This window comes from Gossypium arboreum, chromosome 7, assembly GCF_025698485.1.
Source record: "Gossypium arboreum isolate Shixiya-1 chromosome 7, ASM2569848v2, whole genome shotgun sequence".
Lineage (NCBI taxonomy): Eukaryota > Viridiplantae > Streptophyta > Magnoliopsida > Malvales > Malvaceae > Gossypium > Gossypium arboreum.
The window spans coordinates 9,873,603-9,945,691 of NC_069076.1; the positions used below are offsets into that span (position 1 = coordinate 9,873,603).

At 34.7% G+C, this 72,089-nt stretch overlaps 3 protein-coding genes across 6 annotated transcripts; 1 reads left to right on the forward strand and 2 right to left on the reverse strand.

The window, feature by feature from the left end:
* Nucleotides 1-20,113: 20,113 nt before the first annotated feature.
* Nucleotides 20,114-21,394, reverse strand: LOC108487182 (eukaryotic translation initiation factor 1A-like). The gene is made up of 2 exons (XM_017791450.2): nt 21,242-21,394; nt 20,114-20,791 (listed from the first exon to the last, which is right to left on the reverse strand). The coding sequence occupies exon 2, from the start codon at nt 20,777-20,779 to the stop codon at nt 20,351-20,353; it is 429 nt and encodes a 142-aa protein (XP_017646939.1). The 5' UTR covers nt 20,780-20,791; nt 21,242-21,394; the 3' UTR covers nt 20,114-20,350.
* A 17,787-nt stretch (nt 21,395-39,181) lies between these two features.
* LOC108489287 (protein-tyrosine-phosphatase IBR5-like) lies at nt 39,182-43,950 on the forward strand. Of its 2 annotated transcripts, none has more exons than XM_017793719.2 (5): nt 39,182-39,747; nt 41,345-41,444; nt 41,900-41,957; nt 42,313-42,419; nt 42,979-43,950. In XM_017793719.2, exons 1-5 carry the CDS (start codon nt 39,511-39,513, stop codon nt 43,281-43,283), a joined length of 807 nt encoding a protein of 268 aa, XP_017649208.1. In that variant the 5' UTR covers nt 39,182-39,510; the 3' UTR covers nt 43,284-43,950. The 2 variants fall into 2 exon arrangements, with proteins under 2 accessions (XP_017649208.1, XP_017649209.1); XM_017793720.2 differs by having other exon boundaries at nt 39,182-39,636.
* Nucleotides 43,612-48,651, reverse strand: LOC108489286 (uncharacterized). Of its 3 annotated transcripts, XM_017793718.2 has the most exons (12): nt 48,434-48,650; nt 48,258-48,313; nt 47,668-47,916; nt 47,062-47,274; nt 46,544-46,624; nt 46,366-46,452; nt 46,170-46,265; nt 45,975-46,028; nt 44,854-45,845; nt 44,601-44,649; nt 44,443-44,482; nt 43,612-44,039 (listed from the first exon to the last, which is right to left on the reverse strand). In XM_017793718.2, the coding sequence occupies exons 3-12, from the start codon at nt 47,890-47,892 to the stop codon at nt 43,888-43,890; spliced, it is 1,989 nt and encodes a 662-aa protein (XP_017649207.1). In that variant the 5' UTR covers nt 47,893-47,916; nt 48,258-48,313; nt 48,434-48,650; the 3' UTR covers nt 43,612-43,887. The 3 variants fall into 3 exon arrangements, with proteins under 3 accessions (XP_017649207.1, XP_052886559.1, XP_017649206.1); XM_053030599.1 differs by lacking the exon at nt 48,258-48,313 and having other exon boundaries at nt 48,434-48,651; XM_017793717.2 differs by lacking the exon at nt 48,434-48,650 and having other exon boundaries at nt 48,258-48,427.
* Between the last annotated feature and the right edge of the window lie 23,438 nt (nt 48,652-72,089).

The following is a 72,089-nucleotide window of genomic DNA, read 5'->3' on the forward strand; positions in this document are numbered from 1 at the left end:
CTCTCAATTTCATCCATCAAACAAATAGATACACAATTAAGCTCAATTATACGAACTTACCTCGTATTCAAAATTATCGTATCGGGCTGACTACTCGATAACCTTATTTTTCCCCCGATCTAAATTTGAATTCTTTATTTCTTGATCTTAATCAAGCTATGTATGTGCCAAACCCTAAATGAGCAAAATGACTTATTTTTCTTCTTCAACATTCAGCCAACATTAGAAAGATGAACTCAAAATTGTCTTTTTTTTATTTAACACATTATAATTATTCTAATTACCATTATAACCTTAATGAAAAACCATTTAAAACATCCATTAAATGTCCATAAATTTCCATTAGCACTATCAATGGTCTAATTACCATTTAAGGCCATCATATTTAAAAGCCAAAGCTATTTGACACCTTTAGCAAGTAGAATGCAACTTTTGCATTTTACGTGATTTAGTCATTTTTCTCAAATTGTCTAATTAAACGATAAAATTAATTCACAAAACTTTCACACATATCAAATAACATGCTGTAAATACCAAAAATAATATTAAAATAATGTTTTAACCTCAGATTTGTGGTCCCGAAACCACTGTTCCGATTTGACTCAAAAACGGGTTGTTACAATTATAATGTTATGCATACAAATTGATAATTGGTTGATGAAATAATAGCATTGACTTGAGAAATTGGCTTATAAATGAAATTGAGTAAACTGCTATCCTATTATCTATTTAGGCAGAGCCGGATATAGTTGGCATGTCATTGGATAGGAAGAGTTCAAGGTTATTTCATTTACATGTTGATGAGGCACTAGGTGTTAAATTACTTCAGTTATACCAATGAGGACACATTGATGAGCATTGAGCGTAAACCATTTACATCGGCATTTTTCGATGAAGCACTGGGTGCCAAACTGATTTTATTGGTTAGATTCGTGTATCTGTTCGAGTCTGAGTTAGGTCAATAGGGATACAAAATGTAAATTGGATAAATGGTATTCAAATTGAGTTAAAAATGAGCCTCAATGGATAACTGGATACAAAGGATGTTTATATACTCAAAAATTGTTGAAATGAGAATTTGGACAAATGATGTTCTAATACCCATACTTGCCCCTTATTTTGATTAAAAACCATATTTGAAATCATTTTCAAACATAAAGGGTTAACCGATAATGACCCCAAACATTCGAAATTATATTATTGACTGGAATAAGGTAAATGCTATAGTTAAACGTTTAAAATTACTTAGTGTTCAGCTAAGCTCACTTTGGAACCAAAAGTAGTAGTCCTATACCGGGTCCTGAAGGTTGGATCGAGTATAGAGGTGTTATAGGTCAACAAAAGAGTTTCTATAAGCTCAATTAAGAATTGGATTTAGTTATGTATCATAATATCTAGGTGTTTATGATATGATTGAATTTTTGAATTATTTATTTATAAAATATTTGATATGAAATTTTAAGAGTGTTGCAAAAAGGCCCTTATTTGATCTTGGGTTGACTTTAAAGCATCCGTATGCTCGTATAAGACTCAAAAAAGAATATTCATGTTATTCTATGTTGTATTATTGATTGATTGCATGATTGATGAAGTAAAAATAATGTTTTTACTGTGAATTTGTCAATAGTTGCTCCGGAACGAATGTGGTACTCTGTTGCTCGGACTTGACAATCGAGTCAGGTAAGGGGTGTTACGGACCCATTATACAAGACCAAATCCAGTAGCTTATCAATTTGCTAAAAATTGGCAAGAGCAGAATGACTTATCCAGAGCTTGCCTACACAAGGTAAGTAAACGCAACAAGTAAGTTGATTAGAATCATAGGAATGTGCAGTTTCAAGTTGGTGACTCAGTCCTTTTTAAATTGCACTTGATTTTGCACCACGCTGGCTTGCACAAGGGGCTTGTACAATAGTATGAGGGACTTTTTAAAGTTCTGAGGAGGGTATCTTAAAAACCTGAGTTGTCAGCAAAACTCAAGATTCATCTGGTGTTCCATGTTGGTATGCTTAAGCCTTTCCATAAGGATTAAGAGGATCCAAATTGAAGCAAGTCTGAACAAGCACCAATGGTGGTAAAGGTCTTCTATGATCGTGAAGTTGAATGCACCATGGTAGATCGAGTGATTCGTCGAGGCCGAGGCATGAGTACTTTGTTCGATGGAAGGGACTTCCTAACAAGCTAGTTGCGAACCTACCGAGGCTTTATGGTAGTTTTAAGACAATATAGACCAGTTCCATTCCAAGGATGCAACAAGGGCGTCATAAAAACAAGTAGGGGAGAATGTCACAGGTTGTGCAAGGGAGCCCGCATCCAAGGTACATTTGGATTATCCATCTTGTTCACAAGGGTTCAGTTGGCCAAATAGGACTGGCCCGCTACTTAGAGAGATTGAAAGCCTATCTACATAGCCTATTAAATATGGAAGTAACTTATATTTTACCATGCTAAATATTTTTAATCCTAAAAGATAAGATTGTATAGAGTTTAAATCCCCTAGGACTCTCATCTTATAGATAGACTCTAATTTTGACCGTCAATGTATTTTAAACTATACTATTGGACCTGGAAGGACTCAACTATAAATAGAGGCATTTCCCCTCATTTGCAATCATTCCATTCATAGTTATTGAATATATTTGAGAGCATTTACTCAAACACCTTGTATGCATTGCTTTCTTATGGCTTATTTAGTTCTTTCATTGCTTTTTTGTCTTTGAGTTTGCTTCATCTTTATTTCTATGCCTTAGAGAATTCCCTTTGTGAATTCTCATCTTTCGAGTGTTAAGTTTACTTAGCGAATTTGAAGAAAAGAAATTATTTAAAGTTGCATGGTTTATCATACTAAAGTTTTAGCCTCGTGACATCAACATGAGAAAGATCCTTTTATATATAGTTATATAGATTCTTATAACCAAATAAATATAAGTTTTTAAATATCGAGTTAATGTTGTTGTATATATAAAATTTTAATGTTAAAAATATATTTAATCTAACTAAAATAACTAAACTAAATATAGAATTGATTAAAATTACATAAAATATAAAAAAGCAAAAATGTAAATAATAAGTTTGTAGCAGATACTATAATCATTTTACGTACAATAAAAAGTATTAATGCATAAATTAATAATTATAACGGAGATAATTAAGTCAATATTTTGAAGAAATTCTAAACGATATATTATTAAATTTATTATATCTCCTTAAAATTTATTATATCAAATTATAAATAAAAAATTTAGAATCATATATTTTTTGAAATGATACTTAGAAACTTATTATACTATAAATTATACATTGCATCAAATTTACGAGGTGTTTGGTAAACAACATTTTGAGCTTTTTTTAGTTAATTTGAGCACAAATGAAGGATTGGGTAATCAAACCCTCTAATTATAGTGTTTGGTGAATGAGGGTTTATAAGAACTTATTGAGTTAAAACCTCCAAAACAAAAAGTGTTAGGATGAGCAACTTTTTTCAACAGTTGATTAGGAATGAGATATGTGGAATGATATATCTAACCATGCTTGCTCAAAAATTACTCTGTTTGCCACATGCTCTTAAACCTAATAGGGGTGTTAAGATATCAGTAGGCTTCATTCTTCCATTTACATTTCCACATCTAAAGTCCAAAGTAATCTCAAAAAAAAAAAAAAACTCCACCGTGAATCTAAAAAATCAACATTTCCGTGAGAAATTTTCAATTGAGTCCACTCATCCTTAAATATTTATGTACTCATAATTTATTTTCAATTTACTTGTGTAAAATGATTTCTTATGTAACTTTACTTGACAAATTTATTTTAAATATGACATAATTATCACTAATTTCTATACTAAGAACATGACATTATTATCACTAAGAATATAGTTTACAATTATATTGATATACCGGTAATATTTATAAATCTCCACAAGGTTAATATTTGCAAATAAGGAACTTAAGAAATTTGTTTATTTAAATTTTCAAAACACTAATTAATTTCCATAATGGATGTTTTAATTCCTTGGTAATAGTCTTTTATTTCAATAATTACACCCAATAAAAATAAAAGTATTATAAACAAATAAATACTTAACAATGAAATGTATCATACCTTTATTTGTCATTTTACAAATATCAACTATTAACTATCAGTCAATTGCCAAACAAGACCATAAACCTTTTTATAATTTTTATTTAAATTATTTAGACAAGCAAAAATAATAATTTTTGCTATTTCATCATATATTTAAAAGATTTTTATTAAAACACACTAAAATGTCATTTAGCTTTTATTAAATTTATATAATTATGACTTAACTCTTTATGGCCTAAAAAACCCATTATTTAACTTTTTAAGTATGTTTTATTCAAGAATAAAGTTTGATTTAGAGTTTGGATAAAATATTAAATTTGAAAAATAAATTTATTTAAAAAGTTAAACTGGTTTAAAATATAAACGAAACTCAATTTTTAAAACTCAAAGCTTAATTTTGACTCATTTTAAATTTATAATATTTTTCTTTTATATCTTATACTATAATGTAAATATAAAGATTATATATGATAGCAAAAAATGTATATAATTACTAAATATTAAATTAAAAAAGATAATTGTATTAGGCATCCCTAAACTATGGCTCTCATTCTAAACTTGTAACACCCCTAACTCGTATCCGTCACTGGAACAGGGTTACGGAGCATTACCGAAACATTCAGAAACATTTATAGATAAATCATGCAAGTTACTATTCAAATTCTGAAATCATTCGTAACATCCCTTAAATAGACCTTTGAGTCCCAATACAAGCATTAGAATCGAGTCGGGACTTAATTGAAAGCTCTAAGAATTTTTCGCGAAATTACAAAAATTTTCCAAGGTCCAGAGCTCACACACCCGTGTGATCTAAGGGACATGCCCGTGTGACCCTGGGACACGCCCGTGCTACAAGCCGTGTTCGACCCCGTGTAACTCTCTGACTTATGCACACGTCCATGCCACACGCCCGTGTGCTAGGCCATGTGGTTAATTAATTCTTTTCAAAATTAGGTGCAGGTTTCACACGGCCATGTTCTAGGCCGTCATGGCCGTGTAGCACACACGGCTGAGACACATGTCCGTGTCTCTACCCCTGTGCTCAATTCTGAGCATTTTGTTTCTCAAAATTTAAGGTGCATGGGACACACAGCCTAACCACACACCCATGTACCAGGCCGTGTGTCATTCACGGTCTAAACACACACCTGTGTGTCTGCCCGTGTGGGCAAAATAAAGTCATTTCTAGCTTCATTTCTCACCCAAAATCACACCAATGACCTGCATTTAAACTCACATCCAAATACCAACCATTTCCAGCATTCAAATTAAGCAAACTCAATCATTCAATATGGCATATTCTTACATGCATACATGTTTATAATCTTACCTTGGTATATTCCATATGATAGGCATAATTTGAGCAACCTTTTAACATGTATATAACTACCATAGTATGACATTACAAGTATATCAAAAACAACCATTACTAGCCATTCCAATGGCTAGATTACAGACCACATACTTAAGCCATCTATGGCCAAGTTAGCCTATACATGCCATTATACCAAAATGATTTTACTATATATACCCAAAATAAGCTAGTAGATAGTGTGATGATGCTCCAATGATCTCCAACCTTCACGAACTTCCGAGCACTATAAAACAGAGGAAAATAAAATGGAGTAAGCATTACGTGCTTAGTAAGTTTGTATAACGGAAACTAAACTTACCAATCCCGTTTATTAATTCTAACCTTACAATATTATGTTTTCCATCCATTTGGCATAATTGCCTAAACACATGCATTCAATCAAACATGTCAGTCACAAAAATCTTCATATACATCAAGTAAGGATAGATGAGCTCATCATGCAATATTATTTCATGCCATTATCATTTCACCTCACAATTCTCATACCATGTCAAGAGTTTTATGTTCGTTGAATCATTGAAATCCCGATGGAAGTTCAAATGGTACACTCGAGGTGTACGACTCAATAACCCGTCAATTCTTTTCCAGGAGTACCCATTAGGGCATTTAATCAAGGAACACACTTTCGAGCTACATGACGTATAATAGGATTTCCAGTACAGGTTAAATCCTTTAAATAATGTATGCTCAGAAGAGCTTAATTAGGATTATCAATGCAGGCTAAATCCTAATTGTATCATATGCTCGAGAGGAATTATATCAGGATTACCCATCCGGGCTAAATCCTTTCTATAACGAGGTCAGTAGGATTGCTCGTCCGAGCTAAATCCCGTCAGCAACAAATGCAGGACCTCATTCATTTCGAGAAAGCATATATATTCATCGGAATTCAATATTCAAACGAGACTTTACCCTTTTTCCAACATTTTTGAACATGCAATCATTCACACATTAATAATATTCACATAAATGTAAATTATACGGCATACAATCATAACATTCAAGTTAACATATTTACATGCTCGATTATGTTACACGAACTTACCTCGACACTTGTTGCGTAAGTAATTTACTAATCCGAAACCTTTTCTCTTCCTCGATCTAACCTCGAATGTGAGTTGTTCAGATCTATATAAATAGATTTAATCATCAATTTTTCATATTTCATACTAATTTAGACTCAATTTACTTCTAGGCAAAATTATCATTTTGCCCCTAACTTTTTCATAAATTCCAATTTCGTCTTTAGGTTCGGAAAATGAAACTTGTGCAATTTACTCCCTTTTCCAAGCCTAACCAAAATCCCATTACAAAATTTACAGCACATGTATTATAAAAATTCAGAATTTTTCATCACATTTTACAACTTTACATTTTAGTCCCCAAAATCATGTTTTCATTAAAAATCACTTTGTAAAAATTGTTTATCTATCAACAATCTTTCATTTTCTACCATAAATTTCAAATTTTCAGCATATTCATCCATGATGCAAATTTCATACCTTGATAACTTTTCAAATTAATCCCCCAAATAGATAGATTAGACTATCCTGATTCCAAAAATATAAAAATTACTAAAAACGGGACTTGATTTCATACCTTTTCAAGCTTGGAAAGTTTTCTTCCTCTCTCTTAAGGTTTCCATAGAAATTTTGGGGAAGAAGACATAAAAATAAGATGATAATTTCTTTTTAATTAATTATCATATTCTAATTTTTGTGATTTCTAATTTAGTCCCTACTCTTTTCTAATTTTTCTATGGATGAATCACCCAAAAATCTACATACTTTTCTTTAATGGTCTAACTACCGTATAAGGAGCTCTAGTTTTGAATTCCATAGCTATTTAATCCTTATAGCTACTAGAATTTAACTTTTCATTTTATACGATTTAGTCCTTCTCGTAATTAAACACTTAATCGATAAAATTTTCGTATCAAAATTTTCACATGACATATCTATCATAATACAGACAATATAATAAAATAAAAATAAACTTTATTTTCAGATCAAATTTGCGATCCCGAAACCACTGTTCCGACTTCATTGAAAAATGGATTGTGACAGCTCTTCCCCCTTAAGGATTTTCGTCCTCGAAAATCTTACCAGTAAAAAGGTTGGGATATTACTTCCTCATCAAATCCTCCGATTCCCAAGTAGCCTCCTCTATACCGTGTCATTGCAAAAGAACTTTTATTAATGCTACCTTTTTATTTCTTAACTCTTTTATTTCCCGAGCTAAGATTCTGATTGGTTCTTCACCGTAAGTCATATCAGGCTGAATCTCTACCTTTTTCGGAGAAATAACATGTGAAGGATCGGATCAGTACCATTGTAGCATAGACACATGAAAAACATTATGAATCTGATCAAGTTCTGGTGGTAAAGCTAACCGATATGCAATCGGTCCAATTCTTTCTGTAATCACATATGGTCCAATGATCCGTGGACTCAGTTTTCTTTTACAACCAAACCAGAGAACTTTCTTCCAAGGCGATACTTTCAAGAATACTTTGTTATCAACTTGAAATTCTATTTCTTTTCGTTTCAGATCAGCATAAGATTTTTTACGATCAGAGGCTGCTTTCAAACTGTCCTGAATTACTCTTACTTTTTCCTTGGTTTCACGAACTAAATCAACTCCGTGTAAATTTTTCTCACTGAGTTCTGTCTAATACAATGGAGTTTTACATTTGCGACCATACAAAGCTTCATACGGTGTCATTTTGATGTTGGACTGATAACTGTTATTGTAAGAAAATTCAACTAAAGGTAAATACTTTTCCCAGTTACCTTTAGACTCAAGTATACAACAAATAAGCATATCTTCCAAAATCTGTATAACACATTTAGATTGACCATCTATCTGGGGATGAAATACAGTACTAAAGTGTAACTGAGTACCTAGAGCTTCCTACAATTTGCTTTAGAATTGAGATGTAAACTGAGGGTCTCTATCTGAAATAATGGAGACAGACACTTTATGCAATCTAACAATCTCATAAACATATAATTCAGCCAATCTATCCAAGGAAAAATCCATACATACTAGAACAAAGTGTGCAGACTTTGTCAACCGATCAACAATTACCCAAATGACATCTTTCTTCTTTGGAGACGATGGTAACCCCGATACAAAGTCCTTAGTAATTCTTTCCCATTTCCATTCCAGTATTGTAACTGGCTGTAATAGTCCAGAAGGCAACTGATGTTCAACTTTTACTTGCTGACATATCAAACATTTAGATACAAACTCAGAAATATATCGTTTCATTCCCGGCCACCAGTACATCTTTTTCAGATCATTATACATTTTATTCTTACCAGGATGTATAGACATGTTACCACTATGAGCTTCATTCAAAATCTTCTGTACTACTTCTGAACCTTTCGGTACACATACTCTACCTCTGAATAATACATAAACATCAGTCCTGATCTGAAATTCTGAGTCAGGAGTCAATTCAGTTTGTATTCGTTTTGCTTGCAAGTGACTATCATTTTTCTAAGCTTCAGAGATCCATTGCAAAAATGTTGGTCTAGCTTTTAACTCAGATATGATTGAACCATCATTAGATAATGACAATTAAGTATTCATTGCTCACAAAGTATACAGAGATTTTCTACTCAGAGCATCAGCAACCATATTGGCTTTTCCCGGATGGTAGTTAATAACAAGATCATAATCTTTCAGTAATTCAAGCCATCTGCGTTGTCTCAAATTCAAATATTTCTGAGTCATCAAGTACTTCAAACTTTTATGATCCATAAATATGTGACATTTTTCACCAAACAGATAATGCCGCCAAATTTTCAATGCAAACACTATGGCTGCCAACTCAAGATCATGTGTCAGGTAGTTTCTTTTATGTGGTTTTAACTATCTTGAAGCATAGGCTACTACTTTACCTTTTTGCATCAAAACACAACCTAAACCATTGAATGATGCATCACTGTAAATTATAAATTCCTTACCTAATTCAGGCTGGACTAACACATGTGCTTCTGTCAATAAAGCTTTTAATCTATCAAAACTTTGCTGGCATTTGTCAGCCCACTCAAATTTCACATCTTTTTGCAATTGACGGGTCATCGGAGAAGCTATCATTGAAAAACTTTTTACAAACCTCCGATAATAACCAGCTAGTCCTAGAAAACTTCAGACTTCAGACATATTCTTCGGTGGCTTCCAATTAAAAATGGCTGAAATTTTATTCGGGTCTACTGTGACACCTTCAGCAGATACTATATGCTTGAGAAAACTAACTTCCCGTAGCCAAAATTCACATTTATTAAATTTGGCATACAATTGTTTCTCTCACAGGGTTTGCAACACTACTCTCAAATGCTCAGCATGTTCATTTTCATCTTGGGAGTAAATCAAAATATCATCTATAAATATCACCACAAACCTGTCTAAATATAGGCTAAAAATTTTCTTCATCAAATCCATAAACACTGCAGGTGCATTTTTCAAACCGAATGGCATCGCAAAAAGCTCATAGTGTCCATACTCGGTTCTAAAAGTTGTCTTTGGCACATCCGAATCTTTTACCCTTAGTTGATAGTAACCAAACTAGAGATCAATCTTTGAAAATACAGAAGCACATTTTAACTGGTCAAACAAGTCATCAATACGAGGCAATGGATACTTGTTCTTTATTGTAACTTTGTTGAGCTGTCTATAATCAATGCACAGCCTCAACAATCTATCCTTCTTCTTTACAAATAGAACCGGCGCACCCCAAGGTGAGAAACTAGGTCAAGCAAAACCTCTGTTAATCAATTCTTGCAATTATGCTTTTAGCTCTTTCAATTCAGTAAGAACCATCCTATAAGGTGCTATAGGTATAGGTGTTGTACCCGGAACAAGATCTGTAGAGAATTCCACTTCTTTATCCAGTGATAAACCAGGTAATTCTTCTAGGAATAAGTCAAAAAATTCATATACAACTGGCACTGACTGAATCTTTGACTCAGATACTTTGGTATCCAACACATATGCAAGATAAGCATCATAACCTTTTTTGACATATTTCTATGCTGATATTACCGAAATCACATTAGGTAATCCATCCAGTTTATCAAATTCAACATGAAGTAATTCACCACTCTCACATTTCAATACAATATATTTCTATTTACAATTCACCACTGCATCATATTGGGTTAACCAATCAATTCCCAAAATCACATCAAATTCGTCAAATGGCAATAACATCAAGTCAGCCAAAAAACAATGACCTTTTACCATCAATGAATAGTTCTTACAAACTTTATCCATTATAACACACTGGCCCAGGGGGTTTGAAACTTTAACTACAAATTTTGTGAATTCAACAGGTAAATTTTTAACAGACACTAAGTGCGTGCATATGTATGAATGTGTGGAACTAGGATCAATAAATGCAGTAATATCAATATCAAGTAGGGAAAATGTACTGTTAATGAGGTCTGGTGTAGAGGCATCTTCTCTAGCACGAATAGCATATGTTCTCGCAGGTGCTCGTGCCTCACATTTAACAGCAGTATCCCTGGTAGTACTTCGACTACCACTAACATTACCGGGATGACAGGGTAGTCTACCCCTCGAACAAGATTACTAGGCTTTGGAGCTGGTTCTATCTCTTTTTCAACTCTTTCTGGACAATCTCTAAGAAAATGGTCAAGTGAACCACATCTAAAACAAGCTCCACTTCTAGACCGACATTCCCCATGATGAAATTTGTTACAATGCTTACATTTTGGTTTAAGATTACCAACACTACCCACACTGGTCACAGATGGAGATGAATACCTCGGGTTAGAACGTTGAGAGCCCCGCTCTTTTCCAAAATATCCCGTAGAGGTGGTAACACGATCATAATACTTATTTAATTTCTTAGAAGCAAATGATTGTGACTTACTCATAGTTCTTTTTTCAAAAATCCGAGCTCTCTTTCAGCTTGTTTCTTTTCCTTACTCAATTCATCAGCTTTGTGTGCTCGATCGACTAGCACCAAAAATTCTTTTATTTCAAGAATTCTAATCAATAACTTGATATCTTTATTTAAACCCTCTTCAAAGTGTTTACACATCTCATCCTTTGTCAAAACCCATTCTCTAGCATATTTTCTCAACCGAACAAATTCTCGTTCATACTCAGAGACAGTCATATTTCCCTGCTTGAGTTCTAAAAATTCTTTATTTTTCTAATCCATGAATCTCTGACTAACATATTACTTTATGAATTCAGCCAGGAAGAATTCCTATGTAACATTTTCTCTCGGTACCACTGAAGTTATGGTATTCCAGAAATGATAAACTGTATCTTTTAGTAGAGATACTGCACATTTCAGACATTCGATAGGCGTACAAGATAATTCATCAAAAACTCAGATGGTATTTTTCAACCAAAATTCAGCCTTTTTCAGATCATCATCTTCAGTAGCTTTAAATTCTTCTGCCCCATGTTTACTGATTTTATCTACTAGAGGCTTACCTATTCTAGCGGGTTCAGCACCCTGTGGTACCTCAGGAACCAGTTGATGAGCAGGTGGAGGAGGTCGTTGTACAGCGGGGTTTGTTCTTAAGTCCTCGGTAAACCATTCATTCATCAATTGAAAGAAGGCTTGTTTTGCCTCCTCACTTCGGCCCTCAGACATGTGCCTTTCACTACCAGACGCAGAAGTAACTCTTTGAACTGAAGCTGAAGCATTGCTCTCAGCTACCTCAGATTCAGCTCTAGCTCAGTTGGATGACACTACTATATGAAAAACACATTTAAAATGATCAATTTATATAATGGCATGTATAGCTAAACTCGTGTTTATTACGTCAAATTCGAAAATCAGCTAAACCGTAGCTCTAATACCACTAAATGTAACACCCCTAACCCATATCTTTCACCGAAACAGGGTTACGGAGCATTACTAAAACATTCAAAAACATTTACAGATAAATCATGCAAGTTACTATTCAAATTTTGAAATCATTTGTAACGTCCCTTAAATGGACCCTCAAGGTCCAATACAAGCATTAGAATCGAGTCGGGACTTAATTGAAACTCTAAGAATTTTTCGCAAAATTATAAAATTTTTCCAAGGTGTAGAGCTCACACGCCCTTGTGATCTAAGGGACATGCCCGTGTGACCTTGGGACACGTCCGTGCTACAGGTCGTGTTCGACCCCGTGTAACTCTCTGACTTATGCACATAGTCATGCCACACGCCCGTGTGCTAGGCCATGTGGTTAATTAATTCTTTTCAAAATTAGGTGTAGGTTTCACATGGCCATGTTCTAGGTCGTCATGGTCGTGTAGCACACACGGCTGAGACACACACCCGTGTCTCTATCCCTGTGCTCAATTTTGAGCATTCTATTTCTCAAAATTTAAGGTGCAGGGGACACACGGCCTAACCACACACCCATGTCCCAGGCCGTGTGTCACACACGGTCTAGAAACACGCCCGTGTTTCTGCCCGTGTGGACAAAATAAAGCCATTTCTAGCTTCATTTCTCACCCAAAATCACACCAATAACCTGCACTTAAACTCACATCCAAATACCAACCATTTCCAGCATTCAAATTAAGCAAACTCTATCATTCAATATGGCATATTATTAAATTCTTTTCTTTAATGGTCTAATTACCGTATAAGGACCTCTAGTTTTGAATTCCATAGCTATTTAATCCTTATAGCTACTAGAATTCAACTTTTTCATTTTGTGCAATTTAGTCCTTCTCATAATTAAACACTTAATCGATAAAATTTTCGTATCAAAATTTTCACACGACATATCTATCATAATATGGACAATATAAAAAAATAAAAATATTTATTTTCGGATCAAATTTGTAGTCCCGAAACTACTGTTCCGACTTCACTGAAAAATGGGTTATTACAAAACTTATCATTCATAGCATTCTAATTATATCCCAAACTATCAAAGTTATATCAATTAGGTTCTTCCATTATTAAAAATGTTAATTTAACCATTAAACGGCAAATCAAATTTTATGTGTCATAATTTAAAATGAAATTTATAAAAATGTGTAAAACATTGTTGCATAACTTTTAAAAGTAACAAAAAACAAAGCAAAACTAAAGAAGAAAGACCTTGTAACCTTCCCAACTTGGTCTAGGCGGTAGGCTCGAATCCAGGAGATTACATCGGCCACCAAGATGGCCTTGTGAAATCAGAGATTTTAAATAGTCAAATTAAAACATTTGTTTATTTTTAGAAAGACTTAGTCTATTTTTAAATAACGACTCATGGGTTGATAAAATATGATTAATTTAATATTCTTCTTGTAAAAGGTGATTACCATTGAAAACTTAGTTAACTTCTAGTGTATTTATTAGACAGAATTTAATTATGACCTAGTAGCGAAAAAGTGATTTTTACTTGGTTTTAATAAAACTATTTTTCATGCCTTAATTAAATAAAAGTCATATTTTAAAATTAAGTTAAATGTCATGCATGCTAAATAACCCTAAATATGAGTCTCATGCCACAAAATATATAAAACAATATAGTTTCAAAATAACTGAAATTATAAAAACAAGCCTAATAATAATTTCATAAAAATAAAATGTTTCTGAGCCCTCTGTATGTCGTGTCCGCATCCTAACTTGGTGGGTTATCTGAAAGGATGAAAAATAAAAGGGGGTGAGCTATGAAGCTTAGTGTGAGTTCCATTATAAGAAAAACCAGAATAAAATGAAAAACAAATAAAGCACATGGATTAGCGATTTTGAGATTAAAAACACCCATAAAGCACCTTAGATTAATAATTTTTCACATAAAACACTTCACTTATCTATTTCGGTATTCAGAATTTTATATGCATGTGCTTATGAATGCAATGCAGTTTCAAATTAATAGGCAAGTCCTAACCAACTCTGCTACACACCTCACTTATGAGTTCCCCAAAACCCATCTACCATATCACTCCGGATTGTGGACAAGCCACCACTGATTTGTAGATAAGTTGCCACTTTGAGAAGAAAAATGTAGGTAAACCACTAGTATTTTAGATAATAAAAAAACATTTGCAGTTACTACCACTTGTTGTGGGTGCACAACATATTCGCAGATTAAACAAACTGCCACTGGGTTTTGTGGACGAGCCACCACTTGTTTGTAGATTTAATAAATTGTCACTCTTCCTCCATACAATGTCTCACCCCATGCAATGCACTATTTCATGCTTTGTGTTATGACAAATCAACACTAGTCGTAGACATGTAACATGTACTCAATTCATCACTAACACTTAACATACTTATCATGTTCTTCGCAGGGTGGTACCAGTATTATCACTTTTAAGTTAGAAGTTTCACTTTACCAGAAAACACATAATGTTCACGTATTATGTGATGCAATAAGATCACTTAAGGCATTAAACACAAATTTCAGAATTCACACAATATAAGGGAGTTAATTGAGTAAGGGAAAACTCTAAAAATAATTTAAATAATGTACAGGGATTAAACAGGAAAAATCATACTATTTACATAATATTAATAATTTAGTCAATCAGATCATGGATTCTAACATTACTCGTATTATTAGGGACTTAATTGAATAAAATAAAACACTAAAAATAGTTTAGGGATCAATTAAGGACTAAATTGAGTAAATCATAAAATTTTGGGTAAAATTGTAAAATTTGAAAAATAGGGCGCATGTTCGTGTGGCTAGGCTGTGTTAGATGCCACAACCCGTGTGGAAAGGTTACACGGCCGTGTAACAAACTGAGGCCATGTGGTTTACGAACTACACTAGGGTTTCCAAGGCATTTGGTCATGTGGTAGGCCGTGTAGTCCACCCGTGTGGTCTATACACAATGTGGCAAACCGTGTTGAAGGGTCATGCCCATGTGAGAAGCGAACTATCCTAAGGTTTGTATGGGGACATGTCATGTGGTTCACATGCCTGTATGGCCCTATCTTAAGCACGATTTTTCCCCAATTCACTTGTAAAAGAACACACACCTTTCACCGGGAGACCGAGTGACGTCCTTCTCATTCAAATCTGATTCAGGGTACCTTCAAGAGGTCCTTCAATCGACAATTACACAAGGATTAATGGTTGATTTCAAGATAAAACAAGATGGTTGAAAGTTTTGATGAAAAATTGAGAAAGATCGTTTAATCGATTGCAAGATTACCATTAGATAAAAAATTTTAAAGATTTGAAATCTAATCATTGGGATTGAGGCGTACTTACTGATTCTTAATAGGATTTTGAAGATTATCGATGATAAATTCAACACTCGGAGGAAGAACAAGTTGAATCATGAATCGATTTTGATTTGGGATTTTAGAAGATCAATTTCCAGCAAAGAATGTAATTTTTTTGTGAAAAGAAAAATGGGGAATAAAAGAAGATAAAGGATTTAAAGAGAAGAAAAAAGAGAGTTCAATTTAGGGTTGAAAAGGAATTGAAAGCAATATATAATTAAGAAAAGTTATTAAATACTTAAGGTTTCAAAATTGGAGGGGCTGATTAGGCAAATAGCCTTTCTTGTTGTCCAAAAAAAGAAATGGAAAAGAGAGTGGCATGATTTAAACTTAGGGACAAGAGGGAAATGCAAAGCCTTACCACTTAAGCTACTACCCATTCTTAGTTTATTTCTACCACATTTAATATATATACTAGATTGAGTTTGTTCCTTAGTTGCTGAAAATTAAAACAAAAAAAAAATAGGAAGAGCGAGGCTTGAACCTTAATTTTCTAAGCAATATACTAAACTCTTAACCATCAAGACTAAGACTAATTTCTTAGTGATTTTGTTAATTCTAACCTTATGAATTTTGGGGTGTTACAAACCTTTTTTGTAAAAGTATTGAAAAAATTAAAACAAAAATTTTTAGAGTATCCATTTTTCTTTAACTTTTTTCTTTTTAAATCATTATATTAGGAAGTGTTTGGAAAGCTACTTAATAATTGGTTTGAGTGTAATTGCTTGTAATTATAGAAAAGTGACATGTTTGGTAATCATTGTAATTGGTGGACCCTACTAAATTGGGTTGTAATTGAAGCACCCAATTGCACTTTCCAAATCTTAAGGGGATGAGAATTTGAGTAATTAAGTGGGTAATTAAACCCAAATCCAATTACCTTATGGTTTTCCAATCAGTCATACATGATTTAATATAAGAAATTATTTTAGATAAGTTTAAGTTATAAAAATTATATTATAAGTACAAACATGTATGAGTGTTTGGGATGATTATATTAAAAATTCTAAAGTTAGATTATAAATCTTAAAGATTATATTATTTAAATTCTAAAGTTATGGTAAAAAATATATTATAAAATTAATTTATGTGTTATAAAAATATAAAAAGTGTTATAATATACTTATGGGTAAATTACACCAACAGTAACTTAACTTTGATGCAGTTGACAAAACAGTCACTCTAATTTCAATTCAATTACTCAACTTTCGAAAAATAACAAATCAGTCCTTTTAACCAATTTTCGTTATAGACGTAACGAAAAAGTGACATAGCATCCTACTGTGTAAACAACCTCAATTTAAAACCCTAGCTAGGCTGGGGAATAAAAGAAAAAGAAGAAGCATAGAAGAAGAAGAAGAAAAAGAAGAAGAAAAAGTAAAAAAAGAAAAGAAGGAGGAAAACAAGAGAAAAATTCTAGAGTGGTTTAGCAGCAGCATGAGGTTGTGGAAGAACTATGCTCCCAAGGTGTTGGAAAACGAGTTGCCACTAAGTTCAACAACTTCTAACCGAGTTAACTCATCGAAAGTTGATTTCGAGACATACCCAGATAAAGAATTTGCTTTTAAAGCAAGTTCCAATAAGCTAAATGAAAGTTTCGGTAGAAACCCAATGAGTTTGTTGTAACTCAAGTCGAGTCACTTTAAATTCGTAAGCGATTTCAGTAATTTCTCGAACAGATAATTATGAGAAAGGTCTAAGGTTTCAAGAGATTTGAGAGCCGTGACTAAATTAGAAATCGAGAAAAGAAAAAAAAAGGTTGTGGATCGAGGCGATGATGAGGCAAGCTTCACAAAGAACAGTTCCAATGATAAGAACAGTCGAGAGATTTTCTTCGCCATATCCGGCCAAATGCACCATCTCATCTCTTCTCAAGTCATCTTTATTTTTTCTTCTTCTTTTTCTTCGTACCAGATACCTTGGGTTTAGAATCTACCATGGTTTAGGGATAAAACGGTGCGATTGTTGTTGATTCCATTTTCTTTTTCTATATGGGGTTTTTGTTTTCTATATTACCTTTTGTCTTAAAACTTTTTTATCAGTTTACTACCATGGTGATGTTTGGTAGTTATCTGATTGTGGGTGTTTTGTTGGGAACATATGGTTTGTATTGAAATGGAAACTCATTTGTTAGTTAATGCATCTTGTTGGTTATACCCATGTGAGGTTTAGACCCACGGTAATTAATGGATGATGATGATGTTTAAAGTTGACCATCATCTCTCTTTCATGGAAAATGGAAACTACATCTTTTTTTTTTAAAGTTGAACATATCCGTGTTAGTGAAAAAGAAGCAAATCACCATATTTGAAAATAGAGATTGTTAGGATGGAGAAGAAGAAACATAAACATATTGGGCCATCTACACAAAAAGTAAAAATATTTATTAAAAAAATCAAAAAATGAAGGACGAAAAAAAATACTCACTCAACTTTGCCTCATCCAACGTGGCAAGTTAACTGACCACATCAACTAGTTAACTAGCCACGTCAGCAGTCCCACTAAGCCTGTGACAGAAAATGTTAATGGGTACGTGATTGATTTGCTATTTTTCAAAAGTTAAGTGACTGAATTAAAATTAGAGTGATTGTTTTGTCAACTGCATCAAAGTTGAATGACTATTGGTGTAATTTACCCTGTGTTTATTTATAAAAAATGGTGAAAAAAAGTATAAATATAACTTATTTATGTGTCCATATTATATATTATAAAAAAATAACATCCTTATTTATATAAAAAATGTTACAATTTTTCATCATAGCTTATTTATAAAAATAGTTTGGTCAATAATGAACAAATGGTGATAAGAAATATACGGTAGATGTTAAAAAGGGAATACCCTAACAAATATGGAAGGCTAGAGCACTTAGATAAATTTGTATATTCTTATTATTTTTATTAGTAACTGTATTGTCGGCTACTTCTTTGACTAATATATTACATATGATGGTTTGGTTTTAGTCTTGAAAAAATAACTTATTTGTCACTCCAACTTTACAAAAAAATTATTTTAGCTCTATATTTAATTTTTCACTGTAATAGCCCTTAAACTTACGTTTTTTGTCAAACCATCCACTATGGATGGAAAAGTTAATTGATGTTGATCTAGCATATATGTGAATGTTGTCACAAATTAATTAATTTTTATAATTTAAAAATTCAAAAAACTTTAAAATTTATTATTAAAATTTATTTAAAAATATAAAATTATAAAATAGTTTTTAATATTTTTAAATTTTAAAAAAATTAAATAATTACTCATAGACATGCATTGGATTGCTACTTAGACAAATTATCAGACTTTTTAACTTTTCATCTATTTTAAGATAATTTGACAAACAAACAAGTTCAAGAGCTAAAAGAATTGAAAATTTAAATGGCTGGCCAAAATATTTTTTTTATAAAATTAAACTTGTTTAGAATTTTTTTATCATATCGAAAATATGTTTACATTAATTAATATTTTAAAAATACATAACATAAGAAATTACAATATAATTAAACTCTATCAACCAAACACATCTAGGAAATTACAATTCTTTGTAATTACAAGATAATGTAATTACAAAATAATATAATTATTACCATAGTAATTACACTTCCGTCCAATTACTATGTGATGTCCAGACCTTAATAATTTTAATAACAAAAATCATTGTTTATAACGTAATTAGAATAATTAGAATGTTTCAACGTTAGAAACTAATTTAGAAAAAGGGTGCAATTAACTCCATAATAAAATAATTATATTTTTAAGAAAATAATAATTTAAATAAATCTAAATAAGCTAACATAATGAGAATAGCAAAATTTGAAGTTCATATTTGAATAACTATTATGATATTGATACCATATATGAGTTCAGTCCAAACCCAACCGAACTTACCAAAAATATTTTAAGGAACCTATCAACATTTTAATTATGAGTAAGTAGTACAATTTATTTGTAATGTACCAACAGATCTTTACCATATTGGCAAGTTTCTTAGCATTGTTGTGATGACATGAAGTGTTTGTGTCACATTTAAGATTTTGAATTCAATCCCTCATATCCTCATCACCCTTAACCCCAATCATTATGAAAAAAGCAGTGCATAATTTATTTATTTTTTTAAATCAAAGTTATCTACTTTAGATTTAAAAGTATATGATTCTTTAATATTTCCTAATCTCATTAATTCCCAAATCCCTATCTAATCAAATTCCCTGATGAAGACATTTCATGTCTAAATCCACATCTTCTATCATCGATACCAATTAAACTAATTCTCTAATTGATAAAAGCTATTTAAATTGATGTTGAGGAGAAATTAGAAATGGTATGCATATCTATGCATCCTAACCTACTTCACCCAAGCCTGTATTTAACCCAGGTTTGTATGAAAGCACTAACATCTTTTATCAAACACACATTTAAAGCATTTACATTTGTATCAAACAGCCCATAATAAGCTTAAACTTTCATTATTTCTGTCAAAAGTAAATTTGAGATATGGAACAAGGTTTCAGTAAAAGTAACAACATATATCTAATAGTTGACACATTCAGCACATATAAATACCTTACGGGAGAAATCACACATATTGTAGCCTTCTAAACAGCATCCACCATATCTATCTTCCAACATTTAAGCAAATCATTCAAACAAAACCAATTCCAAAACCCTATATTTTATCGATATCTTCGTCTTCGAACTCAATGTAATCATCTGCACCTCCTTCATCTTCCTCATCGACAATACCTTCATTAAGACGAGTGTTCTCTGGAAGCTCACCGTATGCCTTTAAGAGCCTTGCTTCATCGGGCATGTACTTAAGGATCACATCAGCCTTATCATCCTGATAGTCGCGAAGCCCAACAAGAATTATATCACCAGCTGCAATCCAAACCTTCTTGTGCATCTTTCCTCGGATATGGCAAAGGCGCTTAGTACCATCTATGCACATGGCTTCACACCGGCCATTGCCTAGCATACGAAGCACTTGGGCATACTCTTGCCCGTCTTCCTTGAACACAAGTTCACGCTTCTCATCGTCAGCTTCATTCTTTCCTCTCTTCCTGTTCTTTCCTCCCTTTCCCTTGTTCTTCGGCATGGTTTCTTCTTGCTATGATGTGCCCAAAGCCCAAAAAGAAAAAAAAACAAGTCATTTTACAAGCGCCAAAAAGCACAACATCGTCACAATGGAAGATATTGACATCAACATATCATGCACGAAACAATCGAGATATTTTAATAATTCTGACATCATGATAAAAATTAAACAAGGTTGCTAACAAAAAATTGGGGGAATTTGTATATTCTATTTAATAAGAGATAAACAAAAAAGGAATTAGGGAAAAATAATCCAGTAAATATAAAACTTATGAAAAGTTAGGAGTTGGAATCAGACTTGATAAACTCAAATATAATCAAGAAATTAAACAGAAACTCAATCATCATGACACAACCGTTAAATGATAAATTTTCAGAAAGCAACAAAAAGGAAAATTCAAAATCAAATTACTGCAATTGATTAATGAAATTTTGAAGCAAAAAAGAGAAAATAAATGAATACCTTTCTGGCCGCAGCGTAAAAGACTAAAGAGAAGGAGAAGAAGATAAATAGAAATTGGGAGAAAGGAATTTGATTCTTTGTCTACAAATTCCAAAAAGTCCAAACCCTAGCTTAAGACTTCCGCTAACATATGGCTATCACGCTCAAGACTCAAAACTTGGGCTTGGGTAATTGATTTGAGCCGGCCCGAGTTTTGTGCGTCTCTCTCTATCCCTCTAAATCTATATCATGGGTTTTCTGCAAGAAGAAAACCTATTTACCCATCCATGAATATTATCAATGTTTTTAAAACCAGATTGTGTTAGAAAAAAAATTGATTTGAAAAATATAAGGGAAAATAAATTTAGAAAAAATAAAATTTAAAATAAAAATTTAAAATAAAATTTTGGTTGTGATATCTAAAATAATAAACACTTAATCAAAATTGTACATTTTCGATTCGTCTAAGATAAACTCTTCGACCGAGTAGTCTTTTCCACTATTCTTAAGTTCGAGTGTGGGCTCATTTTGAATCAGAAAATTTTTCACAAAAATTATCAGTGGAGTAATTTCGTTATTTCTCTAAACTTTTGAGTCAAATTGTAAATCAGAGAAATATCTTTAAAAATTCTCTAAACTAATTTTTTCAGAGAATTTTCTCTTATAACTTTCTCTTGAATTCAAGTCAGGTAAAATAATGACCTAATGTTCTCTTTTACAGGAGAATTTAAAGAATTCAACTATGATTAAACATAATCACTTTAATATTAAATCTTATTAAAATAATAAAATGTATTAAATTAAATTTAATATTAAGATAATCACTTTAATATTAAATTAATAAAATACTATTAATATAAGTATTAAATTTAATTTAATTTAATATTAAACCATTAAATTATTATTTTTAGAATAGTTATCTGAAATCAAATTCTCTAGTAGAGTTCCAATAGGAGTGTAACTCTTCCACTACTCCACCACCGAAAACCAACCGTCGGCACTGCTGTGTTAGGTGATGCAGGTGTGACACCCTTATGGCACCCCGAGTCGGTTCGGTTGTTGTCGGTTCGATACAAGTCAATGACAACTCGACTGGTCCAATCTAGCCACTTGTTGAACTGTCAACCTCATTTCACATATTGGGCCCAGTTCGACCATTTTTAGGTCTTAGTCTCGATTTGGGGCTCCTAGACCCAATTTACGATCTCAGGTCCAATTTTCAAGTTCAATTACCCATTGGGCCAATTGTCAGACTTGAAAATTGATTTTCAAAAATATCATATTAATTTTAATTAATTTAATTAATTTAATTTTACTTAATCAAAATTAATTTATCCAAAAATCACTTAGATTTTCCAAATTAATTTTTCAAGAAAATTTTTCAATCAAATTCTCTAGTTGAAAAATTCTGAAGACAATCTAATTTAATTTCACATCGAATAAATTAACTCAATTAAATTATTTCCAAAGTAGTAGAATTTTCTTCTGATTCCAATACAATCCGGTCGAGCTTTTGTTGAGCTAGTGAAGGGACCAATCGGACAAATACAATTAGGCTCTAGTAATTATAATTATGTTTAGAAGCATTGTCCAATAATTCGCAATTATTTAATCATGGAGTCAGTCCACAAAAAGTATCATGATTGAAAACTCCTTATTAAATACTCTTTATGAAAACAATTCATCCAACTGTTTTGTCTAATAACCTCGTCATGTGTATGTTACCCTCATATGATATCTTTGATTCCTTTGAGCTAAATCCGTTCACTCAATACAATTTTATTTTATCTCATTGTTACCATTGTGTCTTCTTAATGATTAATATGATCAGTGTCAACAACTGACTATGATAAATTGCTCGTTCAAGAACAAACAACCTGTGGCCATGTTCCATATTTATCATTCCACACAATGTCAATGAGAGAATATCATTAACTCTTTAATCGAGTTATGAATTCTACTGTTGCTAGTAAAGCCAATGCACACACAAGCCATATACCCAACATACCAGCTATTAGTTTGATCATCTTTAGAGTATAAGTCTCCACTTATATCAAATCACATAAGCTGCATACGCATGGTCAGTGACTAACTCGGGATTTAGGTAAATCACACCATAAACATCACAAGTGAATTAATTCTCAAACAGATTCAGAATTAATTCATCTTAGGTTCAATCCAATGTATCATTCTACCAATGAATACATCTATGTTTCTACTCGTGGAATCAACTACTCCGATAGCCAAGACTAGCCATCTCCCCAATTGTAATTGTAAACGACATAATGATCCTTCTCAGTATTTGAATCAAATGCTCACTTTGATTCTTTTATGGGATTACGGACTCATTCAGATTATCTGCTGAAGTAAGTTGTCTTTCTCGCAATGTAAACGTTCTTATAATGTCACTTATCTTCAATTTGAACTTAGACAATCAATGAGCTAATATTTGCTTGTCATAATTTCGCTATGCATGCAAAATATAAAAGACAGAAATACATAAGACATAATAGTGAAATGTGAAATTAACTTCATTTATTTATTCATCATTCAAATAAATAAAAAAAATAGTTACATGTTTACTACAATACGGACACATTTTCCAACAGATCGGTGGTTGATTCGATCAAATCATCGATTTATTGGTCCAATTGGTTCAACTGATTCAAGCAGTCCAATTAAAAATTATTAAAATTTATTAAAAGTTTTAAAAATATTTGATTCAATCGTCAATTTAACTAATTTGTATCAATTCTCAATTTAATCGGTTCAAAACCATCTAAGAACTGATATACTAACCATTTTCCAATCCAACCAAACAATATTGAATACACCATAGAATGAAAAAAAGTTGAAAGGCCTTTAACTGTGTTTGCAATTTTTTTCTTCTCACGCATTATTGATAAGAACAAATCATTATCACCACACATCACAATAGGTAACCTTTTGCAATTCCAACCCAGAAAATTTCATGGGAAGGTAAATACTCAACTAATGAACAATAACTTGGATTCAAATTTTAGGTTTTGACACTTTAAGTATTTAGATTTGAATTTTATCTTATTAAGTTATGTGTAAACTTTATCTATATTTATTTTTAACTTTAAATTTATATTATCTAAAATTATTTTGATGTAGTTATGCCTCTTATAAAAAGATATAAAATATGACATGAGAAAAAGAATACAAAAATTGGGTTTTTTAATCAAAATAAATATAAAAAATTAATTACGAAAATAGTATTGATTGTAGATTATTTAACAAAATGAGGTATTTTTTACAGTATTTCTAAGTGTTGCTAATGTGTCAAGTGGCACCACCTTAAACTCCACACATTCATTTGTCAATCATTACCAAGAGAAATTTTTTTAAGTGGTGCCGTAAATATGTCGGGCAACACCAAAAATATACGAGTATTTTCCCTAAATATAGAATAGATATCATATAGGGAAAAAAAACGTCATATTTGTAAGTGGCGACACTGGTTTGAACTTCTTTTTTTAAAAAAAATTGTTGTTATAAAAAAAAAAGCCAATCATTGTAGAAACCAAAATTGAGCTTTCATTAATTCAACATGGTTACTCGCAGTGTGTGTAAAGCCTCTTTTACCAAGCAATAGCTAAGTTAATCAAGGCACATATAACAACACTATACCTGAAGCTGAAACATGTCTTTGGGAATAGCAATGACTTTATTGTGCCTGTCAACTTAGCTAGTGGGATGCATCGGTTCAAATTTTTTTTAAAAACTTCAAATCTGATGTCGCCTGACACTTTAGTGGCACCACTTTAAAAACATGATTTTTTTTCTTCTCATATGGTATTTATTTGGTATTTAGGAAAAATATTCATATATTTTTTTGTTTCACCTGACACATTGGTGACACCATTTAAAAGAATTTTTTTATTCCGATAATGTTTAACAGATAAGTGTGTGGAATTTAAAGTGGCACCACTTAATAGGTCAGCGACACCTAATAACACTATAAAAATGACCAATATTTATAATTAATCTACAACTTTTATCATTTTCGTAATTATTTTAATTAAAAACCCACCAGAACTATATTAATATATAAACATTTTAACACTTATGTAATATAAAAATTTTAAGTGATATAAATATATAATATAATTTAAACACCATGATTATTAAATAAATATACAACTACTATAAAAATAAAAAAAAATTGGAAGGCTAAATAAGTTATATATGTCGATTTTTTTATTTGGATTTTTTAGGTTTTTTTTTAATTTAAAGAAATAGACTATTTTTTAAGAGAACTTTCCACCAGCATTCATTTTTTTTAACGTTGGCAATAGTAAAATTTTTGAAGGGCCCAACGGTATTTTTTTTTCTTATAATACTAGGTCATTTTTCATTCTTTTCACTCAAATCCAACTCTCTCAATTCTTTCTAAACTCTCAACTCTCTCAATTTTCTCAATTCTCTAAATTTTCTCAAGTTTTGTTTTAACTTTTTCGATACGTTTGTTTAAAAATATTATAGTTTAATTTAATTATTTTGTATATTATTTGTTTTGATTAAATTATCACAAATGGCAACCTCTTTGATTCGTTTCAATGACAAGCACATTTTCACCACTCAAGCGATAATGGTAAGAAAAAAAATTAAATTTCATTATTTTCAATTGAAAAAAATTAAAGTATTTTATTTTTGAAAATATTTTAAATTAATTTTTTTTGTAGATATAAATAGGTGGATGATCATGTTTTGGAAGGGTTCATACATAACCTGTCAAAGAGCCTAGATACTGAAATTCATGTTACTTGCAAGAGGAGGGATTCTTGCATGTGTCTCGTATGCTCGAGGGCTACAAATTCGATCCTACACTCATCAGCGCATTGGTGGAAAGATGGAAGCCCGAGACACACATTTTTCATCTTTCATGCGGTGAGTGTACAATCACACTTGAGGACATAACTTTACAACTCGATTTACACGTGTATGGGTCAATCGTCATGGGGTCAGTGGTCGTTCCTGGTAAAGAGAACCTTTTCGAGGCATTTTTAGGGAACGTGTCGAATAAGTTTTATGGTGATTAGATAGATATGAAGTGGTTGGAAACCAATTTAAAATATCTTCCTTTAAATGTGCCCGACATTGTCAAAGAATAATATGCTCGAGCATTCATTCTGAGGTTAATCGAGGACATTCTAATGCCTGATAAATCTCAAAATTTGGTACACATAAGGCAGTTACTACACTTAATCGACTTCAAAGAAAGCGGATAAATGAGTTGGGGATCAACTGTGTTGGCCACATTGTACCAGGAGTTGTGTTAGGCGATAGAACCAAATAAGATATCAATCAGTGGTTGCTTGCTCCTGCTATAGTTGTAGGCCTGGTGGCGATTATCATTTCTACATCCCTGAGTGGACGACCTGTATATATTCCCATTGGTGACAAGGTAAAAATCATTTCTTAATAAATATGTAGTTTGTATATTAAATATTGTTTATTTATGACATGTTTGAATTAGCATACCGCTTGTATAAGTGGAGCCATGGACCAAGTTACGTAGGACTACCAGAGCAGCAAGAAGATATTTAGTTATTGTTAGGTAAACATTTGGAAGCCAAGGTTAGTTACTTATTTTTTTCAAACCTCTAATAATTATGCAATGATTTGTAAAATAAAATTTCATACATAGCAAAATTTACAATTGTGCACAACAGTTTGAATGAATTTCATAAGCTAAACTAGATATCATAGAATGTATACTAGAATTTTTTGCCAATTGGAGTTTGTGGGACGCGAAGGTACCATTGATAGTGTACGTAGTGGTAGAAATACACAAATCGGATTGAGTGATACGATAGTTCGGGTGTAGGCAATAAATTCCACCGCCACCATGAGACATAGAAGCACTGTACAAGTTGGATCTATGAGGTAAGAACGATGAGAATTGACAAGATTACCACAAGGAGTACATTGACATTTGGGATCGTAAGATGAAATTCTTACCCATCCGCGAACCATTTTTCTCATCGAACACGATGGACTGTTTGGAGTATATGCTCTAGTTTAGAGTCACTGACAAGCTGTATCTGCTATCGGTGAAGACAAGTAGTGGACAACTTTGTCAAAAGAGGCAACGGCAAGCATCCTAATAGCGTAGGTCCAAAAAAGATGTAGCAACGGGTTTATCACCGGCTCCAACCCAAGCTGATGTCTACGCCACACCCTGACCAGTTCACTTCACTTATTCTTGTTAATTTCACTAACCCTGTGTTTTTTTTCACTAGGTACCACAATATGTACCACAACAGCATCCTACTTATACCTCTTCTGCAAGTACATATTTTAGGGCAATTTCGTCCCTAACATCGAGCCAAATGTTGTTTAGTACCGTCACCGATGAAGACGCTAATGTCGACACCAATGTCGTCATCGATGCCAGTCTTGATGCTCGGGTCAATGTCGACGTATCCAAGTTTTGCGACATCGTACAGTTATTCACCGATTGTGTCACAAACACCCACCACATCATTTTTTTATCAAGGTGGGACATTGGCGCAACCACCTTCTTGTGGAATGGAAGACACACGATGGAAGACTAGGACAACATCGCACTTAAGCACGGAGAAAGGCAGTGGAGATGAAGACGAAGATGAGGGTGGAGACGATGCATTAGAAGATGAAGAAGACGGTGAAAATGAATATGAGCACGAGGGTAGAGGTGAAGATGGGGATAATGGTCACGATCCAATGGAGGAGCTGACACCATTAGTTGTGCGCAGAAATCCTACGCGCAATCATTAGCCACTACCTTACGACACATATTCGGCCCAACGACGCCAATAATGTTTTTTTTTATTTACTTATTGTGATGTAAATATAGACGACATCACTAAAAAACAATAATTTTTTTATTTAGATTGTAACTCATATTTGTCTTTGTTAAATTCTAATGTAAATTTTCATATATTTAATATCTGATATGAAATATGTAACTTTGGATAGGCACCTTTAATGAACTAGTGATTAATAAAGGTACAATGAGTAACTCGTAAAAATGGAAAAAAGTTTAAGTCCCGAGAAGTTATAATTGGCACTTAAAGGTGCATTCAAAATAGTAATTTCAAGACTAAGTAAATGTTAGTGGACCATGGCGAAACAATTGAAATGCAAGTTAAAAAGAAAGAATATTTTTTTACACAAAAAAAAGAAACATTGTAATCAATTTTCTATCGCACAAAAAAAATGAATGCTAGAAACATTTAAGGCCCAATATACCCCTCAATCCAGAACATGTTACATTTGTATGCCATGGGTTTCTACAATACCCTCATAACCTCTGTTGATTGTCTCTCTCTCAAATATCTATATTGGTATGTATCTAAGTGAATTCGGGCAACCTTTTGGGATACGACGCAAGTTTATGTTCGGGGCCAACTCGAATGATGTGTTGGACACTGGTAACCACATGTTCTCATCTAAGACGAGTGAGAATTCAGGTCTCCATACACTGTACATGTATTTCAGTATGTACACATCGTTAATATAAAAAGTATACTCAATTTGTACATTCACAAATGCGAAAATTACATGTGCGCATGGGAATTAAAGTGCCCAGAATTTTCCATAATCGCAAGTCCCTTCTGGTAGCTTGACACGATATGATGCCTCTAACATGTCCTGGCCGGGCCTAACGTACCCTGTGCTTCGAAATTGCAAGTTTTGACACGAATGACACACTTCATATATAGCGTTCGCTCTCGCTGTATTTCGTCTAATTTCTTTCATGACATCCTCGCACCAAATGTGTCTGTTCACAATCTACCCAGCATATGTTGCCTCTCGCTTTGAAAATAAAACAACTAGGAAAAAGTACATTTATTTGACAACTGAGGTTATCGATAATGATGAGTCCTATTTAGTACAGAATTGATGCATTTGGCTAAGTTCGTCGTCATGTGCCCATATCGTAGACACCTGTCATACTATTGTGTCCATTGTTCGAAAGGTATATTGGCGAGGTACGCTACACCGTAGCGATTGATAGCGTGTAAGTAATACAACATTTCATGGAAATGATGTTGGAATAGCTCTTACCCTATCGGGAAAAGTATACACATGAATGAAAACAACTCACGGTATATGGTATAACATGATTGTGGAAATAGTAGCAACTACATACTCATGTCAATGACTTGACCTCGCTCACTTTTCGAAGGCCATTTTGAGTGGTAGTTGGAGCCGACATTTCGTATACAGTGCCTATGATGCATATGATCCCAAAGGCTAAAATGTCGTTCAATAGCGACCAAGATTCCATGTAGCACCCCAAACCTGGCCCAGACGTTATGGCTGGATCCAACATGCCACATCGAAGCGTTAAAAACATTTTATATTATTGATCTAGAAAAACCTACTTAGTGTTTTAAAAGATAATTTCATTATAGGTTAAAGTGAATGGAAGCTGTGCACTAGGTAGGAAACCGGAAAAGAGGTGGTGAGTCCATCGGACTGCTTAAGTACCAAGCTCCCTTCGGATCCAATCCTAGACATGCATACCGCCATTGCTACACCTTAACGTCATGGATATTTCTAGGAAACCGATTTGATTAAGTCTTTTTTAGGAAAAGTGATTAATTTTGGAAAATACTTTCATTGCGGAAGCTTTGCTTGTTGTTATGTTATTTTGAAATCAACTGTTGTTTTTGAAAACGCGCCCTAAAGCTATCCAATTTCAACAGTTAAAATAAATAATACCTATCTTAGTAACACATATTAAAACCATCAAAATTAATTAAGCGGCCTTATTACATTTAAAAACCCAAACCTCAACTTAAATAATAGGATGTCCAGTTCAATAGAAGAAAACCAAACTTTCGAGCGGGTGGCCACTCAAATTCCCTCACAACTCCAAGCCCACTATGGTTGGGGATTTCTGCGTGGATGAAAATAAAAGAGGTGAGTTTGGGAAACTCGGTGTGTAAGGAAAACCCATTCAAAGCCCAAGTCACTCAAGCCTATTAGGCCTAAGCCCATTCGGTAATAGTGGTCTGGACCAAAGCCCTTTTCAGATTACAATAAACCGGGCCTTAACCCTTATTCAGATAATGAGTATGGCCCATAGGCCCATTTCAAAATACATGCAACATCAATAACATATGCAAGCCCATTTGGGAGACTACTCAACCCACCAACCACTACACTCCACCGTACCATCCATACACTCCATGTGGGATAGCTCAACCCACCCAAACACTCCACACTCCACAATGCAAATTCTTGCTCGATTAACGATAAATTGAGGCAAAGCCTCCAAGATTTGGACAAGCCACTTTCAGTACTTCCTCCGTCAATATCCCAATCCCATGCATCGATAATAACAACATAGCATGCAAGAAATAACAACATCAAACATGCATTTAAGTCAATTTAACCCTGGGGTATTTCTAATTTATCTCCTAGGGGAAAAGCGTAAATTTTCCACTTTTAAAGGTATTTCAGTAATTTATCTATTTTAGGGTTTTTCATGCATATTCCTACCTTTCACATACTACAGAATCACGTATCGAGGGTTCTTACCAAATTAGGCCCGTTGGCCCATCATTCTAGTTTTGGCCCATTAAGCCCAAAAATATCGAGGGCACGGAAATCATGTACTTTGCAGTCCAAACATTGCAGCTTACCAAAAACATTAATCGATTTACCTCACGAGCATTCTTTTCGTAAATCTACAAAATACCGTTTTCGGCATTTCACTTTTCGACTTTTGTCGATCTAGACTAAGAAAGAGGGTGGTAGTTACACACCTGTTTGTGACGATATGCTGACGAGATCCACACACGAACCGCCTACAATTGGATTACTAACACGTTAATCTAACTACTCAAATACAAACTACGTATTAACCCCTTACAATAATCGGCCAACCACACCTACAGATCATAGTAAGCTTATAAGAAAACAATAAGCAACTCATTAACAAATTTTTGTCAACGTTTACCACATAATCATAATTTCACTGTAAGCTGTCTTCCTGAGCAACAGTCACTAAATCATTTATAACTGGAGCTACGAAACTCCAAATCAAGTTCCGTTAATTTTCCTTGAAAATAGACTCATATATATTCTATCCATAAAATTTTCAGAATTTTTGGTTTAGCCAATCAATACCAGATTTTTCTCAAAGTTTCCCATGTTTCACTGTTTGACTAATCTGACCACTCTTCATTACAAATCAAATTTCTCATTGTACAGAATTCAAAATATGTTCTTGTTTATTTCATTAGAAACTAGACTCAACAAGCTTTAATTACATAATTTATTTAGCTTTTAATTCATCTCCCACAGTTTATGGTGATTTTCCAAAGTCACGTTACTGCTGCTATCCCAAGCAGATTTATTACCAAATCACTCTTTCATACACCTATCTTGCATGCATGTTATTTAAACATGTATATCACCAATCAATCATCACATATCTATGATTTTTACTTAAGCATAATCTCCATTTCATCATTTTAAAGCACAACATGTTAGCCAATTTTTCCCTTTAGCATCTAAGGCACATGCATGCTCATTTGTTTGGCTCAACTTCACATATCTTCCATTTTTCATCAAAAGAACATGAAACAACAACCATTTCCTTCATTTTAATTCATGACCAAATGCTCACAACACAACTAAAAATCAAAATATACTTCAAGAGTTAAGGTAGAATCAAGAAGAACTCATGAACCTCAAAATAGAAGCAAGGTACCAAGAACTTACCTTCAATTTTCCTCCTCCTAATGACCGAATACTCAAGAGCTTTCTCCTCTCGTTTCTCTTCTCTAACTTTTAGCTACGATGAACAAAGATGGACAAAACTTTGTTCTTTTCACCCCTTTTTCTTTTAATAAAACTTCATTTTTCATCCATTTAATTCTTTCATACAAAAGACATGAAATTCTTATCATGAAACATTTACCTAACCCATTATCATGAAACATTTACCTAACCTATTATCATGGAACATTTACCTAACCTATTATCATGGAACATTTACCTAACCTATTATCAATTTGTATCAATTTGTACCATAAATTATGGATATCAAGTGCACATTTTGTCTACAACAACATGATGGCTGGCCACTTCATGTAAAATGGGAGGTTTGTCATGCAAATCCTCCTATTTTGCACTCCTATTTATTTGGCCACTTCAATTTAGCCTATAGCATTTTCAAACATTTTCACATAGGTTTTATTTCATAATTTCACCCTCTTTTTGTTATGGAACAAAAATTAACTAAAATTGTCGGGTTCTATCTTAAGTTTGGGCTTTTTAGAGGCCCACTAACATAATTAAACCTATGCTAACATTCACAGAATTCCCAAAAATTGGGGCGTTACATTCCATATCCCCTGTCAGAGATGACACATATGTCGGGCTGGGGGCAAACATGATGGCGCAATCGGATAAAGAAGAAATCTCAACCATCCATTTTTTTCTCCTAGAGCTATTGCAAATATTATTGGTAGAATATTCTTATTACTATCCTGGGTAACGACCATCAATAACTGATGCTCATACCGTCAATTTGTACCAAAGACTTATAGTGCCGGAAAGCTTCTTTCCATTGATCGAAGGTCCAAAAGAATTGGTGGAATACTCTTTTTCTAATGATCAGATGATTCTCGAAGTACGCTGTGTGCATTTCCAGATCGACTATAAAACCGGGTACGTATCGATCCAGTACCTAATACTATTACCATAAATTATTGTACGACATGTCTCAGCCGTGATGTAACTTGTCCATAGAATTTTGTTTTCCATATCATACTTTATAGTATGATGACATGTAATCATGCTGGCTAAGAATGTTGATAATCAACACCGAGACGAAAATCCTAGGACTCACTTTCACCATAGGTAGAATAATGTCAGATATCATGTCGGAGTCTAACCTCGAATGATCCTAACTTACACCTAAAAAATATGAGTTAAAGTTATGTTTTGGAAAAATAAAAACACAGATCAGGATACATTATATCAGAATATCTGGTGATCGTATTGTGCATCTGCTGCAACACAAGTATGTAGACCAAAATACTTCTTTAACGTCCACAAGTCTGTCTTCTTCCGAAAAATTCCATGATTTTCCATTTGCACCTCCCTTCTCGTATTACATACTTTTCCTCAAATTTCTTCAAATGGGATTCTATGACGTGATAGTTCATGCCATTTTTAAAGTTATACCATTTTAATGCAACAAGAAAAGCATCTTTGTTATGGTATTCCATGCCAACTTTTAATACTCGAACATCTGACGATAAGCTTACATGGTCGAGTGTTCTGTGCGGTAGCTTTCAAAACTCTAAACCACCACCGATAGAGAGGTCAATATTTGTCATTTTGGGCAGAGGTTTGTATGCCCTGAATCTTAATCCAGATCTAGAGTATTGTTTGAACTGTTATTGTCAGAACTGTAAAGTTCTAACTCAGTTGAAACCTGCTCTGATTCAGAAAAGATTACTACTTCCGAACTGAACTACCAGATTGGATTGGGGTTTGACTCTGATCCATCAACTGCATCAACTGCATCAACTGCCCTTTCTTCCTTGACTACATCTTTTGATTTGCGCATTCATTGTCATATTCAACCTAAAATGTTCGATGTACCCTCACCGAACCAGATCGTAGGGAGTAAGTCATCGATTCTTCTATACCCTAACTGGCAGATAAAATTTTCATCGAAGTGCAAACTGATGTAGGTTGATGCCCCTTGTATAAGTGCTTCCACCCTAAGACATTGATCTACAGAAGTTAAAATTAAAAACACTGATTGAATGTCGTGTCCGAATGACAAGATTCGAGTTACACTCATACCCTGATTAATAGTGGCCGCCAAAGTTTAAATTGGTGTTGAAAACCGAGGAATGTCTACCAATTGATGTTTCAGGGACATTATAGTAAAAGCTTTGTAACAAACTAGTGAACCCACCGCACAACCGTGTAGTAGAACTTTCTGTTTTAGCTTTTGATGGGCGTTGAAATCACCAATTATAATTTCCTATGCTCTAACTTAATTAAATAGTAGCATAGAGTAGTAGGGTCGATCCCACAAGCATTGAGACTCATAATTTTCCTATTTATGTAACCAAATTTCTAAGTTTAGGCAGCTATCGTGCCTACTATCTATGCGTTGCAAAGCTAAAAAATAAAAAAGGGGATTTAAGTTAATAAATAAAATAAAATAAAAACAAAATTGTGATTACAAAATAAAATAAAGGAAATTAAATTAAATTGGTGAATCAAATATATTAATACTTAGCCTCAGCCTCGGTACACTCTGAAATCGAATTGATCCTTGAAAGTAGATTTTCCTTTCTGAACGATAAGCTGGTTATATCTATTAAGGACACCCCAACCTCCAAATTTTCCTTGTGTAGTTGGTTCCGGTACGACCTATAAACCAACCCTTACCAATTGTTTAACCACGTAACACATGCCCACAATTTAATATCTCGGCAGCCTTGTGATCTAGAAAAGCCCAACTAGAATTAACGGCCTCAACTGCGTGGATTGTTTAAATTCAATCATTATCTCTTTTAACAGAATCCAGCTAGCTTTTTTCGATTGGACATGTTTATGGGAATTCAAACTCGACAGACGACCATCTCGTTTTCCCAATTATATGCCAAACAACTCCAACCAAACGCGTGCTTTTTGAATTGAAATTAAATTAACTTTAAGGGACGATTGTGACTATCCCATATTTTGGAGAAATAATGAATATCGTATTGTAAGGTTTTAGTGCAGGTTCATATCTCACGATTCTCGATTGAAATAATGACTGGCCTAAAGCTAAATGAGAATTAGTTGAACATGAAATTAATCATACTCAATTGGGGTTTATAAGTGGATTTGGGTGTAATGGTGATAGGTGAAAATGAAAAAGGACTTACAAAGCAATTCAACCAAAAATAAGAAAATGAAATGAAAAGGAAGTAAGCTCAAAATCTACAGACGTTTGGAAGAAATAAAAGAAAGAAAATTGTATTTAATTCAATTCAAGTGTTTTTTCATACACCTAATACAAGGTATTTATATATTTTTCACATGCTAAATTTAGCATGATTCATCCTAAGAATATATCAACTAAAAATTAGATTTTTTCTATTTATAAAATTTGAAAACTTCAAAAATCTAATTTAATTAGCCACTAATTTTGCAATGTTTTTAATTCGACCTATTTTTTTGCTTCTTGTTCCAATTTAGCTCATTTTACTTGATTTTGAATTTTTTCACTCCAATTTCATCCCTTTATAAGATTTAAGCAAGAAATCATAAGTTTAGTAGCATTCTATTAAAAAATTAGCCAAAAATAAATACATTAGAAGCATAAAATTAACTTGTTATCAGTTTCAATTCCAACATTAGCCTGCAACGGTGGCTGAAAATAGACCAGCTCCATCAGCTTCAACAAACTTGACATTTAACTCCATTACAACGTTTTTGCTTGAGCAGTGTGATGATATGATCTCCTCCAGCTCAAACTCGCCTTTCACATCAAATAGCTCCAACTTAAAGGGGTCAACCGATGCTAGATATTTACATTGCAAGCTCAAAATTTCTTCCACGACTCGAACCTCTGACTTTCCTCCTTATTCTAGTCTGTAGCTTACGCAATTGAAGGGTACGGTTAAATGTCAATTCCATGGTCTGGGCCCCTGCAAATGCGACCTCGAATTCTGTATTACAGATTTGACCGTCATAGTAAATGACAGATTTCACTAGTCGTCTCATTTCAATTTAGAACGAATTGGATATTTAGAACCAAAAAAATCTTCAAACGGTTATCCAAAAAAATGCAGACAACTCGTAACTCAACTCTTTGATGTTTGATATGAATTTGTTGTGTGCCTAAGTTCTGAATATTTAGGTGCTTTAATAGCAAAATAAAACAAGGAGAGAGGTAATTAGTGGCTCATAATTCGTTTTTGGTGAAGCGCTTTCGTCGAATAATGGTAATGAAACGTTATTCAGTGCTCAAAAACGCGTTTCACAAATCACTAATTGAAATTAGACATGTGCTTCAGAGGGCATTAGTGCATCAAAATGTGTTTTAGATTTTATCTGGGATTTCCGGGGTTAGGTACTTTTTTTTTCCAAACTTTATGAAAATCTTAGAGAAAACATGTTTAGCTAGGCGAGCTTCCTTGCTGACATGGTAGGAAAACACGCCCAGCTAGATGCTTTTTCCTCTAAAACAGTGGAAAACGTGTCCAGCTTGGTATGCTTTTCTGCCCTGTCAGCAGGGAAGCTCGCCCAGCTAGATGAATTTTCTCTAACATTTTCAGAAAGTCTGGAAAGAAGAGTATTACTGACCTTGGGAAATTTTTGGTAGATTTGAAGCATGCTTTGAAGATATTCGATGAAAACGCTAGTCCTGCAACGTGTTTTCAACCAGGAGATTTTTTCCTTTACAATCTTACCTTTCCCCCGTGCTTATAAAATGGGGCTCCCCCTCTATACTCCATTATCCCAAAAGCATCATCTCTCTTGGCTTCCATCCCTCCACTTTACAATATTTCTCTCTTTTTGTTTTATTCACCGTTTCAGTGTTAAAAATTTTCGTCGCTAATATAATTTTTGATTCAAGGTAGTCTTGAGTTATCAATGATGCAATATTGCTCTAAGACACACACATTTCATATATCCTATCCTTAGAAACCTATCTTGTGGAAGTCAGATTTCGGGGTTACATTGTAGGGCTTCTTACTATAATTGGCGTAATTTTTTTCTCCATTTCCATGCAATCGATATATTTAACCTTCCTTTTTATCCAAAGGTCAGCACTACCGTAGACGTAGGAGGACTCTCAGGTTGGGAGCAATTGTTTTGGTGTAGTAAAGGTGATGTTCCTTTTCGGGGGACAATGGTTGTCGTTATTAAACAACACAGTAATAACTACAATTGCTACTGCGTCGACCCGAGTTTGACCTCTACTTTCATCGAAACATCCGCTTTCCTCTTGAGAGCCCTCTTGTGTCCACCTCGGTGTCAACTTTTGGATAAGAATGAAAGGTTAAAGATGCCCACTACTTGGAAATAAAGAAAACAATTATGTTGATTACACCAGAAAGCCCTTCGTTTTTTCCCTATAATTATGGCCTCCATATTATGTATGACATATATAAGGCATCATTTGTGGGTATCTAAAAAGCTTGAACTCGTGACCGCATAACAATTGTCAACTGGACCCAATTATACTCGAACCCATGACCGCATTATGGTTGCCGACTGGGAACTCCACTTAGACTTCGACTCATGATTGTATCAAACATTGTCACCCCGAAACCTGATTTCTATAGGATGAGTTTTTGAGGTAATAGTCCTATCCCGACATAACATATGAAATGTATGTGTTATGAGTCGTGCTAACACATCCTCAACCCCTCAAATATACTAATAAACTTTCATGATTTTACCTTTAAAATCCTAACCCTAAGTCTTAAAAAAAACTATAATCCTAATCTTTACAAAAATAAAAAACCTAACCATAATTTTTAAAAAATCTAAAAAAAAAAGGTGAAAAGCAAGTCCAACTTTAAAAACAACCTATTTTTCTATAATTTAAAAAAGAAATTTAAAAGACCGGATAGAAAAAAAAAGTCGGCAGGAAAATTGACTAAAAAAATAAACTATTTTAGTAGATATATAATTTAGAAAGTTTGTATAATAATATAATAATAAACATAAACCTTTTAAAAAGTTAACAATAGGTGGACAGACAAGACAAGACAAGACAATCAATGTAGGAAATGATATTTGATTGAAAAATACAAAATTTATAATTGAGATGAAGTTATGGTTGATGTGGTGGATTATAAATAGAAGTTTAGGACATCACTGTCCCAATAAATTAAACAGGACCTCGTGTTTAAAGCACCGCCAATCCTTTTACCTCTTACATCTTAATTTTTCTGAATGTCTTTTTGGTATTTCACGTGCGTTTTCAATATTATCTTTTTTTAAGACTTAGAATTCAGTTTTTGTAGGATGCAATGTATTTTATTATTACATATAATATTTAAATATTTTAATTTTGTGAATGAGTAATAATATAATATTCTTAAATTAAAAAATATAAAATTAAGTGACACGAATTAAAGTTTCCTTTATCATTGAGGCTTCAAAATTATTTTTAAATTTAAAATATAATTTTAAATTACATTTCAAGTCAAAATAACTTTTTTCAAATTAAATTATATTTTTTGACTAATTAAATTATATTTTTAAATTGCAATTTAAACTCAAATAAAATATTTTGACTTCTGGCATTTCTGTATAAATGCTTTTAATTGAAATTAGTTTAATTATTCTTATTCAAAAATCTAACATATTTTTTTTATCTTACAATATCATGTCTGAATAAATATTTTATTATTTCAAAAATATTTTTAACAACAATAATTAAAATGATAAAACCCTTTTTTTCATAACTCCCCTAAGATTTTAAAATAATTGAAGTTGTTTATAAGTAAAATAATATGTTTGAAATTTATTACAAATTTTAAATGAAAAAATAATTTCTAGCTTAATATATTATTTGATAATTTTTTAATCTGATACATATATATATTTATTTGTTTAATGTAATACATTTATTTGAGAAATTTTTAAAGAATTAGGATTTATTTTAAAAAATCATAATTAATTAATAATATTAACAATTAAATTTTATTAAATTAACCTTAAAATTTAAAAAATTCACAACTATCAAATTATATTTAAATAAATTTAAATAAATTTATAAATAACACTAAATTTATTCTATTAATAAAATCATAAAAATAATATTAAAATTTAAACCAATTTTAAAACATAAAATTAAAATTTTGATTACCAGAAGTCATCATTTTTCAGTCAAAATAAGAAAAATAAATAATTTAATGACGTTATAAAAGAGAGAAAAGAACATAAAAAGAAGAAAGCACATGGGGTGTTTGATGAGTACATTGACGCACGTGCCGATAAGGTAAGCGGCAAGCCTCACTGTCTGTATGGTTCTTGAATTTCATTTCCCAGAGTCAAGGGAGACAAAACATTATATTAATCCTTTCTCTTTCCTTTTTGTACGAAAACCCATTCAAAGAACACATATCCCCTCTCCTATAACTCTGGATTCATCACTCTCCCTCTTTTATTATCATTCTAACAATCCCTTCTTCCTACAACTTAAAAAGAAACACTCTGGTTTTGATCCTTGTTGGTTTTGTTGATCTGGGTATAATCGAAAATTTGTTGGGGGGTGGCGAGTGGGGATGAGGAAGAGGGAAAGGGAGAATCCGTGTGGGATATGCGGCCACTATCACAAGTACGAAGAAGAGGAAGTTTGTGGGATATGTGGCCATAGAATTCCCCTCTCTTCTGACAAATCATCGCTTCAAGTCAGTGCTTTTTCCTCCCTCATCTTGCCTGGCTTTCTTTATTTGGGTAGCTATGATAACGCCTCTCGCTCTGAGCTTCTAAAGACTCAGGGAATTACTCATGTCCTTAATGTAGGCCCCTTCTTCTCCTTTCATTAATGTTTATGTTTGCTTATAGTATTACTATCAGCTTATGGTTTTTATATTTAAATTTATGGGTTTTGTGATCCAATGTAGTTTGGAAAAGTTGACTTATGATTGTTCTCTAATTCATATAAAAAGGGTAAATTAGGAATTGATTTTAGTGCTGTATGTTTAAGGTTTTTATGCTGCTGTTTTTGTATAATATTGATGGGTTTTCTGCATTCCAAGTATTTGGCATCGGAAGTAGGAAATTAGTAACTAACTCAGTTCCTTTTGCCTTTGCTTGTTTCTAAGTATAGAAAGGGTGGCTTTGCTTAGCATGAAGAATGGAAGGGAGTGAGAATGGAGAATTTTGTTAATTAAATGATAAATATTCATAACCACTTTCCTAGTTTATAGCTTAACCAAAGCTTAATGGAGGAGGATCTTGTAATTACATTGATCTAAAAAATTCCTATGTCAGTTGTACTACCTATTATGGAAGTCTTCTGATTATCTGCATGGTTAGTGGTATGAATGAAAGATTAGTTATAGCTTTGGGAATAGTGTGAAGTTAATAGGTGTACTATCCAGTTTTAATGAATTTTCCTTGAGACTCTACTTTAGGCCTTAACCTTTCGGGTAAACTTACTGTTGAGTTAAACTGGATATCTAGGATAAATAATGGGTAATATTCGTTGATGCTTTCTATTTGCGGATGAGGCTGAGACCACTATTATTGATCTTAAGCTGGAAACTTGGGGAAGAAGTTTGACATAAAATGTGTGATATTGATGAGGCAACACCAGAACAGGATGTGAGGGTGCAATTTATCAAACTTAGAACTAGAAATAATGGTAAGATTTGATAGTCAAATGGTCCTAAGAGCAGTTCTGTTGATCTTTTAGTCCTTAGCCTTTGAAAGGAGAACCTGAGGGTTCGTCATAAATTGAGGTTTTAAGATTTTCGTAGTGTTTAATGGAGAATTATACAACATTAAACCTTGCATGGCACTGGACCACATGCAGCATTATTGAGAAAGATGTACTGAGCTACTTTTTCACTATAGTAAAGGGATGTCCTTTCGATAGTAAATTACAATTCTATTCACAGCCATCATACATATAGAATCAGAAGGTGGCTAAACATAGCAGCCAATGAATAGCTTCTTTGTTAGATTTACACAATATCCAAACCCATATATTCTGTTTGCCATTTGCAAGGGCAAAAATTGGAATTTTGTAGGAATGGGGTCAAAGCAGTAAGAACACTTCTGTATCAAAGAATGGTATTAGGGATGAGGAGAAAATGGAATTGGGGACTGTCTCCACAGGATATGCTTTTGATATTGGAAAGTATAACTGTTAAACTAAGTTGATAGTAATACTCTAACCACCTTCCAATGCCATCAGGGAGGGAATTGGAAGGATCGTTTTGGCAGGTGGTAAGGGTGATGGTGTGAAGATCCATTCTTTTTCAGTTTTCATTATACAGTTTGTTCTCTTTGTTTGATGTTGCATCTGCTTAAATACATATTAATGGCTATCATGCATCTTAGCTTACACTTATGGCATATTCTTATATTATTTACAACATCTCTTTGCAGACTGTACCTGCTTGTCAAAATCTCTACAAGAATTCCTTTACCTATCACTGTCTGCAAGATGGCAAAATTTTACTATTTGATGATGCAATACAATTTTTAGGTGCGGAATGTTTGTGTTGTATTATCAAGTTTCAGTTTACAGTCAAAAGGTTAATTTTGGTATCACCTCTTTTGTGCATGACTTTGATATTCCCTCTTTGATGCCTCAAACATTTTTTCCTTTGCAAATTTCAAGAGGTTGATCTGAGCAGAATTAAATATATATGCTTCCTAGGGGCTCTGCATGTTCACAAATTTGAAACCTTGCTGGAATATTTTCTTTACATCTCAATCATTTTTTCCAACTTGATAATCTTGTGTGATTTGCTCTGCTCATGATGCCCTTTCATTAACCTAGTTAAAAATGGAAGTTGGAGAGTTTTGCTTGCAGGTACACGAACAATAAGTAAATAATGTTTGGTAGTTGCATTGTAGTAGCTCAGACACTTCGAGTTGACGTGTTGCATAGTTTTATTTTCTCATCGGTATATTATGACATGTGGTTCATTTCTGCAGAGCAATGTGAGAGGGATAAGGCTCGAGTCCTTGTTCACTGCATGTCAGGAAAAAATAGGTTGATTTTTATTTTACTGCTCCATTATTTTGTTATCCAAGTAATGCACACTAAAACAAACATGAGTATGTTGAAGCAGTGTTTTCCTCTTTCTCTTTTATCTTATATTATACAAGAAAGAAAATTCAAATTTGAATGCTGAAAATAGGATTTTGCATATAAACTACGGTGGAAGAACCTAGTACCTCACCCCTGAAAATGGGAGATTACCTGCTTGGTATGTGTGTAATACCTCCTTTTTTTTTTAATTGGGGAAGGGGGATCGACTAGCATTGAGGCAAAAATGCTCAGGTGTGTTTACGCTTATTTAAATGGAACAAATTGCTAGTAAGGATGATTATATTCTTTCTAACAGGTCACCAGCTATTGTAGTAGCTTTCTTGATGAAATCTAAAGGATGGAGGCTTCCACAAAGCTACCAGTGGGTGAAAGAACGGAGACCATCTGTTGATATAAGTCAAGGTATTTACTAGCTTTGACTTAGATTACCTAATATTTATGGAAGCCATTTTATGTTGTTACCTTAGCTGATTGAATTCATTCGCTTAATTTAAAACTTAAGAATGCCACTTGGTATTATTCGGAAGAGGAAAAGGTCTAATGCTGCTGCCATCACTATGTTCTTGGTTTCCGGTCCGAATTTGTTAGATCTCGTGCGAAGGGTCGATGCTTATGTTTCCTAGTGTTTAACATCCATTTGAGAGAGAATGTGGAGGTAGAAATGCTTTATTCACGAGTAATCATGTATAATGTATTTGTGTAAAAAGTAGCAAGTGTTGCAAATTTCAGTATGATTAAAATTTAGTTTAGATATTATACACTTTTGAGGCCGCTGTTCGGGGATATAGGAAATTTGCACTTCAGAACTTGCGTACATGATTGCATGACTCAAGCTAAACATTAGGTCCAGTAGACTTAATAGTTTGTGATGTTTATTCATATGTGATTTTTCCGTTGTTAATTTTTGATATATTATTTTGTACTATACTCTGATTGTCATTTGCTGTTTGGTGACTGGTAGCCGTCTACCAGCAATTGCAGGAATATGAGCAAAAGCTGTATGGATCATCAAATAGTAGCAATCTTGCTCTGCTTTCCTTCCAACCTGGTGGAGCTCCACTCAACTTCAGCCTCTCAGAGGTAAAAGATCCAGTTCCGGTTCCGGTTCCAGTTCCTATTCCTGCTTTCAGTAATATCGGCGGTGCATCTATATTTGCCCGTCTGCTACCACACGAGTTCACGTTTGGAGCCGGTCAGACCCAGAAAAATGTCTCTGAAAACCTAGCCAACCCTAGTGGCTGTGATATTTCAATGGATAACACTTAAAATGGCTGTAAATTACCAGTAAATGTCTAAATTTTCTGGCTTGTTAGATTTGGCGAGTTGGTACCTTCTTTCTCTGGGTGCCTTTGAATGTTAATGAAGCCCACACTTATGGCTCGTCCCAAATTTCATATACAAAGATAACGTCCATCCATGCATCCATACTAATTATTTTTCTTCATTTCCATATTAGTACGTTCTTGTTCTGAAGCAGTATGAACAGTTTCCTGTAATATGCCATTATAGTAGGTAATATGCTGCGCTTCCCATTTTAACAGGAGTACTGCAAGTAAAAAAACATATTACTCAATTAACATTAAACAACGAGGCATTGATAAATTTATGTCTCTTCTCATATCATCCTATAAAAATAAAGTACAAAGGAAAAGAAATTTACATCATTGACTTGCAACATTTCCAAACCAAGTTAGTTCTTTACAAATAATTTCTGGAATTATTACGATACAAGTACGCAGAATCCTGCATCTATATCTGTGTCTGTTCATTCACACAATTTCACAATTTACCTCTTATGCAATTTCTTCACCATTTTGAATTGTCTTTTAGCCGTATATATTAACACACATTTCAAAGGTTTATAATAAAACTAGTAGGCAATACATGTTTCAAGGGAGGACTTGGCTAGCCATAAAAGACCAGGGTCGTTCCGCTTTAACACTAGGTAAGTTTCTGCTTTCCCAATTTCATCCAATATAACATCTTCACTGAAACCAATCAAAAGAAGAATTTCCATGGCAGCTGCAACAACAAAAAACCTCTGTCAATAAAGATGGCCTTAAATTCTTTGCATCCAACTCCATTCTAATGCACTCTTTAACTATGCTACCCAGACTTGAAGGTGAATTTCAAATACAAGTACATATCCAACACTGAGTATCCTTTCTTTCTTTTTTAAAGTTTCCCCTTGTATTTGGAGAAACATGCCCCCATACCATGTCAAATGTGTCAAAACATGGATACTTCAATAAAAATAGCAGAGTCTGGATAATATAGTTTTTTGAGAAAGTTTGCTCTTATCCTTACTAGAGAAATGCACATTTTCCTCCTACTCTAATTAAAATTCTACTGGAAAAAGCCTCTTTAGCATATCAAAAATAAATAAAGAGGTGGAAGGAAGGGGAAAGAATAAAAAGAAACAAACCTTTGTAATTTGCAATATTTCTTTGGATTATAGGATTGGCCTGCAACGTACACCATTATTAGTAAGCACACAAAGATTGGATGAAAAAAGGGATTCCACTACATAAAAGAGTTAATACAACAGATTTAACTCATGGACAAGAGTAACAACAATTCTACCTTCCGAAGTCTTCTAAATTTCATTTCATCTGGGTGTTCAATCACATTTCTGCAAACAAAGAAAATAATTCCAGCTTTTATTGGTAATTTTAGTTCACAAAACAAAGACAACAAAATATGATAGGCAGAATAAGCATGAACTACTTCTATAGGAGTTTGCAAGAGGCAGGCCCAGTTACATGGTATCAATGCTTAATTGTGTTTTTAAGGAAATGGATATAGAATTTAAGGATAGTCAAGTAAGAAAACATACCTAATAATCTTAAAAAGAGTTTGCAGAACAACAGTTGCCTTGGTGGGATTGACTTCAGCCCGCAACATCTCAATGGCCTTTTGCAGACAGCTACAAACACCAGTCACAGTGTCTTGAATTCTCTGTAATTCTTGATCATCCAGATCTGGCTCATCAATTTTCATATAGGATATTCCCAATTGTGGTAATAGCTTATCATCTGGATCCGGCTCTGCTTGTAGTATTTCATTTGCTTTAGCATCAGGATCAGGTTCTTTATAACCTTGGTTGAAATGTGCTTGATCTTCCCAGGTTTCAGTTGTTATGTGATGACGAGGATCATAATTTGCTCTGTTCACACATCCCAAAATGCTAGATTGTGCTTCTACATCATTAGGATCTGGCTCATCTATGGTCTCACTTGTCTGAATCTTGGTGTCCAGAGCTGGCATCACCACAGGTTCAACCACATTTCCAGAACTTGAAGAAGCACCCGAATCATCAGGATCAGGCTCTTCATTTGAACTCATGGCTGTTGATTTCCCAAGAGTCATCTGAGATTGAGAACTGTTTTCAGTGGATTCAGAATGATGTTTCAGTTGCAGAGTTTCAGCATGAAGCAAATCATCCGGATCAGGCTCACACTTGTTTTGATTGTCAGCAAGGCCATCAGGATCTGATTCATAAGCATGTTTCCCCTGAGCCCTAATTTGACTTTGAATATCTAGATTTTCATCTCCATCATCCATAACCAACTCAGAATCATCAGGTTCTGGCTCATCATGTGTTTCAGATGCGTCCACATTGGCAGGAGTGTTTATCAGACGACGAAAAGCAGCAGCTACAGAAGACGCACGGGCATTTTCCAGCAAAGTTGACATATTTCCACCAACCTTCTGAGAATTTCTGCCATCTTCAACATAATATTCTTCATAGTTCTCCGAGTGTCTGATTCCACTTAAAGCGTGGCCCCTAGATTTGGTCCAGTCTAGGCTAGCAGCTTCTTCATTCAACTGCAAGCAAAGAGAGAGGAAGAGAGAGAGTAATATCAGATCAAGATAATGTTTCTTTGTCTAGACAATAATTTGATCATGAAGCATTGTTTCCTACTATAAAAGTGTGCATAGAAAAGGTAGTTTTACCTGTTTATCAAGGGCATGAAAATTTGAATCATGTTCAGAAAATACCATATGAGTCTGAAACATAAAGAAGCGCAATTCTCAATCAGTCATTTGTTAATTTTTCTCTACCACCTCCCTCCATTTTTGGGATTACGATAACTAATCATTGGTAACATTTCTACTACTCATAATTAAAATTTGTTCAAGAATGCTTACAAGTTCATGTAGAAGAGTTTTTTTTATGCTCTCATATTTCCTGAATCCTTTGAGGTCATCGGTTCGAAAACGGAGAGATATTTCTTCTCCATGATTCTGAAAGAACAAATAAGGATCAACGATAAAAAATAATGGGAAGTACAGAAGTTGAGAGATTCAAGATATGATGTTTTTCTAAGCTAAAATAGGCCATTACCTTATTAAAGCCTAGAATGCATTTGGGACTCACACCAACATAACCAACTGGAGCCATCTCAGTCATTATTCCTACACGCCATCGATGCTTTGTAAAAGAACAAGCAGAAATTAGTTTAGCAGGGCTTACAAGAGTCAGTTAACCAAATTAGTATGGGTAAATATGGATCTAATGGTACCTTGTTCATGATAGCAATGATTCCAGGATCTGCAGCAAGCATGTGCATCCTTTTTAATGCCTCAGAAGCTGGTGGGTGTAACTGGTAACAGACAGCAATCAGGATATCAGAAAAGATAAATGGTTGCCTGTCATTTCATTAGATTCACATAATGACAAATAGTACATGAAAGATAACATAATTTAAGATGACTGATGCACTTATGCATCTCTTAATTTGCAAAATCAGGAATTTAGAGCCAAAAATCATTTCTTCATCAAACAGAGGCTACCTTTTTCATAGAACTGCTATTTGTAACACCAACCATGAAGATATAACAACAGTTTTTGTGTTACCGACAACGCTCCTATCCCGATTACCCTCAGTACTAATAAATGTGCTTTTTTTTTTGTGTAAAATTTTAATTATCAATATAATCCAAGTGAATCTTGAGAAACAAAGATTGCATCAATGGCCTTTCTTTTTCAATTATTCTTTACTTAGATTCATATTATCAATGGTAATGAAGTCAGAGGTACCTCTACTCCTGGAATATGAAGAGTGCGAAAATCACAAAAGATATAAGGTCCTTGAGGAAGTCTTATTGGAACATTGGAGGGTCCATCTGACATTCGCTGCCTCAGTCTCCTTTCCTCTTCACTGAATCCAATTATTCTCATGTCTACCTTCGAGTTTTGTATAACTCGGTCAACTTCATCCTCTGATACCCCCATCATCCTGACAGATTTTCCCTGACATTAGATGAAACAAAGTACCATAAGTTGGCATAGAATGTTAAACAAGTGTGAAAAATCCAGTTAAACATGCCCATATATCACTTCCTGTTAATTACTTCAACCTCTTTAGCAATAATCCTCCAAACCATTCTTGAGAAAAATTTCAACCAAAGACAATTACGCCCGTGGCTAAGAAATATGAACAAAACAACACAAACAAGTTGCTTTCTAACTGAAAAGACATGCTCAGGCTTTTGAAACTCAAAATCCAATTGTCAACTGAACATAAATTGTGACTCATAGGGATTAGACTATTAGCATATTCACCAATTGCCTCTCGTTTGGGTGAAAGGAAGCTTATTGTACTTAGCATTAAACAATAAACCTTGTAATGGATATATACACTACCATGAAAACTGAAGCCTCTTGCAAACTTAAGCATGAATGCTCATCTGAGAAAGGGTGAAGCATTCGCGAGCCTTTGCCCGACAATTGGGGAACAATAAGGCGCATAGTATCCGACTTAACATCAGTCAACTTCTGCAGCTCATCGCCTAGCTCCTTGAGATTTGCACCAGAATCCATTTCCACCATATACTTGTTTCCTCTCCATATAACAGTCACATTCACCATATTTTCTCCCTCTTCTGTGTTGCACTATAACATTAAATAAAAAAGAGAAAAAGAAAAACTTTTAATCACTTTCTAAAGCAAAAGATTTTCATGATCACAATCACAATCACAATCACAAACACAATCTTTTTCCTTTTTTAAAATTCCCAAACAAATATCTGACTTCAAAATTGAAGTTTGTTGAATAAAGGTTGTCAATTTAACAACTAAATTTCAGCACCCAGATCGCTATTTAAATTGAAAAAAAAAACTCAATTTATAGCAGAATTGAACAAATTTTTACATGCAAATTAAGGTTTAAAATGAAGAAATAAGGATGAGAAAAAAGAGCCAGATTGAGAAAATTGATGGAATTTTGTTTTTACCTGAGGAATTGATGGGTATTTTCTCTTACAGGGGAGGGAATATTCTTCCTGAGGAGCTATTAACATAAAGGGGCAAAAATAAATAAATATACAGCAAAATTACGGAGTAGTCGGGGTTTTAATTTACTTGTATATATAGGAGGAACGGGTAGCTTAGGATAAGAGGCGGTACATACATTTTAACACGTTTAAGCTAATCTGCGCGGCTGTCTTGGGTCTTCCTTACGCATTTGCTGGCGTTTCGCAATTGGGAAGTATCTGGAACACTGAGATCGTATCTTTTGTAAACGGATGAAAACGAGTCTGACCAAAAAATAATAATAATAACCATGAAATGGACAACTTTAAAAATTTTGCTATAATTTCGTCTGTTTTTTTATAACATATCACCAACCCTTGTCTTATCATTGTAAAAATATATAAATTTAAATATATTAAAATATATTATTTTTTATTTATTTAGAAAAACAAATATGATCTATTAAGATTATCTAAAAAGAATTTTATATTTATAATAACATTTGATACATTTAAATTAGAAAAAACATTTAAACAATATATAACGATATTTTAACCATGAATCATATTTAATTTTTTTAAAATTTCAAATAAAAGATAAGTATTTGGTTTCCACTTTATAAAATGAAGTCTAAGAGTTAGTATTTTTCTAACCTTTTATGGATAGATCATAAAGCAGGTTTTAAGGTTAGAAAGCTAATCTTTTATCAGTAAGAGGAAATCTCACTCTCATAAAATTCATATTAACTAATTTACCTTTATATTATCTCTCATGTTTTAAAGCTCCAGTCAAAGTATCTTATTAGAATGATAAAATTATATAAAGCTTTCACAGGAACAATGAGTTTGACAAAAGAAAGATTCATATGAAAAGCTGGGATTGGCTATGGAAGCTAAAATTTAAAGGGGGATTTAGTATTCGAAAAACTAGATTAATGAATCAAACTCTTCTAACTAAATCGGCCTGGAGAATTTATAATGGAGACAATTGACTAGTTCATAATACTATGCATAAGAAGTATTGTTCAACAATTGGGTATGATAATGGTACAAGTAAAAGTTTTGACTCCTGGGTTTGAAAAGACATTCTTCATGGTAGAGATTTGTGTAAACAAGGGATAGACTGGAAAATAAGAAGTGGAAATTAGTTGATCATTTCAAGTGGGCATATACATGAAAAAGATGATATTGTAGTCATTGGTTTGAACAATTACGTTAATTTGACTGAGTTGATTGCAAACAAGAGTGAGGAATGGGATGAGAATAGATTAGCGAGGTTATATGGTCAAGTGATTGTAAATACATTTAGATCAAGATCATTATCTATTTTTGGTGGAATGGGTAAAAGGGTGTAGGCTCTCAACAATAATAGAGAGTACTCGGTCAAATCAGGATATAAATGCTTAGATCATAACGTTATGGCAGGGGATAAGGATAATATTATAAGGGAGTGTACAGCTACTGATTGGAGGAAATTATGGAAATTAAGGATTCCTTATAAGATCAGTTAATTATTGTACAAGATTTATGTGAAAGCATTGCCTTGCAAAGAGGAACTAGGAAAGAGAACTAATGGGTTTGATATGGCATGTAGTTTTTGTGGAAAACATACAAAATATTATGAACATTTTTTTCTATATTGTGATTTGGCAAGAGTAGTATGGCTAGGATCAAATATAGGATTAAAATTAGAGGTGTGTATGGGCTGGGCCCATAAAAAAATTCCGTCCAGTTTTCAAGGCTCAGGCCTGGCCCGACTAAAATATGGGCCTAGAAATTTATTTAAACCCGGCCCGTGAAAAAAATGGTAGGCTCGAGTCTGCCTGTCCGCCCAACTATATCAATTTTTTTTATTTTTTATTAAATAAAAATTTTAAAATATAATAAATCAAATACATTTAAAAACATAAAAATAAATATTAAAACAAAAAATAAAAATGAGACTAAAATAATTTTTAAAATAATACGTAAATTAAAAATATAATAAAAAGTAATTATATTAAAATTGAAACAAATTAGAACTAAATTAAAACCAAATTATATTAATAACAAAAGTTTTACAATATCAAAATAACATTAAAAACAACAAAAGAGTAAAGTAAAAGTACTAAAGTTACTTAAAATTAAAAAATAAAAAATTAATATTAAAATCGGCGGCCCTGCTAAAAAATCTTGCCCGGGGCCCAGCCCATTTTCTAAATGGGCCTCGTTTTTTGTCCAAGCCCATTTTTCGGGCCTATATTTTTATTCAAACCCTCCCATTTTTTGGGCGGGCTCGGCCCATGCACACCTCTAATTAAAACTAACAGAATTGGATCACATAAGTGTTAGAAGTTTCATTTTGCATGTGGTTGTTAGAGGGAAAGGTTTCAACACAAACCTTTCTTCTTTGCACATAGAGGATGTTTAACATATGATAGTTTGTATTTTATGGAACTTATTGATTCATAGAAATAACTTCTATTTTAAAGGACATGAAATGAATCCTATCAATGTCATCTGTAGAGCTCAAAACCTTCAAGCATAATGGTTACAAGCTTTTCAGGAAAAACAATGGAGAAATGATAGAGTGTGCTATATTCGTGAATTGCAGGGCACGGTATTTAGAAATATTGCACCATATCATAACATGCCTAGATTGTTTTAGTTGTTTAGAAGAAAGGGAATGTAGAAATTGGAGTGGCCTATGCTATCTTTAATAGACATGGTTTGTGTAGATACTCAGTTTTGGCTACTATCATTTTTATCTTTTCCTTGATATAAATAATATTATATTTTAGGAAATTATGCTATCATGTCACACCCCAAATTTGAAAGATTCGAGAAGAAGGTGTGCAGATGTAAAGTTGTTTGTTTTGACACACTCTGGTAGTTAGTTCGCCAATTTATTAGCTTCTGGCTAGCTAATGTTTGGCGCATAGAGTACCCGCCCATAGAAGTTTCTCAAGATTTAATTCATAAAGTATTCTTCAATTAAAGAAAGAGTGTGACAAACTAATAGTACGCCTCAAAATGTTGGTTGAGCATGATGCACCTACTATGTATATGTCAAAGCTATAAGGGGTTAAAATGTCTTTAAGGCAACGCTATTTTATCACTATAAGTGAGATACACCAAGTTTACTCGATTGATATGTAAAACAGGTTCTCTAACGTGATTGGTTGATAGTCAATTGAATGGTTTGACTAGTCAAATAACATCAACATAAGATTTCTTTTATATTTTCTTTGATTTTTGAAGGATATTAAAAGGATAACTTATGTATACATTTGTCACTTGTCAAGATCCATTAAGAGGTATTGGGTGTATATATATATGGTAGGAAGGGAACGTTGGGATGGTTTTTCTTCCTTCAATATTTCTCTATAGTTTTTCTTCTTAAACTTAAATGTTCTCTTATTCTTTATTAAGTTGGAAGCCAAGTATTTGAGTTAATCAGTAGATGTTCCATCTCTCGGTAAGTCTGATAACTTTGCATGTAGAGTTTTTGAATGAATAAATATGTTATGAAGTATAAATAGTAAGATACGAATAAGAGACCCTATATGGGGGTCATCTGTAATTGAGATGTTAGCAATCTGTCTGTAAATGGGTTTTAATGGTAGCTTAATGTTTTTTAAGCAATTGCTGTTGTTGGTTCGAAAAGAACGTTCGAGTTTGAGAACTCCAAACTATAGTAGGTGAGTTTCAGGTGAGTCCTTATCCTAACTCATGCATGTTAAATTTATAAGAGAAATACTTATGTTAATGTCATCTCAAATGTCTAGTAAGTAAGTAAAGTATCGTAATGTTACTACATGAATAAAAAGAATGCAAATCAGTAAGATGAGTGCACAAATCTAGGTAAGTAAATGTGGTGTTAAGTAAGTAAATCTTCCATTTGTGATGCCTCCAATAAGGCAGGTATAGTGCTAATCGAACATGCATATCACGTTGACCATGAAAACATTGATGGTGTAGCCTCCGATGAGATACAAACCAGACTGACAGAACACGAAATGAGGATGTGTGAGTCTATGAGGCTAAGACCCATGGCATTGTATGTCAATAAAAACACTCATGGTGATGCCTCTAGAAAGATATGGACTGAATTAATAGATTATGACATGAAGTTATGTATAAGACTATGTGGGAGAAGCCCATGGCAATCTCTAAGGTAGGACAGGACAACAAACACATAATTCTCTGTGACATCTTCCTGGCATGTTCTGTAAGGTCTTTATGGCGTATTTGATGAAGAATGTGTGGCTTATTCTGTGTTATTTGTGATATGTAATCTGTAACGCCCCTGTGACGAAGTCTGGTCGAACGCTTTTGTGTTGTGACCTGGGTAAACTTCAAGACTTTTTTGCTAATTAATGTGATGATAGAGAATTGGTAAGTTTAATGATCTCTCTTCTTGGTTAGTTTTATGATGGAATTTAAATATGATTAGTTTTATGATGGAATTTAAATATAGTCTAAGTAAAACTTTTGAAAGAGTCTATAGTAGTGTTATCTGAAGGGTGAATCCGCCATATTAGTATGTTAGTACAGAAAATCTGGCGTATTCGTCATTATGAACAAGTTAGTGTTCGACAGTCTTGAGTTTATCTATGCGATTCAAGAAAGTAATCTTAGTTATTTGGTAACCGCCAAATCTAAATGATTTTCAGTCATGTATAAAGGCCATCTAGGATCTAAGTTGTTTTGCCAAGTTAAGCGTTCTCGTGATTTGTAACATAATTGTTTGGAATTTTTTAAATTGAATTAAAACATTCAATTATCAATGTAAGTTATGATTTTTGGGTTGATTTGAGATACAATTTGATTGGTATTTTGATAGTTACCAGAATCAATATGAGAATCCGCCAAAGGTAAGGTTAGTATGAAGTTCTTAAAATATTAGTCAGTTTAATTATCCGCCAAGAATAGTGTTTGTGAGTAACCATCCTGAGGGAAAAGTATTCAATATTTGTTAAAAAAAAAATCTGTCGATGGTAGGTTTTGTATGTATATTCTTTTGAGAAGTACATCTGCTGAGAAGGATATGACATCTATATTGAATGATGAAATCTGGAATCAATCCAAAGGGTGAATAGAATAGTCAACTGTGGAAGTGGATGAAGATGTATATGTCATTGTGGGAAAGTATCCGCCAAAAACATATATGAAACCTAAAGCCTTCAAGATGATGAATTCAACTGGAAATACTTCCAAGTAATTTGGAATTAAAACTCACTAAGCTCGTCTGAACTTACAGGTGTTTGTTTATGTTTCAGGTTCTGCTGTAAGAGTGGGTACACCAAGAGGGACCAAGCCAAGAGTGCACCTGAGTAGTAGCAAGTTGGGATTTTATGCATATAGAGGGCATTTTAGGAGTATGGCGCATAGTACATTGCACCATAAGAGTATATTTTTAATAAATATTTATGTTATAACATTTTTCACTATTCAAAGATTAAATGTAATTATTAATTATCCTCTTTTTTGTTAATAATAGTTCAAAAGCAATAAGAAATATATTTAAGAATAGTTTACGCCTGTTGTATAAATTTCTGTTAAGTGTTTTTGCATTGTAACATCCTATATCTGGATCCAGTGATTCGGGTTGGGTAGATGGTGTCATATACCAAGTTTGGAACAACTAGCATTGTTGTTTCGCTTAATATCTCTTCTAGAGTAACAACTCTTGTTTAGAATAGTTGTTGTTAGGAACAACTGTTGTTCGAGAATAGTTATGTTCATAACAATGCTTTATGTAGAACAACTGTCATCCAGTGTAGTTGTTATTTGAGAACAACTAAAATTCAAAACAACTTTTGTTTAGAATAACGACGTTTCAGGAATAGCTATGTTTAGAACAACTATTGTTTGGAACAACTTGTATATAGAACAATTGTATTTTTCCAGAAGAACCATTATTCTAACCAAGCCCAACCAAGAAAAGCATCACCGCATAATAACTATTGTTTGAAACAACCCCTACATTGAGAACAATTATATTGATAACAACTCATATTTGAAACAAGTTAAAATAATCATTATTTAGGAGCAGCTCTCATCCAAGACAACCATCTTCTTGTGTTTCAAGAGATGTTCTGTGAAAGATGTTTCACATGGTACCACTTCACTAAAGTAGAAGCGGAAGTAACCCTAAAATATGGCAGGGTTCTTGGGTTATCTTCACTTTTGAGATATTTTGAAGAACTTGGCTTGGTGGATAAAATATGGAGGTAGTTAAGAGTTTTCCTCTTAACCTTTTTTGTAACGCCTCAAAATTTTTATAATTTTGGCTTTTGTAATTGTTGAGCATGGAAATATCGAAACTTTTGTTTTGATTCTTTTTAGTATAAATATATGTGGTTTAAGAGGTTATGTGCTTTGGGGTGTGGTTGGAAGGTCCCAAGTTCGAGCCTTAACTTGGGCTTAAATTTTGATTTTTATTTGAATAAAGCCTGACTTTAGGTCAGTGGGCTTTTAAGGAAGTGTTGGTAAAAACTTAACAGGATGGGCCTGCTGGTCTAATGGTTAAGAGGAGTGTCAGGCTGCTAAAGGTCCTGAATTCGAATCCTTGCAGTGGCTCTGGATTTGTTTTGCTGCAAGTTTTGTCTAAGAGTTAGGTTTTATCAGAATTCTAAGTTGGGGGTTTTAGGGAAAATTAGGGCTTATTTCCTTCTTTTAACAAAAGTTTTTCAAGGCCGTCTTCTCTTTTTTTCAAATCCCCCTTGCTGCCAAAAATTCTCTTCTCTTTTTCCCCCTCTCCTTTGTTTTTCTTCTTTTTTCGATAAGCTTAGGCATATTGCTAGCGGTTCTGTCGATTCGGGGATATTGAAGGTTCTGTGGGTCATTAATCGGGGTTCTAAACAGCGAGGAATCACCATAATCTTTGAAGGCTTTGGAGTACTTGTGGTTGGATTAGCAGCAAAAATGAACTAGGTGTGTACTCTAATCAATTTGAAATCGCGTTTTGGTGAAAGCTGAAAATGCTACTGTCGACGCCACATGGGCGTGTGGACTGCCAGTGCAGAGGTCGTGTGGTGATACACAGCCCTGTGTTCGACAAACCAGACCGTGCGCATGCCATAAAGGCACGATAGACACAAATGTGTGATGGCTCGTAGGCTATGTTGAGGCACGAGCTCAGGCAAGTGGGTCGTGTGGGCCACATGGGTGTATGGGCCCACACGGGTGATCCACACGAGCTTGTAGGAATCTGGGCCAGGCTGTGTGATCTACACGGGCAATGCCAATTTGGGGCTGTGTGATCTACACGGGCGTGTGGGCCCACGGACGTATGAGCCCCTTTAATCTGAAATGTTTTATAAGGTTACACGGGTCACCCAAGTCGACTGTGACCTATAGTAGAGTCGGTAAGTCTTATTTATACTCTTAATTCTGTGATGTATGTGTTTGCATGATATACTTAGCATGATTATTTGATTTGTTCTGTAAATAAATGTATGATCTGTTTGTCTACATTACAGCATGCCATATTTGTATGATGCATTGCATCGGGGTGGGTCTGACGAAGTGAAGGGAGTATTTGAAGGGCTTCATAAGCCTGTTATCTGGCAGCTAAGCTGCATACTTATGATATGTGCTGCAATGCAGTACTTATGGTGTGTAGGGTTAGAATGGATCAATTATATCCCCATATACGGTGTGTAGGGATGGGTGGGTCGATTTTATCCCCACATGGTGTGTTGGGTTGGTCGAAGTGGGCGTGCAAGGCTGGTGGGTTTTACTCTGTTATTCTGATCTATTATGCATGCGATATCTGTATGGCTAAGGCCGAATAATTGTATTCCGTTATCTGTTTGCATGCGTGTTGTTTGTGGGGGTGTACACACTGAGTTTACAAAAACTCACCCCTTTGTTTAATTTGTTTGTCAGGTGATCCTCAGCAGTAGATGGATCAGTGTGACGGAGGGCTCGATGGTGACCACTGGTAGACATTTACAAAATTTTAAGTAACACTTTATTTTGTCTACTTTATTTAATTCTATGTTTTGGGATTAATATGTGATTGGACTCGAACTATACTTGGGTTTATTTTAGGATTTTAAATTGTTAAACTAATTGATTTATGAATTAATAATGTTTTAGCTTCCGCGTTAATGAAATGTTTTCACTTAATATTTGGAATAGAGATTTCACGACTTAAGTAAAGGTAACAAATTGAACGATTTTTTACTTGCTAAGGTTTTTCTAAAAAGCATTCACATATGACGCTGTTAGATTCGACCATAGCGTCTAGGCCGAGTTTGAGAGTGTTACATTTAGTGGTATCAGAGCCAAGTTCAAAACTCGACTGTGAATTTTGGGTTCCAAAATTGGTTTTAGAGAAACACTTTCGAATGTTTGCAAATATTCTGATTAAGTATGTGGTACATTAAGCCTCCAGCACTGATCTTGTAAGTTCTCTGAAACTCTGCTACGTATTGTCTGAAAGCATGTTTATACTAAAATTTTATTTGTATCTGTCTGAAACACTGTATATGTATTATGAGACTACTGTAGGTGGTATTTTAATGAAACACTTTAGATAGTGTGGATTAAAACTGTAGTGAGACTACTTCTCGCAAAAACTGACTCTGAAACCCTATTACTATATTACATAAAATATTTGTTAACCAACATCGAAACTGAAGACTGATTTGCATAAAACTCTTTAATACAGATTAACTCGATAATTACGATGAGCACACGTAGTACTCGTGGACGGGGTACTAGAGGCATAGGTAGAGGCCGTAGAGGGATTCGAGTTGAGTCTTTTGCATCTGATACGATCCCTAATATGGACACTAGTGGGACGCCAGTGTCACCTATTATTGAGACTGGTGCTGAGTCTCAAGACCGTGTAGCTGGGGACGACGCATTGTTCTAGGCTATGCTGTGAATTCTGAAGAGGGTCGTTGGGGCTAATGCTGGATCTAGAGGTTGTGGGTCGGTTACGAAATGACTCCGGTCCAATAGTGCTGAGGTATTCAGGGGCATCGCTGGAGTTGTTCCTAATGTGGCTGAGTACTAGATGGAGGCCACGGAGCGTATTATGGATGATCTGGATTTTACTGCCGAGCAGAAGCTCAAGGGGGTTGTTTCGTTGCTTCGCGATGAAGCATATCAGTGGTGGTTGACGGTTAAGGATGACACTCAGCCTGACAGTCTGACATGGGATTTGTTTAAGACAGCTTTCCAGAGCAAGTATGTGGGGGCCAATTATATCGACGCTAGGAGGCGTGAGTTCCTGAATCTTACTCAGGGAGACCGTTTGGTGGCCGAGTATGAGGCCGACTTTTTGAGGCTGAGCCGTTATGCACGAGGCATGGTGGCGACTGAGTATGAGCACTGTGTTTGTTTTGAGGATGGCTTTAGGGATAACTTGAAGGTCCTAATAGCTCTGCAAATAGAGCTTGAGTTTGTCGTGTTGGTCGAGAAGATCAAGATTGCGGAGGAGGTTAAGCGCGCTGAGCGCCAGAACCGTGATAGAGGAAAGGCTTTAAAGGGATGTAGAATGTTTGAAACCTGAGGTGAGGCCTAGGAAAAAGGCCAGATTCGATGGGCCCGTGAGAGTTGGGCTTACTTTGCACCTGTTGGGGTAGCGATTTGTCAGCTTTGTAATAAACGCCATCCGGGCGAGTGTTGGAAGTCTACTGGAGCTTGCCTTAGATGTGGATCTTCTGAGCATCGTGTTAAGGACTAATCAGTTGCAAGCTCCGGTTACTTAGGCTGCACAGTCACTGAGGGTAGTTCAGTAGCCATCTAGGGGCCGAGGCTAGGCTAGGGGTGGCAACGGTATAGGCCAAGGACAAAGAGCACTGGGCCAAGGTGTTGGGCTGATTGAGGCAAGGCAGCCTGCGCTTGTGTATACTGCATGTCGTCGTGAGGATGGAGGTACTTTCTTAATCCTTAGTGTACCTTATGTTGCACTAATAGACATAGGCTCTACACATTCCTACGTTGCATGTTCTGTGTCCGAGACTTTAAAAATACCGTATGAGAGTGCTTCTAGTGAGATTTCAGTGGTGAGTCCATAGGGACATTCTATTAGGGTTAGTAAATTGTTCAGGGACGTTCAGTTGGAAGTCTAAGGGGCGATATTTTTGACTGATCTGATGGAACTTCCGTTTGGGAAGTTCGACTTAATTTTAGGTATGGACTGGCTGGTGAAGCATCGTGTAAGTCTGGATTGTGCCGAAAGGAGGGTGGTTCTAAGGACCGAGAAGGATAATGAGATAGTCGTGATTGGAGAACGACGGATTATCTGAGTAATGTAATATTTGCGTTGGTAGTAGAGAAGCTAGTGAGGAAAGGATGTGAAGAATTTTTGGCCTACATCAGTGTCTTGGATTCTGTGGACTTATTGGTTAAGGACATCCGTACTATGAAGGACTTTCCAGATATTTTTCCAGAGGAATTACCAGGATTGCCTCCAAGCCGTGAGGTAGAATTTGGGATTGAATTGATTCCTAGTACAACTCCAATATTTATCGCCCCTTACCAAATGAAACCGAATGAGCTGGCAGAACTGAAGGATCAAATTCAAAAGTTGTTGGATCGTGGATTTATTCATCCCAGTGTGTCTTCGTGAGGAGCACCTGTTCTGTTCGTAAAGAAAAATGACGATACAATGAGGATGTGCATCGACTACCGTCAATTGAACAAGTCGACAATTAAGAATAAGTACCCACTTTCGAGTTATTCGATCAGTTTAGAGCGGCTTCAGTATTTTTTAAAATCGATCTGCGGTCAGGTTATCATCAGTTGAGGGTAAAGGAGGTCGATGTGCATAAGACGGCGTTTAAGACTCATTATGGGCATTACGAGTTTCTAGTCATACCTTTTGGGTTGACTAATGCACCAGCGGCATTTATAGACTTGATGAACCGTGTGTTTCAGCCCTACTTAGACCTATTTGTGGTGATGTTCTTCAATGACATTTTGGTGTATTCTAAGTCTGAGGACGAGCATGACGAGCATTTAAGAGTGGTTCTGTAGATCTTTTGTGAGAAACTGTTGTACGTGAAGTTCAGCAAGTATGAGTTCTGGCTTTGGAAAGTGACATTTCTAGGTCACGTAGTTTCTGCAGAGGGGATTCGAGTGGATCCTCCTAAGATTGAGGCTGTTTTGGATTAGAAACAGCCGAAAAGTATGTAAAAAATCTACAGCTTTTTGGGACCAACAGGGTACTACCGACGTTTTGTAGAGGGGTTCTCATTGATCGCAACACCGTTGACTAAGTTGTTGCGTAAATGAGTTCCTTTCATTTGGACTGACGAGTAACATGAGAGCTTCGTGAAGCTCAAAACAATTTTGACTCAGACTCTAGTTCTGATACAGTCTGAGCCTGGTAAAGACTTCGTGGTTTACAGTGATGCGTCACATGTGGGTTTGGGTTGTGTCTTGATGCAAGACGGTAAGGTAGTTGCCTATGCGTGTCGACAGCTTAAGACTCACGAGACTAATTATCTGACGCGTGATTTGGAACTGGCTGCAGTGGTCTTTGCATTGAAGATTTGGAGCCATTATTTGTATTGAGAGAAGTGTACCATCTACACTGATCACAAAAGCCTCAAGTAGCTCTTCACACAGAAGGAGTTAAACTTTAGGCAGCATCGATGGGTTGAGCTGCTCAAGGACTATGATTGTAGTATTGAGTATCACCCTGGAAAGGCCAATGTAGTGGCTGATGCATTAAGCTGTAGGGCTATGACTGACCTGAGAGTAATGTTCGCTCGATTGAGTCTTTATGACGATGGAAGTCTTCTAGTAGAGCTACAAGTGAAACTGACATTGATTGAATAGATTAGAGCTAAGCAGTTAGAGGATAAGACTCTCGAGATGCGATTTCGTCAGGTTGAGACTGAGACTACTATAGATTTTATGCTGACTAGTGATGGGGTACTGTGTTTCCGAGGTAGGATCTGTGTACCTAATGACGAGGATTTGCGACTGTCGATTCTGAGGGAAGCGCATAGTAGTCCTTAGGCTGGTGGGAACAAGTTGTATAAAGATCTTTGAGAGTTGTACTGGTGGCCAGGGTTGAAACATGAGGTTACCGAATTTGTTGCTTACTGTTTGACGTACCAACAAGTTAAGGCTGAGCATCAGTTACCGTCAGGTTTGCTACAGCCAGTGAAAATACCGATGTAGAAATAGGAGTGAGTAACGATGGACTTTGTTAGTGGGTTACCCCTAACACCTATTAAAAAGGACTCTGTTTGGGTCATTGTGGACCGATTGACCAAGACCGCACATTTCATTCCAGTTAGGACGAACTTCTCTCTACAGAAGTTGGCCAAGCTTTACATTTCTGAGATAGTGAGGCTGCATGGGGTACTTGTCTCAATCATTTCTGATAGGGATCCTCGTTTTATGTCTCAATTTTAGGGGAAGCTCCATGAGGCTTTGGGTTCGCGACTTGACTTCAGTACTACATTTCATCCTCAGACAGATGGTTAGACGGAGAGGGTGATTCAGATACTGGAGGATATGTTGAGAGGATGTGTTATGGATTTTCGAGGTAGTTGGGAGGAGTACTTGCCTCTAGTAGAGTTCGCTTACAATAACAGTTATCAATTTAGTATACAGATGGCACCGTATTAGGCACTTTATGTGTAACGGCCTAATTTTCAGTGGTGTCGGAAATGGTGATTTGAGATCACTAAATTCGACAAATAAGATTGAACAAGATAGTAATTTAATATTTATGAGTCAAGTAAGAATTTAGAAGAATTTGTGAAATGGTGAAATTAGTGAATTAAAAGAATTTATTAGGTCAAACGGGTCAAAAATGAGGTATCGAGACCTCAAAGTTGAAAATCGAGCTATAAATATTTTTATAAATATTTATGGAATGTCATTGAGTTAGTATTAAAGTTTCGTTAGAAAATTTTAACGTTTGGATGGCTAATTAATTAAAAAGGACTAAATTGAAAATAGCGCAAAATTTGTTAAATTGTGAGTAAATAGCTTAAGTATTTAAAAAGATGGATTTAAAGAGCAATTAGACCCAAAGGTTAATGGCTGGACGGTTTGGGTATGAAATAAGCAAGAAAACAATGTGAACAAGAGGCAAAATTGGAAATAGCATAAAAGTTAATAGTTAAATAATGATGTAATTGAAAAATCTAGACATTTCTTCATATTTTCTCAGCTAAAACGCCATAGAAGGTCTGGAGAAAGCTGGTTTTTCATATTTTACATCATATCAAGAAAACGAGCTGAATCGTGGAAAGGAGAAAATTCAAGAATAGTCCCTGAATTTCTACGACTTTTACAAATTAGTCCAGGTAAGTTCATATGGCAAAATTCAATGTTTTGATATGAAAATATTATGATTGTTAAAGTATTTTATTGTTGATGAATACTATCAATTTGCATTAACTAATGAATAATGTGTAACTAAAAGTACAAATTAGTAGGAACAATGGATTTGAGTGCTTCTATTCTGGACCTCGATGAGTTGATGAAACATATGTGACAAGTGTGCCTGCTTTAAGATCATAGCTGGGCTATGGCATCGGTGCAATGTGATAATGTGACTCAGTATAAGACCATAGTGGGCTATGGCATCGGATAATGTGATAATGTGATTCCGTATAAGACCATGTCCGGGATATGGCTTCGGTATGATATGTGAACCGTAAGACCATGGCAAGGCTATGGCTTGATGTGTGATGCGTATCAATGTGAAAGTCCATGGTTTACTATGGCAATGTGATAATGAAGCACTCAATTCCTTATTGTTCCCTAATTTGACAATGAAGTAAATGAGAAATGGGCCTAAGGGAGTTAAATTGTGAGTTGCCATATGGAAATTATTCCAATGAGTTATTAATGAAATTGTGATTTGGAGGATGAAATAGTTAAACTAATAGATATATGATTGTGTACGATATTTGATATGATTTGTGTTTATATGCCTATGAGCTTACTAAGCTTTAATAAGCTTACTTGTGTGTGTTTAATATTTTATGTAGATTGACTTGAAGTGAAGTGGGTAGATCGGATCAACACAACAGGCACACTATTCGAGATCAATTCGGTAGTTTTGTTTTATGTTTAAAGATTTATATGGCATGTATAGAGTTTGAATGAATTGAAGTAAAGATGTTATAAACTAGTTAACAATATTTGTACTAAAACAGTTTTCGGTAAGTAGTAGTAGTTTGACTTTTAAAATTCACTAAAAATAGTAGAAATGGAATTAAATAATGAATAAATTATGGAATCGAATCTTGATGAGTCTATTTTCATATGGAAGAAGCAAAACAGGTATATGAGCTATATTTTATGAGATGTTTAAATTTTTGTGAAATAGGGCCAGAGCGATTTCTGGATCCCCTGTTCTGACTTTGGAAATTCACCATAAATTCTACAAAGATAATTAGAAGTCATACTTTATATGTACAGATTCCTTATTGAGTCCAGTTTTATTAGAGACAAACGGAATAGTCATTGAAGCTCTGTACAGAGAGATATCTGATTCGTAATACACAAAGGTCAGAGTAGTCAAACCCTAAAACAGGGGAGATTTTAAATAATAAACTGTACTAATTGGCTTGACCAAAATTCTAGAAAAAATTGGTAAGTAGATATATGAGTATAAATTCAGAGAAAATTTACGGATTTGGATTTCGAGTTTTATAACTCGAGATATGAATTATTTAGCAACTATGACACAGTTGGACAGCTTGTCTGAAAAGTATTATATAAATTATCTAAATTTGGTTAAGTGCTCAAATAAGTTTAGTAGTGCCTTGTGCTCGACTCCGAAGAACGGTCTCGGGTAAGGGCGTTACATTTATTGGTATCGAGCTTGGTTTAGCCGATTCTCGGAATATGTATGATGTGAAAAGTGTCTAGAATTACATGCCATATAAATCGTGATAGTGTGTTGTGTATGATCCGATCTAATCCTTGTTTTATTATAGATTATCTTCGATTTGAAAAGATGTCAAATAGACCGAAACAAACCGAGCAAGAAGAAGTTAATAGCGAGTACAAATCTCGAACAAGGAACAAGTAGTGAAGCTTCGATTTCATTGATGCGAGAACAAGAACTCAAAATATGATTTATGGATTCATGAATCGGTGGTATAATGAGAATGTGCGAGAAAGAAATCGACTCGCAACCTCCTCCCCTATCTCAACATCTGTAGTACCCCGCTGCTCCTCCACCTCCTCCGACAACTGAATCGCAAACGTTCTCCATTTGAAAAGCTCGAAAACATGGGGTGAAGAATTTGGGGAAGAACAGACGATGACCCGTTAAAGTGAATATTGGTTACAAAGTATAATGAGGGTTTTAAGCAAATGGCGTGCTCACCAGATGATTACTTAATATGTGCCGTGTCATTATTGAAAGAAGAAGCTTATAACCGGTGGGAAACAATAGAAGTCATTAAAATTGAGAAGATCACTTGGGAATTTTTCAAAATGAATTTAAGAAGAAATATGTCAGTAGAAGATATCCGGATAAGAAGAAAAGAGAATTTCTCGACTTATGACGGGAAACAAGTCGGTGGCTGAATATGAAAGAGAATTTGTTTATCCGAGCAAATATGCTCGAGATATAGTACCCATCAAGAAGAAATGTGTATCGATTTGAAGAAGGGCTTAATGATGAGATTAAAATGATGATAGGGGCATTGAGATACGAGAATTTGTTGTTCTATCGGATCGTGCTCGAAGCTTGAAGAAGTATATAATAAAAAGATGCAACGAGATAGAAGAAGTAAAGAATCTTTCAAAAGAAGTGCATCTAAGTCATTTTCGCTTTACCAAAGAAGAAATCTAAAGAGGAATTCATCAAGCCACTTCAGCATCGTAAAGATCGTGAAAAGTAGGCTAAGACAATCGATTACAAAGCATCCGACAGACCTGCAAGTTAGTGTGGGTAGTGTACAAAATACCCAAAGGCCCAAGTGTCAACATTGTGGAAGAAGTCACCCGGTGAATGTAGAAGTAAATTAGGGCTTGTTATAAATGTGGGCCACCGATCACTTTATTCGTGATTGTCCCCAATTACAAGTAGAAGAAGTGGAACAGAGGGAGAAACCGAAAATTTTTCCTCAAAAGGAAGACGCCTCGTCGGAAGCAAAGGCTGAGGGCTACTCGTTCGGGTATGAAAGATACCGCTAGCCGATCGGAAGTTAGGGCTCCTGCTCGTACTTATGCCATTCGAGCGAGAGAAGAAGCATGACTCCGGATGTAATTGCCGGTACTTTCTATCTTTATGATGTTCCTGTATGCTTTAATAGACCACGGTCTACTCATTCATATATTTGCACTATGTTAGCATCTGAAAAGAACTTATTTGTTGAGCCTCACGATTATGATGTACAAGTTACAAATCCGTTAGGTCAAAGTGTGGTAGTTAATTTAATATGTCATAACCGCCCACCGAAAGTTAAGGGTCGTGATTTCCCGCCGATTTGATCTCGCTACCCTTTCGGAATTTGATGTTATCTTGGGCATGGACCGGTTAATGAAACATGACGCAATAGTGAATTGTCGAGAAAACGAATTAGTTTGAAATGTCAAACAGAGACATTATTTTGGTTGAGTCTGGAAATTTGGATGACATGGTTAGAATGATTTCCTTTATGTCCGCTTCGTAAATTGTTGCGTAAAGGAAATGAGGCTTATTTAGCCTATATTCTTGATACTCAAGTTCGAATCAAAGTTAGAGCAACTATCTATTGTAAATGAATTCATGGATGTATTTCTGAAGAATTACCGAGGTTACCACCGATAGAGAAGTTGAGTTCGTGATAGATGTGCTTCCTGAACAGCTCCCATATCGGTGACACCGTATAGAATGGCTCCAGCAGAATTAAGAGAGTTAAAATGCAGATTGCAAGAGTCATTAGACAAAGGGTTTATCGAATCGAGTATGTCGTAGTAGGGTGCACCTGTCTTATTTGTGAAAAAGAAGGATGGTTCATTGAGGTCGTGTATAGATTACAGCGGTGAATAAGGTAACAATTAAAAATAAATATCCTTTGCCTCGTATTGATGATTTATTCGATCGACTTAAGGATGCTACAAGTGTTTTCAAAAATAGATCTCAGATCCGGGTATTATCGATTAAAGGTAAAGGAATGTGATGTACCGAAAATGCCTTTTAGAACTTCGGTATGGTCATTATGAGTTCTTAGTTATGCCATTCGGTTTGACAAATGCTCCTGCCGCTTTTATGGATTTAATGAATCGAATTTTCCATCTTACCTAGATAGATTTGTGGTTGTGTTTATTGACGATATCTTGATCTATTCAAAGACGTAATCCGAGCATGCTCAAGACTTGAGAATTGTACTACGATATTAAGGAAAAACAGTTATATGCAAAATTTAGTAAATGTGAATTTTGGCTTCATGAAGTGGGATTCTTGGGTCACATTGTGTCGATTGATGGTATACTGGTAGATCCGAGTAAGGTGTCGGTGATTAATTGGAAAACTCCAAAGAATGTTACGGAAGTGCGAAGTTTCCTTGGATTAGTGGTTACTATCGTCGATTTGTGAAAGATTTTTCACCGATTGCTTCACCGATAACTAAATTATTACGAAAGAATGTTGAGTTTGTATGGTCCGATGTGTGCCAACAAAGTTTTGATCAATTAAAGAAAATGTTGACAGAGGCTCGGTGTTAACTCAAATGAATCGGTGTGCCATATGTAGTATATAGTGATGCGTCTCGAATGGTTTAGGTTGTGTATTGATGCGTCAGAAAAGTTGTAGCATATGCTTCTCGACAGTTGAAACCACATGAGAGGAACTACCTATACATGATCTTGAGTTAGGCGCCATAGTATTTGCTTTAAAATTTTGGAGACACTACCTATATGGAGAGAAATATTATGTGTATACGACCATAAAAGTTTGAAATATTTAATGTCGCAGAAAGAGTGAATTTGAGACAGAGGCGATGGTTAGAGTCATTGAAAGATTACGATCTTATCATTGATTATCATCCGGTAAGGCAAATGTAGTGGCGGATGCACTTAGTCGAAATCATCATTATTTGCTCTTCTAAGCGTTAAATGCTCATTTGTCTCATTAATGAAAATGGTTCTATATTAGTTGAATTAAAGACAAAACCAAGATTCTTTCAACGAATTCGGAATTGCAAGATGAAGATCCGAAGTTGGTGTTGAAACGACAAATGGTTCGGGATAATTTGAACTTAGATTACTCTATTGATAATAGTGGTATGTTATACCATCGTAATATAATTTGTGTCCCGAATAATCTAGAATTGAAGAAGGATATCTTATCGAGGCTCATAGTAGTATGTACTCGATTCATCCGGTAGTACGAAGATGTATTGTGATTTGAAAAAATGTATTGGTGGCTCGGTATGAAACGGAAATTTGTGAATTTGTGGCAAAATGTTTAATCATCAACGGTAAAAGTGAACATCAAGTGCCTACAGTTTTGTTACAACCCGTAATGATTCCGAATGGAAGTGGGAACATGTGACGATGGATTTTGTATCCGGATTGCCGGTGACTCAAGAAAAAGATTCGATTTGGGTGATAGTAGATGATTAACTAAATCGGCGCATTTTATTCCTACGTAATGCATTTTTCACTTGATAAGTTAGCGAATTATATGTGTCGAAATTGTGAGATTACATGGGGTGCCGACATCAATTATTTCGATCGAGATCCGAGGTTTACTTGAGATTTTGGAATAAACTACGAGAAGCTTTAGGTACTAAGTTAAAATTTAGTATAGCTTTTCACCCTCGACGGATGGACAATCGAGCGAGTGATTGATTTTGGAAGATATGTTAAGGTGTTGTATACTCGAGTTCGATGGCGGTGGGAAAGGTACTTACCTTTAAATTGAATTTGCTTATAATAACAGTTATCAAGCTAGTATCAAAATGGCACCGCTTGAAGCTCAGATGGAAGGAAGTGCGAACCCCGTTGTATTGGTCGAATTAAGTGAATCGAAATTAGTCGAGTGGATTTAATTCGGAAACTAAAGAGAAAGTTCAGATTATTCGGAAAGTTTGAAAGTCGCTTCCGATCGTCAAAAGTCGTATGCGATTTGAAAAGAAGAGATATAGAGTTCAATGTGGGTGATCGTGTGTTCTTGAAAGTTTCTCCGTGGAAGAAAGTTTTACGGTTTGGTAGAAAAGGAAAGCTTAGTCCACGATTTATCGGACCATCTGAAATCATTGAGAGGATCGGTCCGGTAGCTTATAGATTGGCCTTGCCTTGAACTTGAGAAGATCCATAATGTATTTCATGTATCTATGTTGAGACGATATAGATCGGACCCTTCACATGTGATTCCTCATCTTGAGATAGAGCTACAATCGATATGACTTATTCGGAGGAACCAAAGAAAGTATTAGCTCGGGAAGTTAAAGAACTACTGGAATAAACGAGTACCGTTAGTAAAAGTGTTATGGCATCGACATGGATTGGAGGAGGCAACCCGGGAAACAGAGGAGTCAATGAGATCACAATATCCAAATCATTTTGTGTAACAAATTTCGAGGACGAAATTTTTAAAGGGGAGAGTTGTAACGGCCTAATTTTCAAGTGGTGTCGGAAATGGTGATTTGAGATCACTAAATTCGACAAATAAGATTGGACATGATAGTAATTTAATATTTATGAGTCAAGTAAGAATTTAGAAGAATTTGTGAAATGGTGAAATTAGTGAATTAAAAGAATTTATTAGGTCAAGCGGGTCAAAAATGAGGTATCGAGACCTCAAAGTTGAAAATCGAGCTATAAATATTTTTATAAATATTTATGGAGTGTCATTGAGTTAGTATTAAAGTTTAGTTAGAAAATTTTAACGTTTGGATGGCTAATTAATTAAAAAGGACTAAATTGAAAATAGCGCAAAATTTGTTAAATTGTGAGTAAATAGCTTAAGTATTTAAAAGATGGATTTAAAGAGCAATTAGACCCAAAGGTTAATGGCTGGACGGTTTGGGTATGAAATAAGCAAGAAAACAATGTGAATAAGGGCAAAATTGGAAATAGCATAAAAGTTAATAGTTAAATAATGATGTAATTGAAAAATCTAGACATTTCTTCATATTTTCTCAGCTAAAACGCCATAGAAGGTCTGGAGAAAGCTGGTTTTCATATTTTACATCATATCAAGAAAACGAATGAATCGTGGAAAGGAGAAAATTCAAGAATAGTCCCCTAATTTCTACGACTTTTACAAATTAGTCCGTAAGTTCATATGACAAAGTTCAATGTTTTGATATGAAAATATTATGATTGTTAAAGTATTTTATTGTTGATGAATACTATCAATTTGCATTAACTAATGAATAATGTGTAACTAAAAGTACAAATTAGTAGGAACAATGGATTTGAGTGCTTCTATTCTGTGACCCTGATGAGTTGACGAAACATATGTGACAAGTGTGCTCGTTTAAGACCATAGCTGGGCTATGGCATCGGTGCAATGTGATAATGTGACTCCGTATAAGACCATAGTGGGCTATGGCATCGGTATAATGTGATAATGTGATTCCGTATAAGACCATGTCCAGGATATGGCTTCGGTATGATATGTGAACCGTGTAAGACCATGGCAAGGCTATGGCTTGATGTGTGATGCGTATCAATGTGAAAGTCCATGGTTTACTATGGCAATGTGATAATGAAGCACTCAATTCCTTATTGTTCCCTAATTTGACAATGAAGTAAATGAGAAATGGGCCTAAGGGAGTTAAATTGTGAGTTGCCATATGGAAATTATTCCAATGAGTTATTAATGAAATTGTGATTTGGAGGATGAAATAGTTAAACTAATAGATATATGATTGTGTACGATATTTGATATGATTTGTGTTTATATGCCTATGAGCTTACTAAGCTTCAATAAGCTTACTTGTGTGTGTTTAATATTTTATGTAGATTGACTTGAAGTGAAGTGGGTAGATCGGATCAACACAACAGGGCACACTATTCAGATCAATTCGGTAGTTTTTGTTTTATGTTTAAAGATTTATATGGCATGTATAGAGTTTGAATGAATTGAAGTAAAGATGTTATAAACTAGTTAACAATATTTGTACTAAAACAGTTTTGGTAAGTAGCAGTAGTTTGACTTTGAAAAATCACTAAAAATACTAGAAATGGAATTAAATAATGAATAAATTATGGAATCGAATCTTGATGAGTCTATTTTCATATGGAAGAAGCAAAATAGGTATATGAGCTATATTTTATGAGATGTTTAAATTTTTGTGAAACAGGGCCAGAGCGATTTCTGGATCCCCTGTTTTGACTTTGGAAATTCACCATAAATTTTACAAAGATAATTAGAAGTCATACTTTATATGTACAGATTCCTTATTGAGTCGAGTTTTATTAGAGACAAACGGCATAGTCATTGAAGCTCTGTACAGAGAGATATCTGATTCGTAATACACAAAGGTCAGAGTAGTCAAACCCTGAAATAGGGGAGATTTTAAATAATAAACTGTACTAATTGGCTTGACCAAAAATTCTAGAAAAAAAATTGTTAAGTAGATATATGAGTATAAATTCAGAGAAAATTTACGGATTTGGATTTCGAGTTTTATAACTCGAGATATGAATTATTTAGCAACTATGACACAGTTGGACAGCTTGTCTGAAAAGTATTATATAAATTATCTAAATTTGGTTAAGTGCTCAAATAAGTTTAGTAGTGCCTTGTGCTCGACTCCGGTAACGGTCTCGGGTAAGGGGCGTTACATTATGGTTGTAAGTTTCGCACTCCTTTGTGTTGGACTAAGTTGGGTGAGTGACATGTTCTAGGTCCGAATTTGGTATTTGAAACTGAAGATAAAGTCTGGTTGATTCAATAACGTCTGAAAGAGGCTTCTGATAGACAGAATTCCTATGCTAATCTGAAGAGAAAGGATATCGAGTATCCAGTGGGGGACATAATTTTCCTTAGGGTCTCACTATGGAAAAAAATTCTAAGGTTTGGTCGCAAGGGTAAGCTGAGCCCTCATTTTATTGGGCCATACCGGATTCGGAAGTGAGTAGGGCTAGTCGCATATCAGTTAGAACACCTCCAGAGTTGGATCGTATACATGATGTGTTCCGTGCCTCAATGTTGAGACACTACCGCTCTGATCCTATGCACATTGTGCCCGTGGAGGAGATTGAGATTAGACCGGATCTGACGTTCGAGGAGGAGCCTATTTAGATTCTAGATTGAGACGTTAAGGTCTTACATAGGAAGCCTATTCCATTGGTGAAGGTGTTGTGGCGGAATCATAGCACTGAGGAGGCTACTTGGGAGCTAGAGGATTCGATACGACAGTAGTATCCTTACCTTTTCTGATCAGGTAAGATTCGAGGACGAATTTTCTTTTAGAGGGTAGAGTTCTAACGCCCCAAAATTTCTGTAATTTTGGCTTTTGTAATTGTTGAGCATAGAAATATCGAAACTTTTGTTTTGATTCTTTTTGGTATAAATATATGTGGTTTAAAAGGTTATGTACTTTGGGGTGTGGTTGGGAGGTCCCAAGTTTGAGCCTTAACTTGGGCTTAAATTTTGGTTTTTATTTGAATAAAGCCTGACTTTAGGTCAGTGGGCTTTTAAGAAAGTGTTGGTAAAAACTTAACAGGATGGGCCTGCTGGTCTAATGGTTAAGAGGAGTGCCAGGCTGCTCAAGGTCCTGAGTTCGAATCCTTACAGTGGCTTTGGATTTATTTTGCTGCAAGTTTTGGCTAAGAGTTGGGTTTTATCAGAATTTTGAGTTGGGGGGTTTAAGGAAAATTAGGGCTTATTTCCTTCTTTTAACAAAAACTTTTTCAGGCCGTCTTCTCTTTTTTCTAAATCCCCTTTGCTGCCGAAAATTCTCTTCTCTTTTTCCCCCTCTCCTTCGTTTTTCCTTTTTTTTCGATAAGCTTAGGTGTATTGCTAGCGGTTTTGTTGATTCGAGGATATTCAAGGTTCTGTGGGTCATTAATCGGGGTTCTAAACAGTGAGGAATCACCATAATTATTGAAGGCTTTGGAGTGCTCGTGGTTGGATTAGCAACAAAAATGAACCAGGTGTATACTCCAATCGATCCGAAATCGCGTTTCAGCGAAAGCCGAAAATGCTGCTGTCGACGCCACACGGGCGTGTGGACTGCCCGTTTGGAGGCCGTGTGGTGATACACGACCGTATGTTCGATGAGCTAGACCTTGCACGTGCCACATAGGCACGACAGATATGGACGTGTGATGGCTGGTAGGCCGTGTGTGAGGCACGGGCTTAGGCAAATAAGCCATATGGGCCATATAGACGTGTGGGCCCATACGGGTAAACCACACGAGTGTAGGAATCTGGGCCAGGCCGTGTGATCCACACGGGCAGTGCCAATTTGGGGCTGTGTGATCGACACGGGGGTGTGGGCCCACACGGGCAAGGTAGACGGGCGTGTGAGCCCCTTTAATCTGAAATATTTTATAAGGTTACACGGGTCACCCAAGTCGACTGTGACCTATAGTAGGGTCGGTAAGCCTTATTTAGACTCTTAATTTTGTGATGTATGTGTTCGCATGATATACTTAGCATGATTATTTGATCTGTTCTGTAAATAAATGTATGATCTGTTTGTCTGCATTACAGCATGCCATATTTGTATGATGCATTGCATCGGGGTGGGTCTGACGAAGTGAAGGGAGTATTTGAAGGGCTTTATAAGCCCGTTATCTGGCAGCAAAGCTACATACTTATGATATGTGCTGCGATGCGGTACCTTATCGTGTGTGGGTTGGAATAGGTCGATTATATCCCCATATACGGTGTGCAGGGATGAGTAGGTCAATTTTATCCCCACATGGTGTGTTGGG

Coding starts and splice junctions, on each gene's coding strand:
- LOC108487182 (XM_017791450.2), bottom strand. CDS start 20,779: ATGCCGAAGAACAAGGGAAAGGGAGGAAAGAACAGGAAGAGAGGAAAG.
- LOC108489287 (XM_017793719.2), top strand. CDS start 39,511: ATGAGGAAGAGGGAAAGGGAGAATCCGTGTGGGATATGCGGCCACTAT. Junction 41,445..41,899: donor TGATGCAATACAATTTTTAG/GTGCGGAATGTT, acceptor TCATTTCTGCAG/AGCAATGTGAGAGGGATAAG. Junction 41,958..42,312: donor TGCATGTCAGGAAAAAATAG/GTTGATTTTTAT, acceptor TCTTTCTAACAG/GTCACCAGCTATTGTAGTAG.
- LOC108489286 (XM_017793717.2), bottom strand. CDS start 48,323: ATGTTAATAGCTCCTCAGGAAGAATATTCCCTCCCCTGTAAGAGAAAA. Junction 46,453..46,543: donor TCATTGCTATCATGAACAAG/GTACCATTAGAT, acceptor TCTTTTACAAAG/CATCGATGGCGTGTAGGAAT. Junction 46,029..46,169: donor AAACTCTTCTACATGAACTT/GTAAGCATTCTT, acceptor TTTATGTTTCAG/ACTCATATGGTATTTTCTGA.